Below are 69701 nucleotides of genomic sequence, written 5' to 3'. Positions count from 1 at the left end.
GCTGCTCTCCGCTGAACTCACCCTCCTGCCACAGACCATCCCTCTGCACCCTCAGCACACAGCCTCTTTTCCAGATTTCCACCAGGGAAGACCTGTCCCCCGACGAAGGGTCCTGCAGACCTCAACACAATGCTCTTATCTGCTTCCCTGGATATCCCTGAGGAGGCCCAGTCATGGAGGCCCACGCCTTGCTCTGTGCCTGACCCTGCCTCCCAAAATAAGGCACAGACAGGAAGCTCCTAGCGAGCCTCCTATCGAGACTGCCTCATAGCTCCCTCTCTCCCCCTCCGGGTGGGCAGCTCCTGGGCTCCGAGGCCAGCTGGGATCCCTTCCCCCATCAGGACTCCTGAGTTCTCCCCCCATACTCCTCCAGACCAGGCCTGCCCTTCTGGGTTTCAAGGTCTCCCACCCACCCATGGGGCTGGGGCTGTGGTCTGAGCATCCCAGGGAGGCTGACGCTGGGGTGGAGCAGAACTCCACTCGCCGTCCCCTCCGTGTTTGTATAGCATGCACTGTTCTCACAGCCATCATCACCATTCCATTCTCAAGGCTCCCTCATAGGGTGCCCATCTAATGGATGAGAACACTGAGACCGAGACCTTTCATGCCTGTGTCTGGACCCAGAGTCTTCAGTTGCTCAACAAACATATACTGAGCGTCCATGCTGAGATGGGCCTGGAGCCAGACATTGACGTGCCCCCCGACCCTCTCGAAACTTATATTCCAAGGCAGAAAGGGACAAGTGGTTATAAATAGTGGTAAGTGTGAAGGAGACAAGGGATAGAAGTGAAGTGGTAAGGATGCATGGGGAGAAGAAGCACATCTCTGAGAGGGTGGTATTTATGCCAAAACCAAGGGACAACCGTGAGGTCGGAGAGAGGAGGAAAGAGTCTGCAAGAAGAGCTCAGGGGCTCATGAGTGGAGAGGAAGCTGGTGCGGCTGGAACTTGGAGAGGGAGGGAGGCTAGGTCATGCTGTGCCTTACAGGTCAGTGATTAGTCTGAAGCACAAAGGAAAGCCATGGGAGAGGAGTAAGCAAAAGAAGAAACATGCTTCAAAATTTTTTTTTATATTTTATTTATTCATGATAGACAGACAGAGAGAGAGAGAGAGAGGCAGAGACACGTGCAGAGGGAGAAGCAGGCTCCATGCAGGGAGCCGGATGTGGGACTCGATCCCGGGACTCCAGGACGGCGCCCTGGGCCAAAGGCAGGCACTAAACCACTGAGCCACCCAGGTACTCCAACTTACCATGGTTTTAGTTTAGGTTAGATTAAACCATATGAAATTGCCATTTTGGGGGGATCCCTGGGTGGCTCAGTGGTTTAGTGCCTGCCTTTGGCCCAGGGCGTGGTCCTGGAGTCCCGGGATCGAGTCCCACATCCGGCTCCCTGCATGGAGCCTGCTTCTCCCTCTGCACGTGTCTCTGCCTCTCTCTCTCTCTCTCTCTTTCTCTGTCTCTCGTGAATGAATGGATAAAATAAAATTTAAAAAATTCTATTTTAGAAAGTTCCTCCTGGTGCTTATAAAAGAGATTATTGGGAGGCGAGAGTGGAACAACACGAAATCTAGGCTCCTGGAGCACACCCCAATTTATCAGTCACTCCAAGCAACCGGATGAGACGCAATCTCAGTAGCAGGTAAGAGATGATGGTGGTTTGAACAAGGGCCGCGGTTTTGGGGTTTGGAAAAGATACGACTGACTGACGGGCACATTTTTACGGGGAGATATACCTTATCAAGGCCTGGGGCAGCAGGGGGTGGGCATGGGGGATGGTGATAGAAAGGCAGGGTCAGGGGACAGGCGTGGCCAGTGTTAACTGAGCACTTACCATGTGCCAGTCCCGTGCTACTTCTTTTTTTTTTTTTTTTATGATAGTCACAGAGAGAGAGAGAGGCAGAGACACAGGCAGAGGGAGAAGCAGGCTCCATGCACCGGGAGCCTGATGTGGGATTCGATCCCGGGTCTCCAGGATCGCGCCCTGGGCCAAAGGCAGGCGCCAAACCGCTGCGCCACCCAGGGATCCCCCGTGCTACTTCTAAATGCTTCACCGGCTATTATACTAATTAATCCTTCTAGAAACACCGTGAGCTAGATAGTATTGTCTTCCTGGTCTTAGAGGTGAGCTGGGGCCTCCGGGAAGTGAAAGGGCTGCCTGCGGTGGCTTGGGTCTGACCCCAGGCAAGCTTACTTAAGGACCTAATAGGGGATCCTACTTCTCAAGAACCATGCCCAGGGCTGTTTGCAGGTTTTCAATTGCACGTGCTACCCCCCCCCCCCCCCCCCCGTCTCTAATCCTTGGAGATAAGGAGACGGAGGCGATGCTCCCGTGTGCGCGAGAGGGGGTGCCCGCAGGGGAGCAGAGGGAACAGAGGGTCGCCTGTGTTCAGGAGCAGCCCCTCTTCCAAGCAGGACTCTGACGCCGAGGCCCCAAGCGCTGGGTTGCGGCCTGGTGACCCGCCGCGGCCGGGCCGAGCTGCCGGAGGGGGGCGCTCGCCGCCGCCGCCGGGTCGGGCCGGGGCCGCGGTGCGGGTTCGCGGGCAGGCGCGGGGGCGACCGTGCAGCAGGCGGCGCGGCGGGCGCGGGGCCCGGGGACCCGGGGGGCGTCGGATTCTCTGCTCCCCGCTGCTGCGCCGCCGCCCGGGGCTGGGCCGCCGCGAGTCCCCAGGTCGGGAGGAAGCGGGGGAAAGGCCGGGAACGCGCTGCGGGGGCGGGGGCGGGGGCGCCGGCGGCACCGAGCTGGGGGCCGTGCGGGCGGGGGGGCGGGTAAAGATCGGAAGGGGGCGGTAGGGGGGAAGAGAGGCGGGTCAGCAGGAGGATGCGGGGACCCCGAGCCGGCCAGGGCGCCCAGAGGCCCGGGACAAGCAGGCGCCGAGGCGGAGGGCGGAGGGGCCCGGAGCTGGGGGGCAGGCGGGAGGCCCCGGGCATCCAGCCCCCGACCTCGGGAGGTGACTGCGCCCAGCAGGGGCCTGGGCTTCCCCCCTCCCCGGGGTGCAGGTCCGGCGGCGGTGGGGGGCAGCCTGGCCTTGCCCGCACCCCTGCCCGCCCCCTCCCCCTTGTCCTCCGCGGGTCCCTGAACCCCCAGGTCCGTGCAGAGGACTCTGCGGACTGCTGGACGGGCGCGACGCGGCGGCGGTGCAGAGGCCTGAACCCTTTAACCTCTGGCTTCTCCCCCACGCCGCGCCGCGCCGCCCCACCGCACCCCACCGCACCCCACCCCACCCCGCCCCCTTTACCCAGACTGAGGAGAGTGTATGATGGAAAGGTTTTTCCCCACATCGTGTAGCTGGTTATACTGTGGTTTCCAGGGTAAGAACCTGGGCTCGCCAGCCCTAACGGTATGAACCCAGGATCCAGGTTTATGCTTCCAAGGATTCCAGAACTCTTTGCAGCTCTCCACCCGGGAAGCGGCCACACTGCTTCCCCCATCCCTAGCCTGTCCGCCTGTCTGTCCATTCACCTTGTGTAGCCCTCTGAGGCTCTGCTCACCTGTCCACCTAAAGGCTGTCTCTTTGCCTGAAGACTCTGCTCTTACCTGGAAGTCTGTGCCAAGGGTGAGTGAGATCCAGAGGATAAAGAGCAAAGGGTGGAGATGAAGGGACAGCTGATAACTGGGAAGCGGAGGGATCTGAGAGTGATGGTGGAGAGGGGGCTGCTCCTCTGCAACCAGGACCTGTTGAAGGCTTTTGGCCAAAGTCCCTGCTAATGCCGTTCTGTGCCCTTAGAGGAACAGAGCCAGGTGGGAATGCAGCCAGCCAGGTCCCAGAAAGATGTTATCAACCTGGTCCTCCAATACTGGCAAGGTGTGCTCCAGTGGCTTGTGCCTCAAGGTGAGAGCAGAAGAGCTGAAAGAGACAGGCTGGGCTGTTAGATGTCAGGTGCCCAACCTGACATGAAAAGCATCTTCCACAAATTCCTCTGTCTGAAACTTTCTCATCATACTCACCTTTGGAGCCTCACCTGCCCAGACCCTGAGCAAGACAAGGGTGGTGGCCTCCTAGCCTTGGTGGGGAAGCTGTTCTCACTTGCCTTCTTTAGAGGGGCACAGTAGAGATGACTAGAAGTCCCTGGAAGAGGCCAGAGTCCATCTCCTTGGGACTAGCCCCGTACCCCTCCCCACCATGGTATCTGGGTGCTCAGAGCCAGGAATTCTGGGACCCCCAGTCAGACCCTCTCCCTCCCCCCACACACATATTCCAGATTCTGAACTGGGGCAAATAGAAGCGTATGACAAATAGAAGCATGACGGATGGGGGTGGGAGAATGGGACGGATGGGGGTGGAGATGGGGGTGGAGAATGGATGGGGGTGGAGATGGGGGTGGAGAATGGGACTCCTTGGGGGAAAAGCATCCAACCCTCCTTGAAAGCAGGGTTTCATGGTTGCAGGGTCCAGAGGGGAGATCTGCTTGGAGTTCAAATTACTGCTACTAATGATCATCGTGTCTAATGTGCAAGTAATGCCTCAGAGTTCTAAAAACACTGTGTACGTCCTCAACTTCATTCGGTTCTCATAATAGCACCATTGTTAAATTCACATTTGACCACTTACTGCAACGCGAAGCACTATGCTAAGAGATTTACCTGGATTATCTCCTGTAATTCTCCCAACAATGGTTCATCATTTCATGGATGAGAAGACTGAAGCTCGGCCAATTTAATTAAGTTTCCCAGGGTCACAGAACTCGGAAGAGCAGGGATTCCAATGCTGAGGAGGGCAGAAGGCAAACTCCTGTACCCCAGCCAGTCTCTGGATCCCTCCAATGCCCGGTGCCTTATGCACTTTGGGGAAAGCAGAAATTCTAATATCACACTCTGGTTTCCAGGGTGGGCCAATCCAATTGTCACAAGTGACCTTACGCTCCTCCCTCTCTCCCTGCAGGACTGTTCTGGAAGGATGATGTCACTCAAGATATGAAGACCTAGAAGATAGAGCACATGCCCAGGCTCCATGCCTCAGGGACCAGCATGAGGGATGGGTGGACAGCCTTTTCCACCAAAACCACCACGCCCAGGTGTGTGAGGCCTGTGATCTGTCCACACTGCCCATGACCGGTAGACAGAACAATTGGGAAGGGAAGGAGTGTCAGGGCAGCAGGTAGGAGCTGTCTGAAGTCCAGTAAATAGAATGAAGAGAGCACCTGTCTGATTCCAGCCAGAAGCAATCCCATGATACCTTGGTGATGTCTGCAGAGGGAGGGGATTGGGGTGCTTGGCTACTAATTGATATCCCTGGCTTAATCTTTGTCTTCTAGGGACAAGTGCAAAGAGGAACTCTGACTGTTGTTCCCTAAGGTGAGACTCCCTCAGGGATTTTGAAATTCCTCATTTGGATCCCATCTCTTCTCCTCTGGGCCTTCTCACCATTTTCTCTTCACCTTTGACTTCTGCCTTCCTTCCCGTCAGAACCCAGTGACCAAGGTGAACAGGGAACAATGCTTGAACTCTGAAATGGTTTCAGAGGTCCCGAACCAAGAGATGACCAACCATGGCAAGGCCCCACTGCAGGTGAGGACCTGGCTTGTCCAGGAAGGCTGAGCCCACCCAGGGCCTGTTTATAGAGGGACGCAGGGTGAAGGAGGGAATACACATTGGTTGATAAATAAATGACAAGACTTCACTGAGGCTGATGGAGAACCTTCTGGAAGAGAGGGCCTGGAGGATGGAAGAGAACAGAGCTTTCAATTCAGAGCCAGCCCAGTCCTGGCTCTGCCACTGCCCAGCTGTGACCTTGGACACATTGCCTAGGCTCTTCAAGTCCCTCTTCCACACCTGTGAAATGGGAATGGTAATAAAGGCGACCCCTCTGGTGTTGCTGTGTGGCTTAAAGACAATATATGAAAAAGGCCAGTGGTTGCTGGGTAAGGAGAAATTCTTCCTTTCCTCACTGGGGAGGGAGGGCGCCCCTACTTCCTCTCTCACAGACAGCTTTTCATATATTTCAGCAACTGCAGGGTGCAGGGGCTAGGGGCCCCCAGGAGCCTCTGGCTCTGTAAGATCAAGCACAGGCCCAGAGCTTGAAGGGCCTGCGGAAATCTACTTGGGAAGCTTCACAACTTAAATATGAGCTCTCTGTTTTTCTAAGGAAATCTTGAGTGTGACGTGACGCTAATCCTTACCTTGCCCCTCCACCCATCCATATCTATATGTTTCTCTTTGTCTATGCACACGCACACATACATACACACATATCTAGCTCTCTCTATAGCTCTAAAGCTACTATCCTTAAATGGGGGAGGAGTTTACAGAAGCCCTTGAATTCAGCCTCCCCCTTGCTCTTCTCTGTGGTGTGGAGGGCAAGTCACCTGGGGAAAGCTCTCGGGCATCCCCTTGGGCACTTGAGCTCTTGGGAACCGGGGCGAAGGCTACTCACCTTTTAGGTGTCATCCGTCCTTAGAGCTGAGAAGCTGAGTGGGCCAGACCTGGTCTCCTGACCCAATTTGCCCCCACCCAGCCCCACCCTTCCTCTCCAGGGTCCCAGGAGAGGTTGGGCTGCTTCACACATCAGACTTCTCCACACTAATGATAGCTGGAGGAGGTGACACTTGAACTTTGACCTAAATGATACCAGGAAGCAGCCCTGGAAAGATCTGAAGGAAGAACCCCAAGGCAGACAGAAGTACAGATGCAGTGGCACTAAGGAGGGCACGGGATGGGAGGAGCACTGGATATTATACTATATGTTGGCAAATTGAATTTAAATTTAAAAAATTTTAAAGATTTTATTTATTTATTCATGAGACACACACACACACACAGAGGCAGAGACACAGGAAGAGGGAGAAGCAGACCCCATGCAGGGAGCCTGACATGGGACTCGATCCTGGATCACAGCCTGGGCTGCAGGCAGCGCTAAGCTGCTGAGCCACCTGGGCTGCCCTAAATTAAAAAAAAATTTTTTTTAATTGCCCTTAGGTGAGATTTCAGGGCCAACACAGTTGGTGACAGGGGAACAGCCAGGACTACTCAGGGCTCATAGTCTGTAAGACAGGATTTGGGTTTTATTCAAAGTGGGAATGATCAACAAAGGAAAGGCAATTTGAGGGTGTTATATTATATGTTGGCAAATCGAACTCCAATAAAAAAATATACAAAAGAAAGGCAATCTGATACATATTTTATAAAGATATAGCGATGCTATAGGAAAATGGACCATAAAATGGACGAGAGTAGGACCAAGTAGAACAGTGTTCGGGGCTTCCAAGTTACCCAGGTGGGACCTGGTGGTCCTCTGGATCAAGACCAAGGCAGCATTGCTGGGAGGCTCTCAGCTGGACTCCATCCAGAGGCAGCCTGCTCCTCAGAGGTGCTCCAGCCTTTTACCCCTTTCAAAGAAACTGGTCGTCATCTCTGTCACCATGGCAGCCAGGCCTCCTTAGCTTGGATTGGTTGCTGGGCCACATCACTGGTCCTATGACTGACCCCATGATGGGGACTGGTTGCCATGGTTCTATCAAGTGTGCAAACAAGGAGCTACCATCCTCCTTCAGGCTCAGGGGACCGGCCAACCAGCCCTGTGTCTAATGGAAAATCCCTGAAAGGAGAGAAGATTAGAGATGGGGACCAGGGAAAGACCTATAGTCTGACAGCGCCTGAGCCCCTTGTCTCAAGGGACAAGGACCCCTTGTCTCAAGATTGCTATGGGAGACTTGTTCTGAATTGGGTGGGGGTGGGGGTGGGGGGTGAGGAAAGGAGTCACAACCCCTGCTTCAGAGCATTTGTTGAAAATTCCTTATTTCAAAAAAAAAAGAAAAAATTCCTTATTTCTTTCCCTTGTAGAGTACCTTTGAGCCATTCCCTAGTCTGAGTCACAAGTCACAACCTCGCAGCTGATTGAGTCCTCAGGGGAAGCCTCTCATCTCCCACACCTTCTTGATGCTCTCAAGAAGGACCATTTCAGGCTGACCCAAAGTTGGATTATTAAAGCTGATTTTCAAGCAAAATCTTTCTACAGACTTGTCTGGAGGCAGGACAGGTGGGGTTTGGACCTGACCGGAATGTCTGAGGTGAGAGAGGTGAGATGGGAACACAGGGAAGGTTGAGTATGGGATTCAGAGAGCACAGCCCTAGTTGTGCCCAACACCTGGGTTCTGACCACTTCCTCCCTTCACAAATCTTTTTTTTTTTAAGATTTTATTTACTTACTAATGAGAGACAGAAACAGAGAGAGAGAGGCAGAGATAAGCAGGCTCCATGCAGGGAGCCCGATGCAGGACTTGATCCCAGGTCTCCAGGATAAGGCTCTGGGCTGAAGGCAGCACTAAACTGCTGAGCCACCCGGGCTGCCCTAATCATTCCTAAGGCAGATGAAGGCAAGATGGAATCACAGCTGGAGGGGCCGCCATCCCCACCCACGGGCTTCAAATGGTCTTCTTGGTCTCTCTTCCAACTGTGGAAGGAAAGTCTTCCCTCCAGACCTCGGGTTTGGCAGGCCTGGGACCTCATTCTGCCCTTGAAGTTCACAGTACCCTCTAAACTTTAGGGTCCCCTACAGAGCAGTCATGCCAGCCCCAAACCCAAGAACCCCACAGAGAATTCTGTGACTGAAGGCTTTGCACATTTCACATTCTGATACCTGTGGTCACCTTGCCCGTGGGAGAGGGGAACCAGCCACCATTGTTCAAACCAACCCAACTCCAGACATCCCATGCCTCAAGCTTTATATTTCTCAAAGCACTTAGCTCATTTGATCCTCACAAGTGAGAACACGTGGGAAAGTACCAAGCCTACTGTCTGTTCAGGCTGCTGTAACAAAATACTATAAACTGGGTGGCTTATAAACAACAGAAATTTTTTTCTCCCAGTTCTAGAGGTTAGGAAGCCAATATGAGTCTCTGGCAGAAGTGGTGTCTGGTGAGGACCCGCTTTCTAGTTCATAGATATTTGTCTTTCCACTGTGTCCTCACATGGAGGAAGAAGCAACAGATCCCCCTGGGATCTTTTTTCATAAGGGCACTAATCACATTCATGAGGAGCCCACCCTTCTGACCTAATCACCTCACAAAGGCCCCACTTGCAAATACTATCTTATCACCTTGAGGGTTAGGATTTCAACATATGAATTTGGCGGGAGGGGGGGAATACAAATATTCAGATCATAGCACCTACTTACTTACAGAACCCAGAGAAATTAAGAGACTCTCCTCTGGTAACACAGGCCTGATCATGCTGCCAGTGCATGTCCTAAACCCTGTATCTGTGTGTCTAAGGACACAGCTAAATACAATGCTCAACTTTGTCATATTTATCTCTACCTTGTTTTTATTAGTTCGGTTGACCCCTACCACCTACTCTACTTTTCCCCATCATCCATTCACTGTGTCTGGTCACCACAATACATAGGTCTTGCCTCCTCGAGGCAATTGAGGCCTAGTCAGGGAAGTAAATTATACGTATAACATAGTCATGTGATAGATGTTTATTGAACATCTGTATAACGGACCATGTGATTCCCTGCTTCATATCCCCTGGCCCATCTCTGAGTTCATCTGTAGCTACAGGTAGACCGTGTCTGTACATGCTGACAGCTTCCCATCTCAAGCTGGGACTATGCTTCTTGTTGAGTGGGTTTTCTGGAATGCCAAGGGGTCTTGCCTACCTGTGCTCAAGACGGCTTTGAGGTGTCTGGGACTTACCCCCAGAAGCAGCTCTCAACCAGTTAAGGACTGAGTTTAGTGGATAAATATTCCAACAGATCCGTCCCTGGGGGGGGGGGTAAATCTGAGACAAGTTCTACACAGATCCTCAGGGGTCCCCAGCAGAGTTCATTCCCAGTTGCCCATTGTGATGGTTAATTTTATGTGTCAGTGTGACTCGGTGAAGGGATGCCCAGATAGATGGTAAAACATTATATCTAAATATGTCTGTGCAGATGTCTCTGGAAGAGATCCGCATTTGAATTAGTAGATTGAGTAAAGAAGATGCCTTCACTAATGCGAGTGTGCATCATCCAATCCACCAAGGTCCCAAACAGAGAAAAAAAAAAAGAAAAGAAAAAAGGTGGAGGGAGGGTGAATCTATTCTCTGCTTGAACTGGGATATCCGTCTTCTCCTGTCCCTGGACATCAGTGCTTCCGGTTTTTGGGCCTTTGGACTCGGATTGGAACTTATATCATCAGGTTCTCAGGTCTTGGGATGCAGCTTTCCTGGTTCTCTGCTTGCAGATGGCAAACCATGGGATTTCTCAGCCTCCATCATTGCATGCATCCTTTACTTCCTCATTTGGGATCATCAAAACACTTTTCAGCATTTGATTTTAATGTACCAGTTGTGTTTTTTACTATCTTCCTATACTTTTTAAGTGGTTGTTCTAGGCATCTGAGTGTACACATTTAACTTTCCACAGACTTCTTATAATTATTGTTTTATGGGCCACCTGGCCAGCTCAGTCAATAGAACACATGACTCTTGATCTCAGGGTTGTGAGTTCGAGCCCCGTGTTGGGGTAGAGATTACTTAAAAATAAAATCTTAACATAATAATCGCTGTTTTACCATTTTAAGTGGGATGCAGAAGTCTTACCAGCATATGTTCCTTCCTTCTTCCCCATTTATGTTATAGCTGCCGATTAGAATCAATCACATCTACATACATTGGAAACTAACAGGCAATGTTATAATTTTTGCTTTGAAGCATCAAATGGATTTTAAGTAATTAAAAATGGGGAGGAATAGCCTATAATATTTTCTCAGATAGTTCCCATGTCTATTATTCTCTGCATTCTTGACGTTCTGGGTTTCCTTCTTATATCATTTCCCTTTTACCTAAAGAGCTTCCTTAGCAAGTCTTTTAGAGCAGGTCTGTGGGCCACAAGTTAATTTTTCCTCCAACTTTGTTTTACCTTTGTTCCTGAAGTATATTTTGCTGGATATAGAATGCTGGGCTGACAGCTCTTTTCTTTCACTGCTTTATTTTTTTTATATTTTATTTATTTTTTCATGAGAGACACAGAGAGAGAGGCAGAGACATAGGCAGAAGGAGAAGCAGGCTCCTTGCAGGGAGCCCGATGCAGGACTGGATCCCAGGACCTCGGGATCACGACCTGAGCTAAAGGCAGACACTCAACCACTGAGCCACCAGGTGCTCCCTGCCCCCTTTTAAAAGATTTCTCTTTCACTGCTTTAAAAATATTATTCCATTCCCTTCTGCCCCCGGTGGTTCATGATGAAAAATCCACAGTCATTTGGATTATTGTTCTCCTGTGATATATTTATTGTTTTTCTCTGGCTATTTTCAAGATTTTGTTCTTGTTTTTAGTTTTTAGAAGTTTGATTAGGATGCATCAGGGCATGGATTTCTCAAGTTTCTCCTGTTTGTGTAACCAAAGTCAAGTTCATCTGTTTGACACAAGGCAAATGCCAATCACTGAGATGTTGAGTATGCAGCAAGGAGAGCGTTGACTCAAAAAGCAGAGAAGTGAGGAGAGGGAAGAGCAAGCCTCAAATTTGCCTCCCCAAAATTCTGGAGAGTCCAGAGTTCTTAAAGGCGAGCAGAAAGGGTCTGGGTAAAGGAAAGAGAAGCTTCATGACCCCAAAGGAAGTTAGAGGGTATTATGTGAAACAAAATAAGTCAGAGAAAGACAAATACCATGACTTCACTCATATGTGGGATTTAAGAAACAAAACAAATGAACATATGGGGTGGGGGGAGAGAAGCAAACCAGAAAACAGGCTCTTAACTATAGAAACAAACTGAGGGCTGCAGGGGCCGTGGTGGGGGGATGGGCTAACTGGATGATGGGCATTAAGGAGGGCACTTGCCATGAGTACTAGGTGTTGTATGTTAAGTGCTAGATCACTAACTTCTACACCTGAAACTGTTACACTGTACACTAACTAATGAATTTAAATTAAAACTTGGAAAAAGACAAAGGAAATTACTAAGTAGGAGACAGTTAATTTCATTTTGCTCTTTCATTTCAAAGAGGTGGCCATTGGTTCTGACTGGTTCTGGCCAGCTTCTTACTGAAACCTTGAGTCTCTGCAGAACAACAGTTGGTGATCATATTGTCAGGCAAGGATATGATCTTATAGAAACATGATGGCAGACAGCATTCCCAGAACAATCAGATTTGGGTTAAAAATTGAAGCTCTGGGGTATCCTGGGTGGCTCAGCGGTTTAGCGCTGCCTTCAGCCCAGGGTATGATCCTGGAGACCCGGGATCGAATCCCACATCAGGTTCCCTGCATGGAACCTGCTTCTCCCTTTGCCTGTGTCTCTGCCTCTCTTTCTCTCTCTCTCTCTCTCTATCTATCTCTCTCTCTCTGTGTGTGTGTGTGTGTGTGTGTGTCTCTCATGAAAAAATCGATAAAATCTTAAAAAAAAAAAAAAAACTGCAGCTCTGTTTACCTGCCCCATTAGCCCTTTGGTTCCTGGTTTCTTTTTTTTTTTTTTTTAGATTTTTAAAACTTATTTATGAGAGACAGAGAGAAGCAGAGATACAGGCAGAGAGAGAAGCAGGCTCCATACAGGGAGCCTGATGTGGGACTTGATCCCCGGGTCTCCAGGATCAAGACAGTCACTCAACCATTGAGCCACCCAGGGGTCCCTTTTTTATTTTTATTTTTTTATTTTTGGTTCCTGGTTTCATTTGGAGTTCACTGAACTTATTGGATCTGTAGGTTTGTGGCTTTTGACAATTTGGGAAATTTTCAGCCATTATTTCTTCAAATATTTTTAATGTACTACCCCTTTTCTCCTCTTCTTCTGGGATTCCAGTGACATGCATGTTAGATGTTTAGTATTGTCCCACAGGTCCCCAAGACTGTTTACTTTTTCCCTCAATGTTTTCCTCTCTGTTGTTCTGATTGGATCACTTCTATTATTCCATCTTCAAGTTAACTAATACTTTTTTTCTGTATTCCTATTCTGTTATTGAGCTCATCCAATATTTACTTTTGGTTTTTATTTTGGTTATTGTATTTTTGGTTCTAAAATAGCACATTAAATGAATGAATGAATGAATGAATGAATGAATGAATAAAATAGCACATTAGAGGAACAAACAGAACAGCCAGTGGTAGGAAATGCAGTTACAAAAGTAGGCCCCCCCCAAAACAAAACAAAAACAAAACAAAAACAAAAGTAGGCCCAGAACTGACCATTTGGAGCCCTGCAGTTAGTAGTAAAGAGTCTAGATCTTATACAAAGGGCAGAAGAAAATCACTAGGGATTATAAGGAAATGGATAGAATGATGTAATGTACAATTTTAAAAGACCACCCTAGCACTGCTGGATAATGTATTGATAGAGGGCCAGAGTGGAACAGACAGGCCTGTTGGGAAGTATTGTTTTGGTCTAGGGAACACTGTGATAGCTTGAACTGGACAATTGCATAGAACTGAGTACCTCCAGCTGGCCATGCACTTTACCCAGAGACAGCCTGAACCTCAGGGGGAATCCAGACCCTCATGCTCTCCAAGGAAACAGTTTCTGCCTCCTGTCACCATGGTAACTGCACTTCATCTGCCCAGATTGGTCGCTCTGGTGACATCAGCTGCACTAAGTGACTGATCCCCACAATGAGAACTGGTTGTCATGGTGCTAAAGTATGTATAAAAGAATCTGCCACTCTTCTCCAAGTCAGGGTCCTTGACTAGCTCTAAAATTATGGAGAAATCAAGGAGGGAAGAGGAGATCAGATACCAGACCCAAGGGGATGCCAGCGGTCAGGCATTTGCTAAGTCACTATGCCTCAGAACTTGCCCAAATCAGGACTGCTATTAGAGTCTATTACTTATTGGAGGAGAGGTGGTTTATAAAAAAGATTTTATTTATTCATTCATGAGAGACACAGAGAGACAGAGACACAGGCAGGGGGGGATGCAGGGGGAGAAGCAGGGGGAGAAGCAGAAAGAAGTATCTGAAATGGAATGCAGGGAGCCCAGTGCAGGACTCAATCCCAGCACCCCAGGATCACACCCTGAGCCGAAGGCAGATGTTCAACCACTGAGCCACCCAGGTGTCCCACACATTAGAGCTTTTTAAACTGTTTCCTTCTCTGAGCAAAATTTTGTAGCTGATTGAGGCATCCCTATTCCCCACACCCTCCATTGCTGTCTAGAGGGGCGGTTCTAGAAAAATCTGCTTCTGGATTTTTAAAGTGTGTTTTTGTCAAAACTCTTCCTGTGGGCAGGACAAGTGGGCTCCATCCAGATCCTCTGGAATAAAATACGTAGGGCCAGAACAGAGAAGACACTTGGGGTGGTGATGGTGCTGATAGAAGCCTGGTTTCTTATCCCTTTCTCCTTTCAGACATCATTCATAAAATGAATGCAAGGCAGGGTAGGACCACAACTGAATTGCAATCCTTCCTCACCCGCTCCCTGCCCCTCACTACACTTTCTGGTGGTCTTTTTCCCTTGGGAAAGGAACTTCCTCCTTTTTAAAAAAAATATTTATTTATGATAGACAGAGAGAGAGGGCAGAGACACAGGCAGAGGGAGAAGCAGGCTCCATGCCAGGAGCCCGACACAGGACTCGATCCTGAGACTCCAGGGTCGCACCCTGGGCCAAAGGCAGGCCCCAAACCGCTGAGCCACCCAGGGATCCCCGGAACTTCCTCCTTTTGAACTCCAGGTCCAATAGGCCTGAGAACCTACTTGGTCTTCTGAGGTTATTACTCTCAGCATAGAGATGCCCTCCAATGAATATCAAAAAGAAGTGCAGGGTCAATACATACATACGTTTTTATTTTGCTATTTCTCTGGCAGTTTGAAATTTTAGGAGGGAGAGAGAACCACTTCCACCTCTGCTCAACCACCCAAAAGCTAGTGCATTCCTCTTTCCTATAGCATTAGACTTCTCAAAGCAGTTTCAGACTCATTTGCTCTTAGGCCTCAAATTACCTCTAAATAATTTTCAAATGTATAAAACACAAACCAATGATAATTAGATAAACCTCCAGGTTTTGGAGTGACAAATGAGCTTGTTTTAGTCTCCTTTTAACATTGAATATATACATTTATATATATATAAATATATATATATATATACACACACACTGAATATATACACATTGAATATATATACATTGAATATATATACATTGAATATATATACATTGAATATATATATATATATATATATATATATATATATATATAATAAAAATAGCTGAAAGCATGGAGACCAACCAAAAGCAAGAAAAACAAGAAGGACTATAATCCTTGAAAAAAAAAAAGGAAGTCCACAGGTGAGTCCTACAGTTAACAGGCTTTCCTCCTAAGGACACTTCACAGTTCACAGTGTGTTAAGGAGACCAAGTGTGGGGTTCAGGACCCATAAAATTAGAAGGTATTGGTAAACACTTTGGGTTTTTCATTGAAATCCCAAAAGGACCAAACCCTAGGTATAAGTACAATGTCCCAGGACTGACAGTTACAGCCTAGGATTAAGAGCAGAACCAAGGGCAGCCTCAGTGGCTCAGCGGTTTGGTGCCTTCAGCCCAAGGTGGGATCCTGGGGTCCTGGGGTCCTGGGGTCCTGGGGTCCTGGGATAGAGTCTCACATCAGGCTCCCTGCATGGAGCCTGCTTCTCCCTCTGCCTGTGTCTCTGCCTCTTTCTCTATGTCTCTCATGAATGAATAAATAAAATCTTTTAAAAATTATTTTAAAAAAAGAGCAGAACCAGAATACTCCTGTCTTAACTAGGCTTCAAAGTTTTCTGCCAAAAATTTAATTGTTTGCCAGAGGGCAGCCCCAATGGCTCAACGGTTTAGTGCCACCTATGGCCAGGGGCATGATCCTGGAGACCTGGGATCGAGTCCCACATCGGGCTCGCTGCATGGAGCCTGCTTCTCCCTCTGCCTGTGTCTCTGAGCCTCTGTCTCTCTCTCCTCTCTGTGTATTCTCATGAATAAATAAATAAAATCTTTAAAAAAAAAACAATTGTTTGCCAGAACAAACTCAACACCCTTTAAAGGAAGATAACATAATTCAGAATCTCTACTATGCATCAATCTAAAATATCCAAATACAACAACATGTTACTTGGCAAAGAAGTAGGAAAATGTAAACTGTAATCAAGAGAAAAATCGTCAATAGAAGCAGACCTAGAGGTGAGCCAGATGTTAGCACAGAATTAAAAGCAGCTATTGGAGATCCCTGGGTGGCTCAGCAGTTTAGTGCCTGCCTTCAGCCTAGGGCATGATCCTGGAGTCCCAGGATTGAGTCCCACATCAGGCTCCTGCATGGAGCCTGCTTCTCCCTCTACCTGTGTCTCTGCCTTCCTCTCTCTCTCTCTCTCATAAACAAATAAAATATTTTAAAAAGCAGCTATTATAAATATCTTAAATAAATTTACCAGAAAAGATAAACGATTGAGGAATCAACAAAGAAGTAGAAATTATTTTAAAAAATTCAAATTTTGTAAGTGAAAAAAGTATCTGAAGTGGAAGATTCATTGGTTGAGTTTAATAACAGGATGGATATAGCAGATATAATGATCAAATCGACAGAAATTATCCAAATAGAAGCACTGAAAGAAAAAAGATTGAAACAAAAACAGAATACAGGGGTGGCTGGGTGGCTCAGTCAGTTAAGCATCTGCCTTCAGCTCAGGTCATGATCATGGGGTCCTTGATCGGAGCCCCACATCAGGCTCCCTGTTCAGTGGAGGGTCTTCTTTTCCTTCTCCTCCCGCTTGTGCTCTCTCTCCCTCTCAAATAAATAAAATATTTTTTTCAAAAACCAAAACACAGAACCTAAGATTTGTAGGATAAGAGCAACTAGTGTAACATGTATGTAACTGGAGCCTCAGATGGAGAGGAGAGACACAATGGGAAGCAAAGAGTGTTTGAAGAGATGATAACTAAAAATTTTCCAATATTGATAAAATACATCAACCTACAGATTAAGAAGCTCAGTAAACCCTATTCAGGATAAATACAAAAAGGACACATTTAGCCACACCATAATCAATTTGCTGAAAACCAACATAAAGAAGAAAATACTAAAGTTAGGGAGAAAAAGACATCTCAGAGGGAAAAAAAGACCCATTTTTTTCAGAGGGGCAATAGTAAAAATAAAGGCTGTTTTCAGATCATAGAAGCCAGAAGACAATAGAATGAAATCCTTTTTTAAAGATTTAATTTATTTATTTGAGAGAGAGAGAGAGAGAGAGGAGCAGGGGGAGGGGCAGAGGGAAAGGGAGAAGCATACTTCCCACTGAGCAGGGGGCTCTATCCTGGGACCTCAGGATCATGATCCGAGCTAAAGGCAGACACCCAACCAGCTGAGCCACCCAGGCAGCCCCGAATAATATCTTGAAATGCTGAAGGAAAAAAAGATATACCTCAAATTCTATATATAGTAAACTCATCTTTTTTAAATGAAGGAGAAATGGAGATATTTCTAAAATGAATAAAAATATGAGAGGTCATGGTCAGCAGACCTGCACAAGAAATGACAAAGAAAGCTCTTTAAACTGAAATATAATGATCCCAGATAGAAACTGGACTCTAAGGAAGGAATAAAGAACATACCAGAAATGGTAAATATGTGAATAAATATAAATATTTTTTCTTAATGTCCTTAAAAGTCTACTGACTTATTAAGGCAAAAAAAATGTAAGAAGTAAAAAAAAATTATAAGAAGTACTGTGTGATTTACAAAATATGTAGAAATAAAATATATCACAATAATACACAATGGGAAGGACAAATGAATTATACTGTTGTAAGGTTCATACATTTTAAGCGATGTGGAATAATGTTAAAGTAGTTGTGATTAAGGATGCCTACTGTAAATCCTATAGAGTAACCTCTTGAAAATAATACAACATGAAGGAATATACCCAAAAAGTCAATAAATACAGTTGAATACTAAAAATTACTTGATTATTCCAAAAGAAAAGAGAAGGAGAAACAATGGAAAATGGGTAAAACAAATAACAAGATGGCAGAACTAACCCCAAACAAATCAATAATGTGGAACTAAACAGTCCAATTAGAAGGCAGGTGGGATGCCTGGGTGGCTCAGCAGTTAAGCACCTGCTTTTGGCCCAGGGCATGGTCCTGGAGTCCCAGGATCGAGTCCCACTTTAGGCTCCTACATGGGACCTGCTTCTCCCTCTGCCTGTGTCTCTGCCTCTCTCTCTCTCTCTCTCTCTCTCTCTCTGTCTCTTTGTCTCATGAATAGATAAATAAAATCTTTTTATAAAAGAGAGAGAAGGCAGAGATTGCTGGTCTGGATTTAAAAAAAAACAAAAACAAACTATATCTTGTTTACAAGACATATACTTAAAATATAATGACAGAGACACTTAGAAAGTTAAATAATGGAAAAAGTCCATGAACATGCTTACAAACAGACAGCTGTTGTGGCCATCTCAATATCAGAAAAAGTAGGCTTAGGATAAGCAGTATTACCAGAGATAAAGAGGGATATATATATATATGAAAGAGGGATATCTCATAATGGTAAAAGGCTCAATTCTTCAAGAGGGAATAACAGTCCTAAATGCAGATGCATCAAATAAGTTTCAAAAAACACAAAGCAAAATTGACAGAGCCTAAAGGAAAGGTGGACAATTCCACAAGTAACTTTGGTTATGATGGATAGATAGGTCAAGCAAACAAAAATCAATACAGATATGAAAAAAAATGAACATTAACCAACATAACTTACCTGACGTTCATAGGACACTAAAACTAATAATTGCAAAATACATATTCTTTTCACATGCACAAGACAGAGTACATGCTGAGCCATGAAACAAAATCAATAAAGTCAAAACAATTGAAGTCATACAAAGCTCATTCTCAGACCATATTAAATATAAATAACAAAAAAAACTTTAAAAAAGCTCCAACACCAACATCCTTCCAAATGATCCATAGATCTAAGAAGTTACAAGAAAAGATAGAAAATACTAACCAGGGCATCCCGGGTGGCTCAGCGGTTTAGCGCTGCCTTTGGCCCAGGATGTGATCCCGGGGTCCTGGGATCGAGTCCCATATCGGGCTCCCTGCATGGAGCCTGCTTCTCCCTCTGCCTGTGTCTCCGCCTCTTTCTTTCTCTCCGTGTCTCTCACGAAAAAATAAAATCTTAAAAAAAATAATTAAAAAAAAGAAAATACTAACCACTTGATAATTAAAACACAAAAGTGTAACACTTAGAGGGAAACATATAGCTTTACATGCATTTACTCTGGAAAAGAAAAGATTTAAATCACTGATCTCAGCTATTAACTTAGAAAGCTAGAAAAAGAAAAAAAAATGAGACCGAAAGAAAATAAAGTGAAATAATAATGAGTGGAAAACAATTACATGGGCAAACTATAGAGAAAAACCAATAAAACCAAAAATCAATTCTTTAAAAGGACCAATAAAATTTATAAATCTCTAGCTACACTGATAAAGAAAAAAGAAGAAGAAAAAGGACAAATGGTCACAATCAAGAATTTAAAAAGTGAAGCTTTAAATTCTATAGCTATTAAGAGGATAATGGGGCATGTTAATGCTAATAAATGTGATAAATGTTATAGACAAATTTCTTGAAAAGTTCAAGTTTCCAAAATAGACGTGAAAAGAAATAGAATATCTTGAGTAGCTGAAGAAATTGAAATTGTAATAAAACTCTCTCACAGAGAAACTCCAGGCCCAAACGCTTAAAGAAGTAATACCAATCACATACAAACTTCTTTCAGAACATAACCGAAGAGGAAATGCTTTCTGACTAATGAGATGAGGTCAGTGTAACTAAATCTTTTGAAGAAAGCCTAAGAGAAAAATATTTGTAACTGGGTTATGACACATTTTTAAGAAACAGAAAACATTAGCCATAAAAAATAAAACTAATAAATTGGACTTCCTCAAAATTAAAATATTTTCTCTTCAAAAGACAGTAGTAAGAAAATTAAAATGAAATGCTCAGAGTTGGAGAAAATATTCACAAACTATTTATCTGATAAAGGAGTTGTACCAGAAGGACTAGAGAATTGTGGAAATTAGGAAATTATAAATATGTTTAGATGTTATGTTCCTTTCCAATTGCTGCTATAATAAATCACCTCAAACTTAGTGGCTTAAAACATTACAAATTTGTTATCTCATGGTTCTGGAAGTCAGAAGCCTAAAATCAAGAGGTCAGCAGCGCTGCGTTCCTTCTGGAGTCTTAAACAAAGAATCATTTTCTTGCCTTTTTCAGCTTCTAGAGGCTGTTTGCAGTCCTTGGCTTGTGGCCTCTTCCTGACATCTCTCCAACCTCTTCCAATGTCACTTCTCCCACTACTGACTCTGACCCTCCTGCTTTTCTTACAAAGAACCTCGTGATTGTATCACATATACTTGGAAAATCCAGGCTAATGTCACCTGAGGTTAATCACCTTCTAAGGTTAATCACACTGCAAAGTCCCTTTTACCATATAAAATAACATATTCACAGATTCCAGGGACTCTGACATGGACGTCTTTAGGCGACATTATTCAGCCTACCACAGGTGTCTGGTATTGTGGTTATGTAGGAAACTACATAATTCTAACGATTGTTAATTCTAAGAGATACATCTTGAATTACTTAGGAGTGAAATGTCATGATGTCTGTAAGTTACATTTATTTATTTATTTATTCATAAATTTATTTAAAAGATTTTATTTATTCATGAAACACAGAGACACAGGCAGAGGGAGAAGCAGGCTCCCTGCAGGGAGCCACATGCAGGACTCGATCCCAGGTCCCTGGAATCACGACCTGAGCCAAAGGCAGACGCTCAACCACTGAGCCACTCAGGTGCCCCTGTAAGTTACTTTTAAATACTCCAAGAGAAAGAAGCAATTCTGAAAAATCCTAATAATTGTTAAGTCTGGGATACATATATGAATGTTCATTAGATTCTTCTTTTTTATTTATTTTATTTTTTGTTAAAGATTGTATTTATTTATTCATGAGAGACACACAGAGAGAGGCAGAGACACAGGTGGAGGGAGAAGCAGGCTCCCTGTGGGGAACCTGATGCGGGACTCAATGCCAGGACCCCAGGATCACTACTCCAGCCGAATGCAGATGCTCAATCACTGAGCCACCCAGGTGGCCCTCTTTTTTAATATTCGAGAATGTTCACAATAAATTTGTTAAGCTTAATGGAAAAAAAAATGTGGAGAGGTGCTTGGCTAGCTCAGTTGATAGAGCATGTGACTCTTGATATCCATGTCATGAGTTTGAGCCCCACGTTAAGGGTAGTTTTTTAAAACTTTAAATGTTGAAATGCTAATCTATGGTTTAGAAAGCTCACACACTAGCTTATAACTAAATAAGAATGGACTCAAGAAATCAGTTAGCTTGTTAACTAGTTATCAGAGCACCAGCGTTTGAACCAAGGCACTGGCGGTGGATGTGGAGAGAAGAGGATGGATGTGCTTGCAGGTTGAACGCATGCACGTTGAAGATTTTTAAGAGGTGATGGTAAAGTAAGCATCAGGGATAATAAAAATAGACCAATTACATTAAGTGTCCCCTGTCCAGTCGCTATTCATATTTAATCCTTATAATAAACTTATGAAGTAGGTACAATTTGGACCCGCATCTTAGGTGCAATCGGTTTGTACAACTTTGGGGCTGGGAGTAGAAGCAGTAGTCTTGGGAATCCCTGGGTGGCTCGGCGGTTGAGCGCCTGCCTTGAGCGTGATCCTGGAGACCTGGGATCGAGTCCCACGTCGGGCTCCCTGTATGGAGCCTGCTTCTCCCTCTGCCTGTGTCTCTGCCTCTCTCTCTCTCTCTCTCTCTCTCTCTCTCTGTGTGTGTGTGTGTGTGTCTCATGAATAAATAAATAAAATCTTAAAAAAAAAAAAAAAAAAAGCAGTAGTCCTTTAGACCTGGTTTACATAAAAAAGCGGGCGCCCGGGAGGGAGCTGGGATGGCTCTGCCCGCGGTTAGGGAAGGGGGAGTGGGCTACACGTCCGCTGGGACAGGGACCGACCGCGATTGGCCAAGCTGCCGAGGGTTGCGCAGACCCAGGCCTCGCTGCGGGTGCGAAGCTACAGCCCCGCTTAGCCCTACGGCTGCTCGCTCTCCTTTCTCTGCGACTGAGGAGGGGGGCGAGCGCGCCGAGCTGCGGAGGATGCAGCACCTGCTGCGGCCTCGGGGCTCCGGGGGGCTCTGGCTGCTGCTCTGCTTCCTGCTGCCGAACAGCCGCCCAGGGGGCTGCAGCGACACCAGTGGTCACGTTCGGGAGGAACCTGGGGGCGGGGTGGGGGGAGGGCGGGCAGCCAGAGAGCACTCCTGAGAGAGGTGGGTCGGGAAGCCTTGAGGTTAGGAACCCAGGAGGAAAAGGATGTGTGTGTTGGCGGGGGCGGGGGGGCGTGAAAGAAAGAAATGTAGAAAGAGACGCAGCCTTGAGGTGGGGCTCCGCATATGGGATCTGGACTTAAGAGAAGCGACTTCAGGGGAAGATGGGGGATGCGGGAGGAGGACGGGAAACGCGTGGGCAGAGGGAAGTAAGCCCCGCCTGTGCTGCCATAGGCCCGCCATAGGCCGGCCGAGGGGCCAAGGAAGAGATGCCCGGGTCTGAGGGCTAGGCAGGGACCAGGGTTTTTGGACTACAGGTGCAGGGACGCAGGGCTCCGGGGTCCTGGCTCCAGACAGAAAGCTGCGCCGCGCTGGGCTAGGGTTTCCCCAGAAGCCCTCAGAGCCTGGTATCTGCGGTCCGCACTCCGACAAGAAGGGGAAGCTGAGGCTAGGGTCAAAGAGTAGGAGGGCAGGAGCCCATCCTCCTTCGTCCGCCTGCACCGCGAGCCTCCGGGGTGGACCCGCGGGGCTCGCGTCGGAGCGTCCGGAGCCCGACTGCGCAGACTCAGCATCCTCGTCCAAGCCGGGCTTGGGTCGCCCGCTCAGCACCACGGACAGCGCCTCGCGCCTGGGGCGTCCCACAGAGCCTGCTGGAGCGACGCCTTCCCTAGCAATCTCCCCTTCCAGAAGAAGCTCTTTTCTTTCTCAGTAGGGTGCTGGAGGTTCTGCTTCTTCCGAAAGCCCGCCGGGAAATTGGTATGAGAATCCATCTGATTTCAGAGGACAATTCCGTTTGCTTAACACCTGTCCATAATGGCTCATGGTAATTCCATGAATTCCATAAATTTAATTTATGTAAACAAACAAAAATGCACTCTCTGCCAACCTTACCCCCATCTCTTTGGAATAATGAAGGTGTTATGGCATTAGGGATTATCCTCCCCCACACTCTGTCCTTCCCCTATGCACAATTAGGTCAACTGTGGCTTTCAGGACAAAGATCCAGACACACAAACCCTATGCATACCAATACTTACTTCCTCTGAGGATTCTAGGTCTCCTTTATAATCCCCTCCAGCCTTCTAAGCCTTTGGGATGCAGTTCACCTGCTTCCCATGCTCCATTTGTTCACTCAATTATCCATTCCATGTGTATAGCTTTCTGAGTCTCTGCTTACTTCACCCTCCACAGGCCACTCTTTGCTCATAAGCTTGGTTCTTATCTGGAATTTGGCATCAAAGGCAAATAAGGTTCTGAAGAACAGAGGCTGGTGGTGATGGGGGAAGGGAAACATGAAAAGAAGAAAGACTTAGAGGAGGAAGTGGTCTGTGAGAGGAAGGACAGAGATCAGGGAACCCAGGGGTGATCATGGAAGAGATTTGAAAGGCTTCTAGCCAAGCTCCTTGCTGATGCCACCATTCTGCCTCGTAGATGGTCAGGGCCAAGTGGGAGTAGGACAGTTCTGGTCCCTCCCAGGATTTGCCACTCCAGTCTTCCAGCACTTACAAGTTGTATTCCAGCAGATTGTGCCCCAAGGTGAGTAAGGGCTAGGGAAGAGAAGCTGGGGCCTGATCAGAAAATTTGGGGAGAATGAGGGACTGTTTGATCTGAGGATGGGCTTTCTTCCTCAGATATCTCTACTTGAAACTTTCCTATCATGCTCACCTCATGGAGAAAGGAGTATGACTGAATGGGGGTGTAGTTGGATGGGTAGGTTTGTCCTTGAACTCCCTGGAAGAATCCAGCAGAGGGGAAGGGGCCAGGATCCAATTTCTTTGATGTGACCCAATCCCTAGTACTATCTGAGTTTTTCCATAGCCAGCAATCCTTAAGATCTCAGCCAGGAGAACACACATACACACCCTTCAGCCTCTGAGTAGGAAGCAGAGCAAATGGCATGATAAGTGGACAGGAGGAATGAAAGGGAGTGAAAAGTCCCTTGGAGACAGGTGTCTGACCCTTCCTTAGAGCACAATTTCATGGAAAGGAAATCTACCTGGAGTTCTATGACTGCTACTACTACTACTGGTGTCTAATATGTGTGTAATGACTTAGAGCAGTGCTTCTCAAGGTGCATCCCAGGACCAGCAGCATCAGCAGCACCAGAGAACTTGTTAGAAATACTCATTCTTGAGATGCACCCCAGACCTACTGGGGACAGTAATTTGTGGGGATTTTGTTTTGTTTTGTTTTTGTTTTAAGATTTTATTTATTTATTTATTTATTTATTTATTTATTTGAGATGGGGAAAGACAGCATGAGCATGGCAAGGGGAGAGAGAGAAAAGCAGATTTGCCACTGAGAAGGAAGCCAACTTGGGGCTCCATCCCAGGACCCTGAGATCATGACCTGAGCTGAAGGCAGACACTTGACTGACTGAACTCCCCCAGGTGCCCCTAATTTATGTTCTAACAATGAAATTCTAATGCACAACAAAGTCTGGAAATCACTGCCTAAGAATTTTCTAAGCTCTCTTTACACCCCTAATCACATCAAATAAATCAGCAAACAGAATGTAATCCTAGTTGAAGGTTTATTATGCTAAGGCATTATGCTAAGCAACTTTTATACACCAGCTCATTTAGTTCTCTGTACGAATTACGATTTTTTATCTACTTGAGGGAGATGGCGACTGCTGGTCTCACTCTGGTTCCTGGAGTGGACCAATCAGAGTGTCCCGAGTACAATTCACCACATCCTTTTACCCTGCAGCTTTGTTCTGGAAGGATGACATCACTCAGGATGTGATGACCCAGAAGATAGAGCAGATCGGCAGATTCCACCCCCAAGATCCATGTCTGAGGCATGGGCAGGCGGCCTTTCCCACCAAAACCACTGAGGTAATGTACGTGAGGACAATTGTTGGTCCATGCTGTCTAGCAGACAGACAGCATGGAGGGAACAGATATTAAAACTGCAGGTAAGAGCTGCTGACAGAACTATGAGAATGATTCAGGGGTTCTGTCTGGGATCCACAAAAAATAGCTCCATTAGCCATTAGTGATATCTACAAAGGGAGAGGAGGTGGGTGTTGGAAAATCTGGCTTCCACCTGTCATCCCTGTCTCTTCTAGGAGCAAGCAAGAGGAGAAACTTCGACTCCTATTACCTAAAGTAAGACTTATGAGTCTTCTCAAGAATTGTAAATCCCTAACTTTGGGGCCTATTTCTTTCCCCTCCAGAAACCTGTCATCCTTTTCTGCCTTCCTCTTGACTCCTGGCTTTCACCTTCCCAGAGCCCAATGGCCAAAGTGAACAGGGAGCAGTGCTTTACCTCAAAAGTGGATTTGAAGACCCTTGAATGAGAGATGGCCAACCCTGTCAAGGTAAAGGTTTTACTTTTTCTCACAGGTTGGAACCACCAAAAACCTGTTTAAATGAGAGAGGCAGCTATGAAGAAAGAAATGGATATTGAGGTGTGAACAGAAAAACTAAAGAAAAGTTCTTTCCTTTTCCAATCAAAGGGTATCCTCACCCTCCTTCCTCACAGAAACACTTGTGGGTATCAGTGTGAGACATTGGGAGGCAGATACTCCGAGCCTCTAAGGATGAAATGATCTAAAAGATTGTGCATAGACATTGAGTCAAAAATAGGAATTGAGGGCAGCCCCGGTGGCGCAGCAGTTTAGCGCCGCCTTCAGCCCGGGGTGTGATCCTGGAGACCCAGGATCAAGTCCCACATCGGGTTCCCTGCATGGAGCCTGCTTCTCCCTCTGCCTGCGTCTCTGCCTCTCTCTCTCTCTCACTCTGTCTGTCATGAATAAATAAATAAAATCTTTTTAAAAAATAGGAATTGAAAATTGCCAAATTAAAAAATTAAATTAAAAGTCCTTTTTTTTCCCCTCCATATACTCCTTTGCATATAGCAAGAGATAGCAAAGCTCCTTTGGATAAATGGGAGAGGTAGCCCAGAGGCCTTCATATTCAGCACTCCCTCCCCTCCTTGCTCTACTCCATGGCCTGGGGAAGTGACCTGGGCAAGGCTCTGGGTTATCTCCTTGAGATGCTTGAACTCTTCAGAATCCATATTAAAACACCCATGGTGGGGGAACCTGGGTGACCTCAGGCAGTTAAGCATCTGACTCTTCATTTCAGTTCAAGTCTATGATTTTAGGGTTGTGGGATTGAGCTCCGCGTTGGACTCCTTACTCAGTGCGAAGTCTGCTTGAGATTCTCCATCTCCCTCTACCCACCCTCCAACTCAAGCTATAAATAAATAAACAAATACATACATACATTCATACATACATACATACATACAATCATTTTTAAAGAACCCAAAACACCCATCTAGCACTCCTATCTGCCTTTATAAATGAGACATTGGGGCCCGGGCTGATCAAGGGACTTACTCAGAGCTGCACTGCAGGTTCATGGCAGAGCCAAGATTGGACCCAGATCTCCTGCTTCCTAGACCTGTCCCTTGCACAGCTCCTGCCCTTCCTCTCAGGAGCTGCAGTAATAATTGGGCTGGTCCAAACATCAGATTCCTCTACACTGATGAAGGGTGTTTGTTTGTTTGTTTGTTTGTTTGTTTGTTTGTTTGTTTGTTTTTGGACTAAGACGTAAATTGCAAGAAGGTGGCAGCCAGAGGAAAGTGTAACTAATGGGCGTCCTAGGCTGAGAGCACTGCAGTGACAAATGCCCTGAGGCAAGTACGCCATTCACATTAGAGGAACAGGTGGAAAAGTCCGTGGCAGGAGGTTAGGCTGGAGAGAAGCAGGCCCAGGAATGACCATATAGGATCATGGTAAAAAGTTGAATTTTATTCTAAGCATAGTGACAACTTAACTGGGAAGTTTCAAGGAAGGAGAGGTCATAACGTGATGCATAATTCCAAAAGCCCCCCCTCATGATATCGGAGTATAACATCTGGGAATAGAGCAAGCATGAAAACTGAGAGAGGCAAGAAACCTGCACCTCAGGGGGCTTCTATCCCCTCAGCTATCCTAGGAAACCAGTTTCCACTCCATCAAATAGCAGCTGGTCTTCCTAAGCCTGGATTGGTTGCTGGGTCAAGGCATTCAGAGCTAAGTGACAGACCCACTTGTGAGGGATGGTTGCCATGGTGCTTCTGTGAATGCAAACAAGGTGCTGCCATTCTTCTTCAGCCCAGAGCTCAAGGGAAAAGCATGGGAGGGAGGGTGAACTATTTGTGGGAGCCAAGGGGACAGACAATGGTGATGGGCTGAGTCACTGTAGTTTACATAAATCAGGCTCTTATTGAAGCTTTTTGTGAAGGAAAGTAGGTAAGGAAGGGGCCACCTCCCCATATACTGATTCCAGTCCTTTGTTTCTTCTTGTTTTAGGGCTTCTTTGAGCCACCCCCCACTGTGGGCCGCCACCTTGTTGCCGACTGAGACTTCACGTGAAGGCTCTCTGTGCCAGTGCCCTCCCATCTGCCCTCCAGAAGGGCAAATTCTAGGATGACCCTAATCTGGATCATTAAAGTGAACTTTCATGCAGACTCTTTCTGTGATTTGTCTTGAGGCAAGATGGGTGGGATTCGGATATGGCCAGAGCTCCTGAAGTGAAAGAGTAGGGGTGGGCCAGAACAAGGGTACAGTGAAAAGAGCACAGCTCTTCGGTGCTAGTAGGAGACTGGTTTTTGTCTTATCTTCCCTCCATGACCTGAAGCAGGGAAAGTGAGAGTAGGACCACAGCTGGAATGCAGGCTCTCTCACCCACACCTACCTGCACTGTGTGGTCTATCGCATACCCTTCCATGTCAGACAAGCCTGGACCCTGCTGTCTTATGAGGGGCTCCCTGTCCAGCATTACCACCCTTACCAGCCATCTCCCACACTCCTCTTGCTCCCAAGAATCACCAGAAAACTGCTGTAACCAAAGTGTACACACATTAAATATTTTGATGGCTCTTGCTAGTTTGCTCCTGGTAGCTGAAAATCTTAAAAGGGAGTGAGTCATCTGACCACTGATGCTTAGCCCAGCTGAACACCAGAATATCCTGTTTGCAGAGCTTTATACTTCTCAAGTACTCTCACACTCACTGGATACTCAATGGTGTAAGCAAATGGGCAGGTGTCAGCATTTGACTTCTTTAAGGGGTTATGGAGTTGTGTACATATACTAATGTTCATGTAGCTATAAACCTAAGTTTTCATACTTTATTGGCTATAAGTTATACTTCAATAATAATAATAACTATGAGCCTCTCAAAGTAAAAAAATGTAAAAAGTGAATAGGAGAAAAGATGTTTCTGAAAGGAAGAAAATGGGGTGATTTGCTCTACCTGCTTTCAATACTCAGTATGAAGCTGTACTTTAAAAAGTGTGGTATTAAAAAATAAATAAATAAATAAATAATAAAAAATTGTGGTATTAATGTGAGGATAGAAGGTAGATCTGTGAAACAAAGAGCCTAGAAATAGGTCCACAACAATGAGGACCCTTTTTTTTTTTTATAATAAAGGCAGCACTGCAAAGAGAAGATAATAATCTTTTCAACAAATAGTCCAGAAACAATTGAATACCCTTACAGAAGGAAAATCCACCTTTGTCCATAACTTATAACATACACACCAATAGAATCCAGGTGGATTATAGGCCAATGTGAAGAATTAAATGATGAAACTTATTCTGTAGTTTAAAGCCATTGGTGGTTTTATTTCACTTCTCTGAACTCCTACTCTGCAAAATTTTATAGATGAAGCATTTAGAAGATAGTATAAGAGGAGCACCTGGGTGGCTCAGTCAGTTGAGCATCTGCCTTCAGTTCAGGTCATGATTCCAAGGTCCTAGGGCCCTGAGATCCTGGGCTCCTGGAATCGAGCCTCAGGACAGACTCTCTGCTCAGCAGGGAGTCTGCTCCTCCACCTCCCTCTGCCGCTCCACCCCATTTATGCTCCCTCTCTCAAATAAATAAATAAAATCTTTTTTTAAAAAATAGAAGATAGTGTAAGAATAACTTCATGTCCTAATGATTAGAAAAGATTTCTTAAGAAACAAAAGTACAAAAAATAAAGGAAAAGATAGTACATTTGGTACATTAAATTAAGAATATCTATAAACTTTAGGGGCACCTGGGTGGCTCAGTTGGTTAAGCCTCTGACTCTTGGGGGTGCCTGGGTAGCTCAGGCAGTTAACTGTCTGCCTTTAGCTCAGGTTGTGATCTCGGGGTCCTGAGATGGAGCCCCACATCAGACTCCCTGCTCAGCAGGGAACCTGCTTCTCTCCCTCCTGCTTGTGCTCTCTCTCTCTCTCTCTCTCTCAAATAAATAAATAAATCTTAAAAAAAATAATATCTATAAACTCTTACAACTGAAGTAAGACAGTTTTAGGATATACTAGTATCTCTGCCATGTGAACACAAACTTCTTCCAGCTATCTTCCCTGATAAGAATGGAAAAGAAAGAATTTCCTAAGTCAGTGTTGTTCAGTAGAAATATAATTTATAATTATATATGTAATTTAAAATTTTCAAAAATAATTATTAGTAGTCATATTTTTTAAAAAGTAGAAAAGAAACAAGATTATATCAAATCTCCTGCTCTCTGTAAAAGATATTTTTTACTTTGATATCCCACAGAAAATCACACTGGTCCATTATTTGTTGTTGTTGTTTTTCTTTTTACATATGCCTTTAGGGACACCTGGGTGGCTCAGTGGTTGAGCATCTGCCTTTGGCTCACGTCATGATCCCCGGGTCCTGGGATTAAGTCCTGCATCAGGGTCCCCGGAGGGAGCCTGCTTTCCCTCTGCCTATGTCTCTGCCTCTCTCTATGTGTCTCTCATGAATAAATAAATTAAATATTTTAAATAATTAATTAATTAGGCCTTTATTATAAATTTAAAATCTAGGGAAGCTCCTTTTTCCCTCTACCCAAAGAGTTCATAAATACAGACATTGGAACAAGTTCTTCATTGAAAGATAACACTCATGAATTTGTAAAAGATGATATCCATGGGCACCAGTGTAGCTTCTGATACACGGTGCAATCCGCAGATAGTCACAGTGCCAAGGTCAGCAAGGTTGTGTCACCATCTAGAATATATAGGTTAATTCCCACCCTTACCAGGAAAGGATAAAAATTTATGGGTCCAAGGGGGGAAGGCTATACCTAAAAGACATTCATGGATGAATCCCCACATTTTTCCATTTGAGGTGATATTGACTTTTCCTGTCCCATTTGGCCCTTGGGATGTTTCTTCATATGTACTACTATTATTCTTTATCTCTTTTTGCACACAGCTGAACAAATACTTTCTTTGATTATAGTATTATATTGGGAGGTAACCAGTGATATTTAAATATGCTGGCTCATAAGTGATTGAACTTTCAATGAGAATACCCTATGGGTGCCCTTCAGCTTTGATTCCACACAAAGAGATAGGGTAAAGGAACTCAAAGAAATCCAACAGCCCTCAGGTTGTAGGACAGTCAGTTCCCAGATATATTTCATAGTGCTGAGGTTGCTGATAATGCAAATAAGGCTTTTGTTTAATTCTGATCTGAAGCCAGTGCTCATTACAGGTTACAAACACATCCTCAAAACCACATATCAACACAAAAAGCATAAGTAGTCCTCCAAACAAGCCAAAGACCCTTATCATTTCAGATCTCAACCCAAGATGTGAGAGGAAACAGGAAATCACACTGGTCCATTATTTTGATGATATTGTAGCAACTGGATACGGTGGGCAGGAGAGCATGTACCCTTAAATGTCATAAGACACATGCATGGAAGAAGAATGTCAAGAAAGTCCAGAGTCTTGCCACATTAATGAAGTTTCTGGGGTCCAGTTATCTGTAGTATGTCGAGATGCCCTCTCTCTGAAGGAAGATAAATTAATTAACCTTGGACATCTACCACAATAAAAAAGAGACATTACTCTCCATGGAAGAATGAGCCTCCTTGGCATTTGAGGCAACATAAAACACATTTAAATGTGCTACTCTGACCCATTTAACAGTAACCCATCAGGCTTTTAGTATGGCCTGAAGCAAGAAAACATTCTGCAGGAATTCCAGATTGCAATGCAAGATGTCTTTTCACTTGAAAATTATGACCAGTGGTCTCAGTAGCATTGGAAGTGTCTGTAGCCCACTATAATGTCATAAGAATCCCCTGGCAAGCCCCAGTAAGATTATTATTATGCAGATCCCTAGGATTTTAAAGGAAGGTGGTGCCCTTTTAGGCCATCAGCTATTCTCCATTTGAAGAGCAGCTTAGTTTCCTACAAGGCTGTCGTGTACTGAACACCTGGCCATGAAACAACCAGTAATTATGCACTGGGTATTATCTGATCCACTAAACTATAATATTGGAAGTTAAATGGAAATGGTGTATGCAAGACTGGGCCCAAGAAGATCTGGATGGAATAAATTGCATGAGAAGGTAGCTTTCTTGCTTCACTGCCTTTCCCACAATCTTAGTATAGCCTTATGGGGGAATTCTCTATGATCAGCTAACAGACTGGAGGTAAAGCACAGAGCCAATGTAGAAATGTATGCACAAAAAAGGGGGGGGGCATCAGTTAGAAGTGGAAGGATGCTATGTTACAGCACAATTTACAAGTGTCTGTGGATTACATTGGTGAAGAGCAATCCCCTCTGTGGGAAGTTTTGTTAGTAGATCTGGTGGTCCACCTGGGATGGAAGAAGAAAAGAATTGAGGTATGTGTCTATACTGACAATACTCATGACTAACAGGTTGGTTGGCTGGTCTGGGATTTGAATAGAACAAGATAAGAAAATCTGTGGCAAGAAAGTCTGAGAGGGATCACTTGGGATGAACACAGTGTGAAGATAGTCATGGTTTCCTGTGTAAATAACCATGAGAAGACATAAACTATAGAAAACTTCATCAGTGATCAGGTTACGAAATGACCAATTCTGTGGATATCATCCTCTTTCTCCAGCCACCAGGGTTCTTTCTTAATGGGCCCACATATCAATGGATATAGTGGCAGGAAATGAAGCTATACATGGGCTTACCCATGTGGATTTCTCTCCTCATGAATGATCTTTTAAAGGGAGGCGGTGCCCTTTTAGGCCAACTATTCTCCATTTGAACAGCCACCTCTGAATACCAATTTGCCAGCCGCAGAGGATAATATTGATCTCCCAGTATTGCACACCTAGTGACAAATTTTTCTTTCGAACCTCTTTTCCCATGAAAAAAGGCAGTGAATTATATTCTGGATATAGATTTGCCCTTTCTGTCCACAATACTTCTGACAACACTACTCCCCATTAGTGAACTTACAGAGTGGTTGTTTTACCCATCTGCAAGAGTTTTGGAACCAAAGGGTACAGGTCAGAGTGGTTCCCTCAGTATTAAACCTCAAAAATCTCTGAAGGAATCTTTGCTTCCCATCTTCCCATCTCCTGAATGATGAGTTTTCAGGTGCTAGTGCCCAAGAGAGAATGCTTATACCATACTCATCATCATAGTTGAATTGGAAGCTGAAAACTACCACCTGGTCACTTTGGGTTCCTCATGCCACTGAACCAATAGACAGACTGTATTAGCCACAGTGATTGACTCTAATTACCAGGAAGAAGTTGAGTTGCTGTTACAAAATGAGGGCAAAAAAAGGTTATTACTGGAACCAAAGGAATTAACCCAGGCTCTTTGTATTCTCCTTCCCAGTAGTACTGGTTCAATAGAAAACTGTAGAAACTGGATGGGTAGGGGGGCTCTGCCTTCGGGGCATCTGCCTTAGGCTCAGGTCAGGATCCCAGGGTCCTGGGATGGAGCCCCTGGTGGACTCCCTGCTCAGTAGGGAGCCTGCTTCTTCCTCTTCCTCTGCCCCTATCCTCCCATTCCTGTTCTCACATGCTCTGCTCTCTCTCTCAAACAAATAACCTTTAAAACAAACAAAACAAAACATCCAGAATAAAGCACAGAGAGACAAAAGAATGGAAAATACAAAAGAAAAGGTAGAACCATAAAAGATACCATATGACAGTCTAATATAGTTTACTTGGAGTTCCAGAAGGAAGGTAACAAGAAAGTGGGATAGAATCAATATTTAAGTAGTTAGTGTCTGAGAATACCTCAAAATTGATGAAAGACATCAAGCTATGTATACAAGAAGCTCTTTGAATCTCAAGGAGAATAAATGTAAAGAAATGTCTCTCTAATCACAGCCTAGTAAAACTGCTGAAAATCAAAGACAGGTTACCTACAAAAGAGTAACATTATACTGACAGATGGTTTCTCAAAGAGAGAGAAAGAGGGAAAAAGGTGATCGAAAGCAGATAACCAGACACTGTAAGTTTAATGATGGATCTTTTTCTCTACTTGACTTTACCCTATTTTCTCTCCCAAGAGGCTAACCTGTCTGGACTACTTCAATGAGCTCTCTCTTCCTCTGGATTCTGGTTAAGTTAGGACAATGGGAATATCTAGGAGAGCTCAGAGGGAGGGAATGAGGGGAGTAAGAGCTGGGTGTTTTTCCCCTCATTCTCCTGCCTTTAAGGTTGTTACAGGCTGTCTACTCCTCCTGGCACATATGTGCAATAGGAAACATGTACATGCTATACATAGTCACACTATTCATGATAAACCAAGACTGGAGATAATCCAAAGTCTATGTATTTTTACTTTTCTTTACAGTTTCATAACCTACCCATGCATCTTTAGGTTATAAAATTGTAAAGAAAAGTGAAGAAATATGGTCAAAAAAGAATGAATAATGGTTACCTTTGGGAAGAAGTAATGACTAGGGGGACACAAAAAGGTTTCTAGGGTGCTAGAAATGTTCTATTTCTTGACCTGGGTAACATGAGTGTTCACTTTGTGACAATGTATTGAGTTGTTCATTTTTGTTTTATGTGTTTTTCTGTTTCTTTTATTTCTCAATTTACAAAGTTTTTTAAAAGAAAATAAATGAGTGAAGTGATAAAAATGGCAGGAGAGGGGTACCTGGGTGGCTCAGTCGGTTGAGTGTCCAACTCTTGGTTTAGGCTCAGGTTATGATTTCAGGGTCTTGGGATTGAGACTCACATTGGGCTTGGTGAGTCCGCTCGAGGTGGGGAGTCTGCTTGAGGATTCCCTCCCTCTCCCTCTGCCTCTCCCCTCACTTGTGCTCTCTCTCTCTCAAATAAATAAATAAATCTTTTTTAAAAATATGGCAGGAGAAATCGTGGAAGATGCAGAGAATTCCCTGAGTATATTTTATTATATAGTTTTGATTTTTGAAAAATGTAAATATTTTACATATTCAAAAATATGTATTTTACATATTCAAAAAATAAAATTATATATAAAGTAAAAAAAAAAAAAAACCTAACATTGAAAACAGACAAACCGAGTTATATATCAAATTGGTAAAAATGCCTACACAAACAAAAGAACTATTTCAAATGACTTTATTTCTTTTTAAGATTTTTAATTTATTCATGAGAGACACATAGATAGAGAGGCAGAGACACAGGCAGGGGGAGAAACAGGCTCCATGCAGGGAGCCTGATGTGGGACTCGATCCGGGGTCCCCAGGATCACACCCTGGGCCAAAGGCGGCGCTAAACTGCCGAGCCACCCAGGCTGCCCCTCAAACAACTTTAGAATGCAGTATTTTAATGCTATACTCTGAGGGATTATATTCCAAGGACAAAATAAACTACCACACATATTAAATGTCTTTATTGTTTTATTAGTAGAGTAATATTTGTATCATTATTTGAAAATAATTGTATGTATATTATAGGATTACACATATATGTGATTATATTAGTATTATAAGAAACCAAAGTTAAAAAAAAAAGAAACCAAAGTTTTCAGTATAAGAATAAAGAGATATGAGTACAAAGTCAAGAGTTCAGTATAAATCACAGTTATTTTTTTCTTTTAAGATCATACATGTGATCTTAAAGAAAAAAATGCAGAGGGAGAGGGAGAAGCAGACTCCATTCAGGGAGCCGAATGTGGGACTCGATCCCAGGTCTCCAGCATCACGCCCTGGGCTGAAGGCAGGCCCTAAACCACTGAGCCACCCAGGGATCCCAACACTAGAGCCAATTTAAAGGAGCTTTCACTGACTTATTCTGAGGGAATTTGAATATAAAAAAAATAATTACTGCAATTGATTGATACACATTGAATATATGAAAATCCATACTTCCATAGTAATGCTCAAACAAGAAAAGTCGTTAAAATATTTTTAAAAAATTTATTTGTGGGATGCCTGGGTGGCTCAGCGGTTGAGCATCTGCCTTCGGCTCAGGGAGTGATCCCATACTCCTGGGATCGAGTCCCACGTCAGGCTTCCTGCGGGGAGCCTGCTTCTCCCTCTATGTCTCTGCCTCTCTCTGTGTAACTCATGAATAAATAATATCTTTAAAAAAATTTTGTCACTGTTGGAGGTAACTACTATACCTAAATTCATTATGCTGCAAATGAAAACCAAAAAAATTAGAATGTATGTACCTTTCCAAGGTGGAAATGTATTTCAGAGTAAGTAACCCAGTTGATGAAGAAAGTTCATCTTTATACAATAAAATTAGCTAACAAATGTTAAAAGAATGATAGAATTAGAAAAATCACTATTTTGTGACCCTCTAATGAAGTAATTTAGTCGAGAACCATCAAGGAACAGCAAATCCATTAGGTTAAAAGTTGATGGGAACTAAATATTTTCACAATGCCAAAATATCATCCCATGGATTACATATTAGTTATAAGAGGGAAACATAAGTTTACATACAGTGATTGGTCTTTACCTTAAACAAGTGATCAACTTTAGCATCACTAATAGTAGGACAGGCAGACATTATGCAGTTCCTGAAATGACACAATTGGAGACATAAACATCACCTATAAAGCATTTTGTTTAAAAAAATTTTAACCTGATCCAATCAAGACTTTAGATATAACATCTAGCATACAGGGGATCCCTAGGTGGCTCAGTGGTTTAGCACCTGCCTTCGGCCCAGGGAGTGATCGAGTCCCGTATCAGGCTCCATTGCAGGGAGCCTGCTTCTCCCTCTGCCTGTGTCTCTGCCTCTCTCTGTGTCTCTCATGAATAAATAAATAAAATCTTAAAAAAAATAATTTCCAGCATACAGTAAATGCAGGGGATACACAGGATAGATACTGGGGAAATACAGGGAAACCTATCATGAGGAAATAATCAGAAAATTTTAGAAGGTGGGGAATTGTAAAGAAAAACTAACCTCATGTATTCAACAAGACAATGTCAAAAATGGGGTGGGGGGGTCTATGTTAATTTAAAGAGAATTAAGAAACAACCACATGCAATGGTGGCCTTTTATTCCTATTTTTTTTTTTTTTTACTCCTACTTTAAACAAAACAGATGGAAAGGGCATTTTTGGAAACAATTTGAGAATTTGAATATGAACTAAGCATTAAATGATATTAGAGAGTTACTGTAAATTTTGTTAGAAGTCACAATGGCATTTGGATTATGTGGGCAAATATCCTTATTTCTTGGAGATGCACACTGACACTTTTATAAGGCAAACATGACGTCTATAATTGAGTTTTAAAAAGAAGCGAATTTGGCAAAACAGCAATAACTGTTAAGTCTAGTTGATGAATATATGAGTATTTAGTATGCACCACTATCTTTTCTTGTATTTTGGAAAATTTTTAATGAAGAACAAGAAAATAAAGTGATCAAATTTGAACTTTAGAATGCTCACTTCTTAGCTTTCTGGGTGAAAGGAGTTAAAACAAAAGATTAGTTAGACAATTACAGTCTAACTAATTAGATTGTAATTACAATATTCATGATGAAAGAGCACAATGGTTTAGATAAAGTAGTGGAGGAAAAGAGAAATAGACAGATGGGAGATATAATTTGCTGGTAGAAACCATAAGATTGTTGATAGGCTTGAGGCAGGAGAGGTTGAAAGAGGAGTCAAGACTAATAACAAAAGCCAATATGTATCATGTGTTTAGCATATGCCAGGGCAGTCTTTGTTCTATGTGATCCACATGAGTTTAACTCGTGTAATCCCCCACAACCACCTTGTGAGGTAGGAATTATTAGCATATCTATTTTATTTTCTTTTTAGATTTTATTTATCTATTCATGAGAGACACACAGAGAGAGAGGCAGAGACATAGATAGAGAGAGAAGCAGGCTCCCCCGACGGAGGCTGATGTGGGACTCCATCCCAGGACCCTGGGATTGCGACCTGGGCCAAGGCAGACGCTCAATCACTGAGCCACCCAGGTGTCCCAGCACATCTATATTACAGATTAGGGATTTGGGTGCAGAGAAGTTAAGCAACTTCCCCAAAGTTATACTCCTAGTAGGTGGCATTGCTAGATTTGGAATCCAGGCACACACGCAGGACCATCCTGCTGTTAAGGATGACACCAGTACCATTAATTGAGATGCGTAACAGTAACTCCTCTACTCACTTTCATGTTCATCCTAGGTCTATACTAACCGACTCCTATTTCCTGGCCTCTGCCCAGCTGCAGCCCTTTCCTCCAACCCTGGGGCTGGGTGACAGAGGTGGCAGTCCTTGGCGAGTACCGTGTGTCCAAAGGGGGTGGGGCCAAGGGGGAAGGCTACTGCAGCGCCTACTCTTTGGTGGAGGGAGAAGAGCTGCGGGCAGGCACCTCCGTAAGACAGAGCTCTTACGCCACGTGTGACGCAAATAAGCGTAAGAGCCGGGGGTGGAGATGTCGTCACCACCCGCCCAGGGTTGGCCGAGTTGCCGCGAGAGGGGCGTATAGACCCCGCCTCGCCGGTGGGTGGGCAGCGGCAGGCCCCGCCTCGGCCCCTGTGGCTGGCTCCGGCCGGCGTCGCTGCGGTTGTGGCAGGGGAGCGAGCGCGCCGAGCCCGGAAGGATGCGGCGCCCGCGGCGGCCTGGGGGTCCCGGGGGCTCCGGGGGGCTCCGGCTGCTCCTCTGCCTCCTGCTGCTGAGCAGCCGCCCGGGAGGCTGCAGCGCCATTAGTGCCCACGGTCAGGAGGAAACGCGGGGGGTGGGGTGGGGGGTGGAGGATGGGGCCGGGAGCGTAACTCGGTGGGGGGTGGGGAGAGGTGTCACGGAGGTAGGATCCTCGGGTGGAATAGGTGTCTGGAGTCGGGCAGGGGTAAGCGCTGGGAGACGGGGAAGGCGAGAGGGCGTCTGGGAGGAAAGGGGCGTAGGCCTGGAGGTGGGGCTGGAATACGGGGGCGGGACCGAGGAGAAGCAGGCTCGGGAAGGACTGCGGGTCTGGGAGGAGGAATGGGGGTGCTTATGGACGGAAGGGTTTGGAGACGGGCTGCAAGACCACGGGCGAAGCAAGTGGCGCTGAGGCGCCAAAGAAGTGGTGATTGGCGCTGAGGGATGCGGGTGGGAGGTAGGGGTAGGAAGAGGGAGCCCCGGCGTTCGGGCAGGAGTTGGGGCCACTGAGCATGGGGTCCCAGCTCCCAGGAGAGGATCAGACCGAGGGAGGGGCCAGGGTTTCCCTCTAAGTCCCGAGAGGCAGATTGCTGCGACCTCATCTCCAATAAGAGGACGACGGCTAGAGGCGGCGGCAAAGGAGGGTGAAGAGGGAAGGGTCCTTTCCGGGCCCCCTCCCCACAGCCAGGCCGGTGCTGACTCACATCTGAGCGGACAGAGACAGTCAGCGCTGACTCACGGGCCGGGGGAGGGGGTGGGGCGCGTGGGGGAAGGGGCGCAGCCTCCCCGTCTGACGCCCTCCTTCCCCACCTGGCTTGGAGACAGTGCGCGGTACTTCCTGTGGCGCTGTGGATTGGTAGGGTGGTAAGTGAAGTCTAGAACGGCGGAGGGGTCAGGTGTCGTGGGGACTCCCGACCCTAGTACCCTTCCCTCCCCCCTAACTGCATCCGAGCCTGCTAGCCCTCGGCGGCGCCAGACTAGGAGCTTCAGCACCGCGGACAGCGCCAGCGGCTCGGGCCGCTGACCTAGGGACGGTGTGGGGAGCGCTGCTTTCGAGACACCCCACCCCTACCCCTTTCCTACACGAAGGGAAGGTGTGCCTGGGTTTCCATCTCGTTGGGTCCCAGCCCATCATAGTTAGAATGCTTTTGGAGATTTGGGGAGGAAAGTCCCGTTTTCCTCAGAATTTGGCCAAAAATCCCCCCCCATAATAATTCTATGACAATAGAAGTATACAATCCTTCAGTACCCCCTGCGCTTGCAAGGCTTCTTCTCCCCATCACTCAGTTAAGCCAACTGAGGCTTTTAGGGAAAAGATCCAGACTCTCAGATCCTTAAAATCCAAAGCCAGATCCTGTGCTTCCTTCTCTTAAGAATTCTAGGCCTCCCTACTCTCCTCCCAGCTTAAAGCCTTTCTGAGAATGAAAGAATGGGCCTCATCTGTTTCCCCCTTTCCAAGCCTGTCCATTCTCTTACCCTTCTATGTGTGTGGGTGTCTTAGCCTCTGCTTGCTTTTCCCTCTACAGGCTGTCTGTTTGATCGCAGACTCTGCTCTCACCTTGAAGTCTGTATTCAGGGTGAGTGAAGACCAGGCATAGGATTTACAAGACAGGGGACACAACATGAAAGATGTGTGTGTGGGAGGCCTGGAAGGGGGGAAGGGGTGCTAGGCTTGTGAAGAAGGAATGGCTTGAAGGAACAGAGTTCTCTGAAGCCAATAGAGATGGAGAGAGTAATGCCCTTTTGCAACCTGGACTTTGAAAGCTCCTTGCTGACACCACTTTTGTGCTCTTAGATGGCTTATTTGGACAGTGCCAGGTGGGAGTGGGGCAGGCCCGGCCCCTTTTGCAAGTCACCTCCCCAGTTCTTCAGCGCTTACAAAGTGTGCTCCGACAGCTCATGTCCCAAGGTGAGGTCTAGCTGCACTGAAGGAGAGACACTGGAATTTGGTTAGATAAGGGTGGGGAAGTGAGAGTTTCTCTTCATGAAACATTCTTATCACACCTACTTCTAGAGCCTCACCTTCCAGACCTTGCTGGAGAAGGGGACAAGACAGGAGTCGGGGTGGAACCATAGAGATGGGCTATTCACACTTGGACTCTTTGGAGGAATCTAGAGGCTTCCACAGAAGGAGCCACTGAAAGACGCCAGTGTCCATCTCATTAGGACCAGTCTATTCCTAAGTTCCTAAGTTCCCTGGAACTGTCTGAGTGCTCCACAATTATGAATTCTGGAGTCCTCAGCCAGAATACCCCACTCATCCAAATCACTCATTCAACAACTATTTGTTGAGTATTTACTATGTGGCAAGCTTAGTTCTAGGTGCTTGGGATGTATCAGGGAATAAAACAGACAATGATCTCTGTCTACTGGGACTTACATTTTGGGAAATAAGGGGAATACAATATACAAATTAGAAAATATATAGTATGTTATAAGGTGATAAATGCCATGGAAAAAACAAATATCATAGCATGATAAAGGGGTCAGAAATGGTGGGGTAAGAAGCTTCAGTATCAAATTGAGTGGTCAAGGTAGATCTTATTGAGACTATGAAATTTGAACAAAGACATCAAGGAAGTGGAGATGTTTTCCAGGAGGTTATTGGGGGCAGTGTTTCAAGCTGATCAAAGAGCTAGAACAAAAGGCTTTACTAAAGCAGGAGCATGAGTTTGAAGAATACCATGGAGAACGCCTCTATGGTCTGGCTGTAGAGGAGTGATAGAGAGGGAAAGTGGAAGATGCAGATAGGTATTGGGAGATAGAGATGCAGATCATTGTAGGGACCTATAAGAGAATGTATGGATGGATGTTGTCTTTACTCTGGGTCAAAGAGGAACCCATGACAATGTTTTAAGCATAGGGATACATAATCTCACCTCTACTTTAATAAGATCAAGATTGTTGCTGTTAAGAATAGATGGAAGGGAGTCAAGGGTAGAAGCTGGAAGTCATTAAAAGCTACCACAATAACTCATGTAAGAGATGAATGTGGCATGGATCAGGTGATTGCATGGAGGTAGAAAGGAATAAGAGAATCCTATATATATTTTACAGGTGGTAAGCATGTTATCATGAAATATTGGACAATGCTGTGAAAGAAAGGGAAGTGTCAAGAATGACAACACGTTTTATTGCCTGAATAATTGATTAATGGAGATGTCATTAACTATACAGAAGGATCAGTTTGGAGGAGGAGGTGTTCATTTTTGAATATATTGACTTTAAGATGTTTATTCAAGTAGAGTGGAAGTTGAGAGTATGAGTTTGGTTTTGAAAAGAGATGGAGGATTCTGGAGTGGAGATATGAATTTGGAGTTCTTTAGCATATTAATGGCAAGTAAACTCATAAGGTAGGCGAGATAACCAAAGGATTTGGTGTATATGAAGAAGAAGCCTAGAGAATTATAATATTAAAAGGATCAGGACAAGGAGAGGAACCAACAAGGAAGACTGAGAAGAGGGAGACAATGAGGTAGGAGGAAAAACAAGAATGTCCAGTGTCCTAGAAGCCACGTGGAATGTACCATAGAGGAAGGAGTGATCAACAGTGTCAAATAATGATGGTAGGTGAAGTAAGATGAGATCAGAGAATTGGCCACTGGCTTTAGTTAGCTATGCAGAAGTTACTGGTGATTTTGATGAAAATAGTTCTGATAGAATAGGTGATTTTGACTGAAATAGTTTTGGTAGAATGAGTGGGAATAAAATCCTGAATAGAGGAGGGAAGGAGAGGAAAAGAATTGGATACAGCTGGTAGATAGAGATAACACTTTCAAGGAGTCTTGCTGCAAAGAAAAGGAAAGAAATGGAGTGATCACTGAAGAGGAATGTGGGGTCATACAGTAACTTTATAAGATGAAAGGTATTCCATGTTTGAGTGCTAAAGGGAATAATTCAGTAGAGAACAGAGGAGAATGATCATGTAGGAAATAGGAGGAAGTTGTGGAGAAGATATTCTTAAGTAGATAGCAAGGGATGAAATCCAGTGCTCAAGTGTAGCAATTGGCCTTAGATAGGATGAGTTATCTGATGTTCAGAGGCAAGGAGGCAGGTATGGATGCTAATCAATCTTAGAATGTGAATTAGAAGCAGTACAGACTATTAACTTAGGAGCAAGGAAGAAGGAATGGAGGTGGAGCGTGGGAGATTATGCCTTTAGAATAGGTAACTGACTTTGCCTGAGAACAGTTTCATGAAAGGAAAGAGTCAAACAGGAGATCTGCCTCAGCATAGGATGATTGATGCTGCTGCTGCTGCTGCTGCTGCTGGTGAATGTTTAAAATGTGTATAGCTTTAGAGTTTTCTAAGCACTTTTATTTCTCTGATTGCACTTGATCTTCACAATAGCTCCATGAAGGATGTATTATTCCCACTTTACGAAGATAAGTAAGATTCGGCATCAACAAAAAGAATAGGAATAATAATGAGGATAATAATAATAATTAATAATAAGAGCAGCTGTTTAAAGTTCACTATGTGACAGGTACTGTTCTTACCAAGTTACATTGGGTTATTTTAATTATCACAATCTTAGGAGGTATAAACCCCTATTTTACAGATGAGAGAATTGAGGCTCAGACAGGTTTGGTAATTTGCCCAAAGTTGCACAATGAATAGATGGCAAAGGATTCAAACTTAGTCTCAGTGGAGGCAGTCTGACTTCAAAATCTGTACCTGAGAGTGGGAAGGATAGCTCAGATCACCCCCAGGTCCCCGGGCCACCTCCACTATGCCCCTCTGCTCTGCCAAACTCAATATACTGCAGGGTAGGGAGTGCAGTTTTTGATTTCCACTTGTCCATGTTACTGGGTCCTCAGACTGTCCCGAGCCAACCTCACCCTATCCTATCCCCTGGCAGGATTGTCCTGGCACGATGACCTCACTCAATATGTGATCTCCCAGGAGATGGAACGCATCCCCAGGCTTCGCCCCCCAGAGCCCCGTCCAAGGGACAGGTAGGCATCATTTCTCAACAGCTCTAGCATAGCAAGGCTGGTGGGTCTGGGTCCCATCCTGATGGACAGAGGGAAGGGGGAGGGAAGTGGCCTTCAAGGTGAGTAGCCTCAGGCACAGGTAAAAGAGGTTCAGGAGTGGTCATGACATGTTCACATGCTCAGCATTAGCTGAACTCACCCCTGGGGATCCAGCAAAACAGAAAAAAAAAATGTAAAAACTTGGACATTTCATAATTTAAAAGAAGCATCAATGGAGTCAGCTGGTGACTGGTATTTTTCACTGGTATTTTTAATAGCACATTAACAATATACAATTAACAAATGGGGGGAAAATCACAAGCTTCTTAAATCTTTGCTTTTATGCTTTTCCTCCTTGCCATGTCAAACATGTTCACTGCTCTTTTATCTCAGTCGCTGTATCAACACTTACCAGCTGCAAGTGACGCTGACAGTGAATTTGGTTTCACACACAAAAAGGAGGAATTGAGGGATAAATGGAGTAACAACCAGTAGTTTGCTAAATGCCATTTACTCTGCCATCAAGGCTCAGGACCATGAGGACCATGGGACAAATGAGAATCTTGTCATACTGAAATTTTTTAATGTTCCATTTCATTAGTATGTGGAAGTGTATGTGGAGAGACCATGGTCTTTCTGTGGTTAGGGCCTCTGAAGGCACTCTTCAGACCCTGCAAGCAGAGAGGAAAGCAAACGAGGGCCATGGGGCTCAAATGATGATTCCAAGATGAAAAAGGCAGAGTGGGGTGGGAGAGCAGAGTCGGGGGGCATAGTACTGAAGTTTGAACTGAATGCTTGAACGTACACTTGGAGAGCCAGGTGTGGGAATGTGAGTACAGGGGGAATGGGGCATACTACAGCCACAGTTTGTCTGTAGAGGTGCCTGACTGCCTCCCCCTGCACCCATTCTTTCCTCCATCCCTCGTCTCACATTTCCCTGACCTCCTGGGTGTTTCAGGGACCTAGGTGTGCTTACCAGGGAGGCAATGCCCAGGCTTGGCCCTCTAGCCCTTCCCCATTCTCTTCTCTCTTCCCCTGAGGCTACCTCATTTCTTAAGAGGTTGGGCTTACCCTAAGCTTCTAAGCCTGCTGGTCCACCATCTCTGCCTCTTGTAGTTCTCTGGACACTCCTGCCTCACACAACCAACACATACACACAACGCTTTGCTTTCTTCCCTAGATCTGGCTTGGTGCCCAGAAGATCTGGTCCTGCTGGGGAGCTGCTTCTACAAGGCCTCCCTACTGGCTCCACCCCTGCTGCCCAGCACCGGCTTCCTCAACCTCCAGTGGGTGGGGGTGGAGCTGGGGTGGGCTCTCCACTGTCCCCCCTGCAGGCTGAGCTGCTGCACCCTCTCTTGGAGCATCTACTGCTACCCCCGCAGGCCCCCCACCCTGCTCTGAGTTATGAACCTGCCCTGCTGCAGCCCTACCTGTTCCATCAGGTGAGCTGTAAACACTGGCCCCAGCCCAATGTCTGTCCCCCAAGCCCTGATATCTGCTCTGACCTGGATCTCTGATTTCCCCACAGTTTGGCTCCCGCGATGGCTCCCGGGGCTCAGAGGGCTCCCCAGGGATGGTCAGTGTCGGCCCCCTGCCCAAGGCCGAATCCTCTGCCCTCTTCAGCAGAACTGCCTCCAAGGCCATGTTTGGGGCTCACTCTGACCACTCCTACGGGGACCCCCCAGGGCCTTCACCTGGTCAACTTTTCCAGGAGTCAGGGCTTCTCTACCTAGCCCAGGAGCTGCCAGTGCCCAGCAAGGCCAGGGCACCAAGGCTGCCAGACCAAGGAGGCAGCAGACGGGCAAAGGACTCCTCAGAGGGCTATGAGGAGGAAGGGCTAGAAGGTCGCAGGGAGAAACCTCCTTCTCCAGCAGAGCAGCCAGGTAACAGAGTTCTCAGCATCCTTCCGTGGGGGCTGCTTTCGGGGACTCCTCCCAAACTATCCATGCATTTGTTAATTTGTCTTTGAAGTCATTCCTACATTTAACGAATATCTACTGACAGCCTGATCTATGCCAGGCTCTAGGTAGGCAGTGGGGATACGGGGTGGTGGGGCGGTGGAGGTGATATAACTCTTCCTCAGCTGGAGAGTCGCAATGTCCATAGTGGGCCTGAAGTTTGGTCTTGGCCCTAAGAAGGCCTTTCCCCCAAAGTGTGGACAAGGGCTGGAAGATGGAGGGCATCAGTGTCCTGGTGTTTGAGAAGAAGCTCTTAAGTATACTAGTGCCCTCCCACCCCCAAATGCATCCCACAAGTTTATCTCACCACCACCACCTCCCCACCACCATCTCGCCATAAGCTCTGTGTCTGGCTCCCAGCAGACGTGACTCTGCAGAGACTGGCAGCTGTGCTGGCGGGCTATGGGGTGGAGCTGCGTCAGCTGACCCCTGAGCAGCTCTCCACCCTCTCAACCCTGCTGCAGCTGCTGCCCAAGGGCGCAGGACGAAATCTGGGTGAGTGTCCAGGGCGAGAGACCAGCAACTACCAGCTCCATGATGGCCTCTTGCTCCACCTGTCAAAACCACATGGAGCAGCCTAGAGGGGAAGGGTCAGGGTCAGGGTCAGAGAAGGGAGTTCTTTTGAGACACAAGCACAGGGTCATTGCCTGGCAAGGGCAGGAAGCAAGGGAGTGGGGTGGTGAGCTGAGTTAGAGCAGGAAAGACCTGGAAAGTGGTAGTAATGGAAAAAGAGGCCAACAGGGGGTATGGGCAGGGATCAGGAGGCACCAAGGAAGGTGGGTGGTTGATAACAGCCTCTGAGGAAGGAAGTGGCCAATGCCAAGTGAAGCCAATAATTGATGGGTAGGGAGGACTGAACAAAGAATAGTTTTGAGAGGTGTAGCCAATAACTCTGGAAGGAACTGATACAACAATTATAAGGTAGAAGCAAACAGGCATGAGGTCATGCTTAGGATGACACCAAAAACAGGGCTAGGTCACGGACAGAGGGAAAAGAGGCCACAGAAGATACATCAGGCCCAGGGCCTCTGGCCCTTTCTCCTGCCTATGTTGTGTAGACCTTCACCTTGGTCCTTTGCCCAGAATCTTGTTTATCCTGTCTCTACAGGAGGGGTTGTAAATGTTGGAGCTGACGTCAAGAAAGTGAGTTCGTGACACCTCCCTGCCCCGTGGTGCCCCTAGCAGCAAACCCCCCTTGTCAAAATCTAAACCTCAGCATTGGGACCCTGATCTGTATCCTCCAACCTTCCTCATTTGGGGTGGGGGGTGGGGAGCACCAGGGACCAGAGACTCCAAGCCGTGGCCTTAAGATCTCACCTCAAGTTGAGGGCAAATTGGGTCTAGAAGCTGGAATTTCCAATTTGCTGCTTTTTTCACTAGAGTCATTTCAGACCCTACCCTGAGGATCCCCTAGGTGAAGAGGGGAGTTGCAAGCATGCAGGCTCTGACTCCCTGTAGCCTGAAGAGCTCTCTCACATGTTCGACTTCTGAGATTTTGGAGCTAAACAGAAGTCTAAAAACCATTACCTGCCTGTTCATGTCTCCTAACACCACCGGCCCTCCCTCCAGAGGTTCTCCTCACTCCAGCTCCATCTTCTGGATTATTACTGACCATGTCGCACTCATCCAGTCCTTCATTCATTCATCCACCTAAATCACTTTTCTGGGTGACCTCTCTGGGCCCAGTGCTGCCCTGAGCCCGGGGGTGGGGGTGGGGGTGGAAAGAAACAAGTCCCAGGGTCCTCTTTAGGGACTTCAGAGTCCCTACAGTGTGGACCCCCATCCCTCCCATCCCCTATACTGTCCAGAGACCACACCTCTGTCCTCTCTTCTATGCAGACAATGGAGGAGCAGGTGCAGGGTGGAAACACGGCAGAGCCTCCACCCCCCACACCCTCCCTGCCTGGGTACCCCACTGCCAGCCCCACTGCCAGCAAAGCCCAGCAGGTGCCGAGCTCTGGATCCTCTGAGCCTCCCAAAGCTGCTAGCCACCTTGCCACACCTGTCCTGCTGGAGAAGAAAAGTCCACTGGGCCAGAGCCAGCCCACACTGGTGAGGCAGCCCTCAGCTCAGTCATCAGCAGAGGAGTATGGCTACATTGTCACGGACCAGAAGTAAGGGCTTCAGTCCCCCAGGGTGGGGGGTGTTGTGTGGGCTGGCCTCCCAGCAAGAAGCAGATAGCAGAAATCCAGATGTAGAGTGGATGGGGGGTGGGCTCCTCTGCACCCTTGGAGATAGCTTGTTTCAAGAAAGTGGCCAATAGGATCCCTACTTTCTTTCCTTTCCCTGCTCCCCACCTCCAGGCCCCTGAGTCTGGCCGCAGGAGTGAAGCTGCTGGAGATCCTAGCTGAGCATGTGCACGTGTCCTCGGGCAGCTTCATCAACATCAGGTGGGGCTGGTATCCAGCTGGGGAAGCAAGGATCTAGAAGGTAGCTCGAGGGGAGAGGTGGCTAGAGGGGCTCAGGGAAGGAAGGGAAGACAAAGTCTTGGGTAAGTGGCCCAGGTGGGGTCAGAGATGCTCCCAGCTGAATTGAAGGTACCCCCACCACACACACACACCCTCACCGGATGCTGGCCTCATCCAGCATTGCCCTCAGACATCCCTGTAAGGCATCTCTGATCAGCCTCAGCTTGGTCCTCTCCTGTGCAGAGGGCCCGAGCTGGCCTCCGTCACCATCTGGGGGCTGTGGTGGGTGAGGCGGTAACGCAGCTCCTGTTTGGCAGCGTGGTGGGACCGGCCCTCACCTTCCGCATCCGACACAATGAACAGAACCTGTCTTTGGCTGATGTGACCCAACAAGCTGGTAAATACCGCCTGGTCCCAGCCCCAGCCCTAGTAGGACGTAGCCAGGCCTGTGGCTGATGCCTCCCCTTAAACTGTTCCCAACACCCGGGCTGTGCCTGCCACCTAGCAGAGCGGGACATGGGCTGGAGAGCACACGGAGCCGGAGAGAGTCTGACCTATGTCTTCCCTGCAGGCCTGGTGAAGGCGGAACTGGAAGCACAGACAGGGCTGCAGATCTTGCAGACGGGAGTGGGACAGGTAGGAGCTAACTGAAGAATCAGCGGAAACCCCGGAGGGCGGACATTGCCCACAAGAGGGGGGGGGCAAACTTGGCAGGGAAAGCGGAGCTGAAGCCTCATGTACCTGGTTGCCCGCCCCGCCCTCACCCCGACCCCGACCCCGACCCCCACCCTGGGCTTTGCCAAAGCAGCCTCCCCCCCTTGCAGTTCTCTTTCTGGCCACCAGACGGCCCCAGTGGCTCCTCCCCCTCCTCCTTCCCCCTGCCCTTGCCTTCCCAGCTTTGCCCTAGAGATACCATAGCAGGGAGTGTGGCATGGGGGGACAGGGTTGAGGAACAGCCCCTCGGCTCCCCAGCCACTGCCCCCCGCGGTGATGCTGGCCTTGTTCCCACAGAGGGAGGAGGCAGCTGCGGTTCTTCCCCGGCCAGCCCACAGCACCTCTCCCATGCGCTCAGTGCTACTCACCCTGGTGGCCCTGGCAGGGGTGGCCGGGCTGCTGGTGGCTCTGGCAGTGGCTTTGTGTGTGCGGCAGCATGCACGGCAGCGAGACAAGGAGCGCCTGGCAGCGCTAGGCCCTGAGGGGGCCCATGGTGACACTACATTTGAGTACCAGGTGTGCAGCCCCAAAAGCTTGCTGATGAGATGTAATGGAAGGGGTGTGGGAGTCTGGGTGTCACATGGGGTGAGGGTGGGGTGTTGGACGGGGAGTGAGCACCCGTCCCTGGGAATACCCAGGCGGGGGCTACAGAAACCCAAGCAGGGGTATATGGGGGTGGGTATTTTGAATGGATGGGAATTGGGAGCAGGTGCTTCCTAAAGTTCTTCCCAGTGCAACAACTCTGGGATTCCACTCCAGTGTCTGAGGCTGTCATAGGCACCACCCAGATGGGACAGCCCTGAGAAGAATGAGGGCCAGGCCCGAAGAGCCAACCCGGAGGAGATGGGTTTCATATGGAATCAATCAGGATGAGCCTAGAATGGAACCCAGGATGCTGCGGGAAAGGCTTCAGGGGGCCTGGGACCCTGCCTGATTTTTCTTCTGCAGGACCTGTGCCGTCAGCACATGGCCGCAAAGTCCCTGTTCAGCCGGGCAGAGGGTCCCCCGGAGCCTTCTCGGGTGAGCAGCGTGTCCTCTCAGTTTAGTGATGCGGCGCAGGCCAGCCCCAGCTCCCACAGCAGCACGCCGTCCTGGTGCGAGGAGCCCGCCCAGGCCAACATGGACATCTCCACGGGACACATGATTCTGGTCAGGACCCGGCCTGGGCCCGGAGCGGGTGAAGGGACAGGATGGTCGAAGAGGCAAGGCGGGTGGCGTGGGCCAGAGCCAGGCCGTGGTATCCCTGTAGGCCTACATGGAGGACCACCTGCGGAACCGGGACCGCTTGGCCAAGGAGTGGCAGGCCCTGTGCGCCTACCAGGCAGAGCCGAACACCTGTGCCACCGCCCAGGGGGAGGGCAACATCAAAAAGAACCGCCACCCGGACTTCCTGCCCTGTGAGTGAGTCCTGCTTGGCCCACCGGGCCCAGCCATCTCTCTGCTGGGAGCTCTGGAGGCCTTGGGGGAAGGGCTGGCTCCTGGCTCAGGCCAAGTGGCACAGGTTCCAGGGCCCCAGTAACCGGAGGGGCCTCTGAGGTAGGGTGTGGGGTCTGTGCAGATGATCACGCTCGCATCAAGCTGAAGGTGGAGAGCAGCCCTTCTCGGAGTGATTACATCAATGCCAGCCCCATTGTAAGTGGCCCTGGCTCCGGCCCCCTCCCCTGCCCCATTTTTATCCTGCCTGCATAAACTCCCATTTCCTAAAAAAAAAAAAAAAAAAAAAAACAACAACAAAAACTCCCATTTCCTTATGGTCACCATCTGCCCACCCTCTGCCCCAAGCCCTGGAATTATGGGGCCTGGTATCCTGGCAGTGAAATGGAGGTTTCTCAAGCCTCCATGCCCTGGCCTGCTCCCTCCAACCACGCCTCTCCATAGTAGCGTTTCCCATTCGGGCTCATGGTGTGTCTTCCCTGCCCCAGATTGAGCACGACCCTCGGATGCCAGCCTACATAGCCACACAGGGCCCGCTGTCCCATACCATCGCAGACTTCTGGCAGGTGAGTTCCTGGAAGGAAGGCTTCTCCAGGGACCGGTGGTCTCTGAGAGCAGCTGGACAGATTAGAATGGAGTCTCTGTCCTTAGATGGTGTGGGAGAGTGGCTGCACTGTCATCGTCATGCTGACCCCACTGGTGGAGGACGGTGTCAAGCAGTGTGACCGCTACTGGCCAGATGAGGGGTCCTCCCTCTACCACGTATATGAGGTCAGCAAGACCCCACGGCCAGGGGACAGTGGAAATGGGGAAAGTGGACAGTGAACTGTCCATTCATGCTCGTATGGATGTACATGCATATACACATACATATGTGCACACGTGTATTATATATTTACGTGTGTGTGTGTCCAGTCCAGGGCCAGAGAGCATTTTTAGCGACCTGTGATGAAAGGTACAGAAATAAAACTATAAAACCACCAAAACTGAGGTAAGAAGCTAAGAGCTGAGAGTATAGGAGACAGAGAGATAAGTAAAAGCAAAGACCAACATTGGGACCTACTTTAATCGAGCCTCACTTAGCTCTGAGTTCCCTGAAGACCAAAGCAAAGAAAGAAAGAACCAGGCATGCCTGGGTGGTTCAGGGGTTGAGCATCTGCCTTTGGCTCAGGTCATGATCCCGGGGTCCTGGGATCGAGTCTCACAACAGGCTCCCTGCAGGGAGCCTGCTTCTCCCTTTGCCTGTGCCTCTGCCTCTCTCTCTGTGTCTCTCATGAATAAACAAATAAATATCTTTAAAAAAGCGAAAGAAAAGAAAGAACCACCAGTCACATGAAGAATAGAAACAAACATTTTCATTAGGAGAGACAATAGGCAGGGGGAACTGGGCAGAGGCAAAGCCCAGGGAAGAGGAACAGATTCCTGACACATGGAGGGTTTTACCCCTCCGTGAAACAAGAGCCACTGTAGAGCACAGCAGAAGCTTCTTGTCGCCCGGTGAGCACTGGATAGGGTTTTTTTCATTATGAGGTGGGCACTCAGCAGTCTTTTTTAAAGATTTTATTTAATTATTCATGAGAGACAGAGACACAGAGAGAGAGGGAGAGGCAGAGACACAGGCAGGGGGAGAAGCAGGCTCCCTGCGGGGAGTCTGATGCAGGGCCCCATCCCAGGACCCCGGGATCACGCCCTGAGCCCAAGGCAGATAGATGCTCAGCCTGAGCCCAAGGCAGATGCTCAACCAATGAGCCACCCAGGTGCCCTAAAGCTTTTTTTTTTTTAATTGGTGTTGCTCATGGTTAAAGAAAACAAAACCAGAATTTCATCAAGGTTTATGGTGTGTGTCGCACAGACACTTTGCTAGACTCTGTGAGGAAGAGGAAGGAGGGACCCTGGCCCCCAGAAGCCCACAGTAGTTGTGGGGGTGGGGAGGCACCAGTTGCCCTGAGCCGCAGATAAGTGACACAGACGAGGGGGCTGGGGGACAGCGGGGGGCGGCCGGGTAGGCTCCCTGGAGGAGTGGAATGTGCACGGCCCGGAGGCTGGGAGGGCTGGGGAGGCCGTGCGGCGCTCGGGGCGCCCAGGTGAGCTCAGCCCCGGGCCGCTGCTCGGCAGGTGAACCTGGTGTCGGAGCACATCTGGTGCGAGGACTTCCTGGTGCGCAGCTTCTACCTGAAGAACGTGCAGACCCAGGAGACGCGCACGCTCACGCAGTTCCACTTCCTCAGCTGGCCGGCAGAGGGCACCCCCGCGTCCACGCGGCCGCTGCTGGACTTCCGCAGGTGAGGGCGGCGGGGAGGGCGCGCGCGGGCTGGGGTCCCCCCCCCCCCGGCCCCCCAGCTCCTCCCCGGGCCCTGGTCCTGTGAGGCGGGCCCTCCGGCCTGACCCCGAGCCTCCGCCTCTGACCCCGCCCCCGCTCCCCCCCCCCCCGGGCGCCCCCCCTGCCCCCCAGCCCGGACTGATGCTCAGGCTGGCCGCGCGCCCCGCCCCGCCCCGGCCCGCTCCCCGCTCCCCGCTCCCCGCTCCCGTCCTGCCCTCGCTCTGCTCTTCTGCCGGCCGTGCCCCCCCCCCCCCGTTTCTCGCCCTGCCAACCCCCGCGTCTGGCTCCGCCGTGCCCCCCCCCCGCCCCCCAGGAAGGGCTCACCTTAGTGCAAGCTCCCTCCACCGACCCCGCCTTCTGTCCCTCCACCTGGTCCCGGCTCCCGTGTCTCCCGGGCGTCGCCTCCTGCGCTGCTCTTTGCGATCTCCAGCACATTCTGTGTGTCTGCTGTGCCCCGGCCCCTCCCTCCCTCCTGCCCACCTCGCCGTTTCTTTGCCTCTGTTCCCTCTCCCCACCCCCCCACCCCCGTCTGTCTTTCCTTGCTTTCCCTCTGTGCCCGCCCCTGCCTCTCCCCTCATCTCCATCTCTCAGTGTCTGAGTCTGTCCCCCTTTCAGCCCCCCTGCACCCCTCCCATGTTCCACACACCGTCTCCCCTCCTTGTCCACCTCCTGGCCCCCTCTGCCTCTGTCCGCCTCTCCCTTCCTCCCTCCGTCCGTCTCCCCACTCTGTCCACCGCCTCCCCTCCTCTCTCTCTCTCCCTCTCACGGCTGCCAGTGTCATTTTTGTGATCTGCAGCTAGTGTTCTCTCTCCAGTTGCATAGTCACAAAAGTGATCATTGGCAGGCGTGGCCGCTGCATGGACAGGACAACCCAATCAGGACATGTGGGCCCAGGGGCCCCCTGAAGGCTGCTGGGAGGGCTGGAGGCGGGGGAGGAATCGAGGAGACAAAAACACTATCAAAGGTAGTGGAAGGATCTCGGGATTCCTGGGGACTCGGTGGAGCTGGTGGGGGCTGGTGGGGGTCGGGACAGGAAGCTAACTAGGGGACTTGCCCTGTTCTGACAGCAGAACCCCCACCAGGCCAGTCCTCCAGCATCCCCAGCCTCCCCGTCGCCCACACTGCAGCCTCCTCCTGCTTCTCTGCCTCTTGCCAGGCTGGCCTGGGGTCTCCAGATGCTGGGCAGAGAGCAGAGGAGCAGAGCTGGGGTGGGGAGCTCGGGATAGTTCCTTTCTCTCTGTCTCTCTCTCAAGTTTATTTATTTAAGTAATCTCTACCGTCAATGTGGGGCTCAAACTCAAGACCCTGGGATCACATGCTCTTCCGACTGAGCCAGCCAGGCAAGTCGGAAGCTGGGGATAGTTTCTGAGGCTTCTCAAAAGCAATGCCAGGGGTAATAGAGCTATTTCCTGTTTTCCACATTTAAAAAATGCTTATAGAATTAGTGCATGGGCCGTTTTTAAGACCACAAGGGGGGCTAAAAGGTTACACTTCTTTGCTTTAGGTCATAATTATGTAAACTCAGTTGCCATTGGACACCCAGAACAAATTAGTTGCTGCTTAATAAATATGGTTTGCTGAAGGTCTACCAGAAGGAAGGCAAAATAATCTCTAAGCGCTAAGAGTGACCCTGAACAGGTTCCTTGATCTCCCTCTGTTTCCTTACCTGTGAAACAAGGATGATGACCCATACTTGAGGGGGTCGTTACGAGAGTCAATGGGAAAAATTCTGTAAAATCTAGTTTAAGTGCCTGGCACACAGCAAAGCTTCAGTGAATTCTAGATGCAATTCATCGTCTTTATTATTAAACGATTGGGAGCTACTGCAGAGACTTCTGTTCGGCCCCAGCTCTCTAACACATGAGCCAACTTGCTTGACAACCATGTGGACTCCTGTAAAACCATTCAGAGTCACCTGGCCCTTGAAAATCTGGGGGAATCGAACTGGAAGACCATTAAATTCCAAGCTTCCCCTGAAATAATCGAATAATCCCGAAGGTGGTCCTCCCTCGTCCGGGCCCACTGCAGGTGACTCTCAGAGCAGGAAAGTCATAAGGGACAAGGGCAGGTTAGACTGGGCCCACTGAGGAAGGGAAAAATCCCCTGCTCCCTGCTGACAGGGCAGAAGTCAGGGTAGCAGTAAAGAGTTGGAGGTCCAAGTAGACCCCAAGTCAAAATATGACCCAACCACAGAGCCCCTGTGCTGAGACGAGGGAGACAGCCGCATAACATTCTGGGCTGAGAGGTTGTCCTCCCCTGGCCAGAACTTTGTGCCAAGGGCTACCCGTAGTCCTCTGTAGCGAGGAATACAAGGGACCTGGGTGGGGAGGGGAACAGCCTGGGCAGCTCTAAGGAAGAGCAGAGGGACAGAGCAGGAATGTGACAAGATTGACACCCTGGAAGTCACCAGAAAGCCTATTCTCCTTGGACTTCCAGCAGAGGTGGCTATTAATATTGTCTATTATCATTGATAGCACTGCCATTTATTGAGCACCTACTGTATGCCAAACCGAAGAAGGTCACTATTATTATCACCCTCATTTTACAGGCAAGAAAACTGAGGCCTTAAGAGGCCAAGTCAGGTATTAAAGGTGCAGAGCTTGGGCCCCAGCTCTTTAAGTGACAAGGCAAGCCCAGTGCCACCCACGCCATCTCTGGTTCTTTGCCCCCCTGCCCTGCCTCATTGCTCCTGCCCTCTTCCCTCCTCTGCCCTGGGCACTCGGGGAGCAAAGGAAGAAGGAGAGGCCCACAGGTGTGTGCTGGTGCCCCCCACCCTCACACCCGCTTCTTGTTGCAGGAAAGTGAACAAGTGCTACCGGGGCCGCTCCTGCCCCATCATTGTGCACTGCAGGTGCGTGCGGAGGGGCTGTGGGCAGGGGTGCGGATGAAAGGGGACAGGACAGCCCGGGGCCGGGGCCCTGAGGTGGGGCATTCCCGGTCCCCACCCCCTCTCTGGTCGTCCTCCCGGGTACATCTCCCGTGCATGCTGCCCGCCTGTGCCCTTGATGCTGGCCGACTGCAGCCCATGGGCCAAGTTCAACATCCAGTCTGGTTTCTTTAATGACCCGGGAGCTAAGAATGCTGTTCACATTTTTAAATGGCTGAAGGAAAAAAAAAAAGAAGAATGTGAGACAGACACTAACATGCAGCCCACAAAGTGGAGAATATTTACCCTCTGGCCATTTACACCAAACGTTTGCTGAACAAAAGCTTGGCCAGAGGCTGGAAAGGGCCCTTCCCATCCCCTCCAGGGCTTCCACCTTAGGACCCAGCCAGGGCTTTCCTTTTCGGTTGGCCCACTACCCAAGTGACACCCCCAAGGGTCACAGGCTCCCCACTCAAGGCCCAATATCTGGGGCCCAGGGGATAGGACTGCGGCCCCCTCAGCCCACTCACGCTCTCCCCGCCTAGCCTCCCCGTCTCCTCTGCCCTTCCCCCTTTCTGCTGGGTGAGCCTGTCCTCATCTCCCGTTTCAGTGACGGTGCAGGGAGGACTGGCACTTACATCCTCATTGACATGGTACTGAACCGCATGGCAAAAGGTGAGGACCTTCCCCGCAGCGCCCGCAGCCCAGCCCGATTAGACCCCTCGCACCCAGGCCCGCATCACATCCCCAGGCTTTGCCCAGTCCTCCCAGCCTCCCACCCCAGGGCGCTCCAGGCTTCCTGGGTCCTCTCCTCTCCCGGCCACCCCCTGAGCAGCTCTGTGCCCTCTCCAACCTCCAGGCGTAAAGGAGATTGACATCGCTGCCACCCTGGAGCATGTCCGTGACCAACGGCCCGGCCTTGTCCGCTCTAAGGTGACTGTTCCTGCCCCACCCCTAGCCGCCAGCCCTCCCCGGGGAAGCCAGCAACAGCCTGCCTCCCCCACCTGCCCCCCTTCCCCAAGAGGACACTCCCCTCACCCAAGTGACCTCCCCAGCTCCCCCTCCCAAAAGCTGCCCTGGGGCAGGAGCAGAGGTCAGCCCTCTTGTGACCATCCTCCCCCTGCCCTTCCCAGGACCAGTTTGAATTTGCTTTGACCGCTGTGGCGGAGGAGGTGAACGCCATCCTTAAGGCCCTGCCCCAGTGAGAGCCCTGGGGCCCCCCAGTGGGCAGACCAGCCTCTGCCCCCTCTTTGCCTGTGTGAGCACCCGTCCATGTGCCCACTCCTCGGTCCCCAACCCCACCACCTTGGTCCCTCTTGGGCACGGCCAGTTGTCCGCAAGAAGTGTAAGGAAAGGGGAGTGGGAAGGGACAGACCTACCCAGCCTCTCCCCCGTTGGAGCCCCCGCAAGTGCCACCGGGAGCTGGCAGCCAGCCAGGAGCAGAGGACCGTCGTGGGCAGTCATTCTCCCCGGAGCCTTCTCCTGCCTGAGTTCCCTGGCCCCTGCCCCCTGTTCTTCTGAGCCTTCCTGCTTGCCCAGCCCCTGCTGCCTGCTGCCCGGCCTCTGTGGCCTCCACTCCACCCCCACCCTCCCTGCCTCCCTCGGGCCTCCTCCCCTGCCCTCCCGCCACGTGCCACTCCACTCTCACCCTCTGGCACAAGAGAACATTTCTAGAAAGATCTACTTTTGTATCAATGTGAATAAAGTTAGTGTGTCGTGTGTGCAGCTACAACCCGGACTCCTCCACTTTTGCATCGCCTCTGCTTCCAGACCCATCTCCAGTGTCAGCGAGGGGCCCGCCCTGCTGCCCTCCCCGGGAGATGCAGGCGGTGACGGTGAGCCAGGCTGCAGAGGCTGGCCCTCCTGGGCTGGAGTGGTAGCCGGTGGTGAGGCAGTTGGCGCTCCCTGCTGGCTTCCCCTGAGGCCGGCGCTCTCAAGGGGCTCATGCTGTCAAGGGGCTCACGCACGCCCGTCACTAGCCCCAAAGAACTCTCTCCCGAGGTAACACGGATTGTATACGGTGGAGTTTGGATTCGAACCAGGCACACTTCATCTCTCTACTGCCTCCCCTCTTAGTTCTTGACCAGCTGCTTCGTGCCCTTCAGCCTCAGGCTAATGGACCTCATGCAGGTGAGGTGCCTGGCACCCCTCAAGCAAAACTAGCTGGACTCCAACAGCAGCTTGTAGACCAGGCCTGTGAGACATCACAACAGGCATCCATCCACCTGGGAGCAGGGGGCGCTTTCCCCCTCCCCCAATTCCCCCCAGAGGGGCCCTCGCCTGCATGTCAGGAGGCTTCCTTGGACAAAAATGGTGGATGTAGAAACAAGGCAAAAAGAGTCTTGGGCCTGGAGCCGCCTAGGACTACTTAACCTTGCCAAGGCTGTGCCCTCACATGAAAAATGGGGAGGTACCATCTGCCCTGCACAAGGAGCAAAGGGACCTGTGAGCAGATCACAGGCCCCCCTACACCTCAACTGTGTTCTGCTGAGGCTCAGTGCCAGTGTTTGACATCACAAAGCCTAAAAGTAGGCAAAAGAGTCATTTTACAAACTGCCAGCAGGGTCCCTCTTTCTTTCAAGGTAGAGGCTTGAAATGCCTTTCAGGGCAGGCTGCTTCCTTGCTTTGAGAAAAATACAATACAGGCCCTCTGGCTGTTGAAGAGGAAGCCATGCGCTTCTCCTGGAATGGCAGTGTCGCTGGGGAGCCACAGGGCTCTGCTTGATGATGGGAAGTTGCCTGTTGGGGCTCAGTGGCTGTGTCTCCAAAGATCTCTGCAGAAAAGGGGTGAGGGGGTCCCTGGCATTTTCTTCCCCAGGTACTGGTGAGTTTGGGGCCTGCGCTCTGGGCAGGGTGGACTTGGACCACTGCACGTGGGAAAGGCAGGCCTCAGAGACAGGCCACCAGCCTTGGGAAGGGCTCATGTATGGGCCTGAGTTTTTACAAGTTTTCACCATGCATTCCCTACTTCCTGGCATTCCCATGCTTGTAGTCGAGGCATAACTCCATCTGGTCTGGTCCTAGCTGTGTGACAGAGTAGTGGACGGTGGGTCCCTGCTAAGGGGAACCGCTGCCTGGGGAAAGCCACCATGGGGCCACAAGACGTGTGTGTGGGCAGAACCGGAGCATTTCTCCGGATTCAACAATGTACTTGGGAGGGCAGCCTGGTCAAAGGGGGGACTTATGCTGTCATCTGGAAAGGCTTGTGACCACCAGGTGTTTGGGCAATGGGGGGTGGATGCTGCCCACTGGTCCCGTAGGGTCCCTCTGGGGCCACCCTGGAAAGGAAGAACACGGGGACACAGCACACCACCAAGCTCTCGAAACAGCTTTATTGACTTCCAGTGTTTCTCTCTCGGACTGAGCTCAGCCCAGCTGGCTTTGATAGGTCTCTGAGATGCAACGTCACAGGGCTAGCACCACCCTGGCTCCACCACTCCCCTCCCTGGCCACGGGGCTCCCCAGGCAGGGAGGAGGAGAGGCAGCTCACTTGTGGTGTTGGAGAAAAAGAATGGGCAGCAGGGTCAGAGGCCAAAGAAGCCATACAAGCAGCAACATGCCTGGAGCACCCGTCACACACCAACCCCGACCACGCGCGTGTGCGTGTTCTTGCCCACACACACACAGACACACACAGACACACTCTCTCACACTGGCCGCCTCCCCTTCCAAGCCCTCTGCCTGCCCACACCCGATCCCATCCACCCCACCGGGCGGTCCTCGGATCCCAGGACTGACCACAGGACGAGAGCCTCCCAGATGGCGCAGGGCTCTGATCTGTACGCTCTAAGCCCAGCGCTAGCAACAGGTGTCAGGGGAACCGAAGCTTGGTCCACTACCCCTTCATCCACATTCTTGCCACCCCTGCCACAGTCAAATCAGATGACAAGATGTCCTCAGTTCACAGCAAATGACAAGTCAACCTGGGCTGGAACTACATGTCCCAAGATGCACAGCTCCACAACCACGCATCGCTTCCCCTAACATCTATCAGAAATGAGGCAGGGTGTGTTGCATTCTGGGACTTGTAGTCCCCAAGAGACAGCACCAAACACCCAGGGAAGAGTTCACAGGCTAAGACTACAGATGCCTCCCACCCCGCCCCCACCCACCACCCAGGCCCAGCTCTACGCTCAGCATAGGTGAGGGAGAGGAACGGAGGGTCCCCTCCCAGCGCACGGGGGAGGGCGCTGTCCTGTTGGAACTGTGCAGCGGCTCTGGATCCCGGCCATCCAGCTCAGAACACATCTGAGGAGAGAGCGGGGGCGGGGTGACAGGAGAGAGGGTCAGCAGCAAGCCGTGGAGGACAGAGCCGAGCATGCAGACCTGGGCAGCCCTGTGGCCTCTCCGTGAGCCCTGATGCATGGTCAAACAGTACGGGGTACAGCCCCCTCCTAGGCCTCCCTCCTGGGGCACCCTGACCTTAGCCCACCTCTCCAGGGATAGCCAGCCTCACCTGCCTAGTCCCGAGGCCTGGGGCAGGCTGAGGCAGCAAGAGGAAGGGAGGAGGAGTGGGCTCCGGTTCCGTATCTGGATGAGAGGCGCCCGCCCCACCCAGCTAGCCTCCCCAGAAGACCTTATGGCCCTATCGGCCACAGCATCTTCCTGGTCACACTGAGGCTTTCTTGGGGAAAGAAGAAGGGAGTCCTAGCCAGATGGCAGTGAAAGCAAGCGATGCAGCCCGCGGGGAAGTGCAGAGAGAAGAGAGCGAGGGAGGAGCAGCAGCACCAGAAGGGAAGCAACAGAAACACGTCAGAGCTCAACGCTGCACAGAAACCAGGGTGGGGTATCTGCAGCTGGACGGGAGCACAGGAGACTCCCTGGTGTAGCTGCGGATCCGGCTCAGAGAACCCCAGGCCAAGTCCTCCTTCCTTGACGTCATCAGCAACACAGGTGGCAGACCTGGGCACAGAAGGCCCAACCCAAGCCACTAATGCCCTTGAGAAACTCCCCGTCTGGCAGGAGTGCCTGCGTCCTGGCTCCTGGGAGGCCCTCCCACGGCCTGAGGCTCCCCACCCTGGGCCTCACCAGGGACCTATCAACTGTGGGCTGAGCAGAGCGATCCCGAGTCCGCACTGAAGTGCAAGTGGACATGGGAGGGGCATCTATGAGGGGGTGCTGAGCGGAGGAAGGGCTCCTGCAACTCAGGCCCTGCCCCTCTGCTCCCGACAGCAAGCAGGACCCCCGGTCGCCCCGAATCAGGGTGGTTCGGGCCTGCTGATCAGAGGATGAGGCAGCGAGAGGCTTTCTCCTCTGGGGATGGGCTGGATTTGGCCGCATCCCCCCTTGCAGCCTCAGGGGTCCCCCCCAGGCCGGGCTCTTGGTCCTGGGCCTTGGGCCGCCCCTGCCTTCGACGCTGCGCCCCCCGCCCACCTGCCGGTTTCTTCCCAGCTGCCTCCATCTCTGACAGGCTGTAGGCCATGGCGAGCTGCAGGTCCTCATCATCCTCAGAGAGATCGCTGTCAGAGGGGTGGGAGGCAGGAGTCTGCCGAACCTGCGTGCCCCCGGACCTGGAGGTGACAGACTGTTGCTGCTCACGGCGGCTCAGCTCCAAGCCCAGCGCCAGGTCATCTGGGACACCTGCAGGAATCATGGCCACCATGAAGCCCTCCAACCAGGCCAGGGGATTCCTGCCAGGCTGCCTCATGCATGGCAACTCTGAGCACTTACAGCCCCTCCTTTGGAATTGGCATGCATGCACTCTGGCACCGAGCGCGGTGGTCATGAGCGTGGGCAGATACCAAGCTCCAGCAGGGATGAAGTTGTCTCCTTGGGCAAGCTACTCAACCTCCCTAGCCCTCCCTTTCCTCATCTATAAAAGGGAAACAGTGAGAGAACCTATGTTGTCAAATTGTTCTAATAACCAAAGACGGCCCAAGAAATGCACTAGGCGCACAGCGCTCCCAGAGCCGGCAGGTACGGCGGGGGGGGGGGGGGGGGGGACACACCATGCTGAGCATGCCCTACAAAGGGACGCCGTGGGAAGAGTTCTGCCCCTGGAGTCCTGCATCCTGGATGTCACTCCCAGCTTTACAAACCTTACTAAGCAGGACCAGGCCTTGAGCCTCATGCTACCTGGGAGTTACGGCCATTTGATGATGTGGAGGTTCAGTCTCCTCATGTGAAAAATAGGGCAAATACCAACAGCCCCACTTCCCCTGCCCGTTTCCATACAGAGCTCATGTTCTGTGCACAAGTGCTTTCAGAACAGTCAAGTGCTCTGCAAACACCAGGCACCCACTGATGAAGATGGTGATTAGCTGGCCCTCGGAGACTCCTCACTTCCCTGCCCCAGCCCCCGTCCCTGGCATCCTCGCCTCTGATTCTGCAGTGGGGCCGGTGGCTGCCACTCCTTCCCTGCCCCAAAGGAGTTCAGAGAGGAACAGTGTGGAGGGGGCTTCAGGGGCTGGGGCTTCAGGGGCTGGGGCTTCCTGCCAGGGACCGGGGCACACAGCCGCTCCTCACCATTGATTGTGACTGACTTCAGCTGTCCATCTTCTTCCACTTCCACCCGTTCCTGCCCATTCTCCATGATTCTGCAGGGGACGGCATGGTTCACTCATGGAACACGAATCCTACAGGTGCCTGTCCATGGCCTGGGATGCCGCAGAGACCGAGACAGACTCCGCCCACAAGGAGCTGTATGCAGCGCCCCCTCCCCGCCTCCCCCCTGCACCCCTACACCTGGAATGAGCCCAGAGGAGCCCTCACCTGCGTGTCGTGATGCGGTGTCCTTGGACAAAGGTGGTGGATGTAGAAACAGAGCGAAAAGCACCAGCCCCAGGACTGAAGGAGAAAGAGGAGGAGGAGAAATCTGGAACGGAGACAAAGGAAGAGGCAGAGAAGTTGTCAGAGGGAGGCTGGACCCAGCATGCTGCAGTCACAATACGCCCAGGAACCTCTGTAGCATCTCCCTGCAGAGCTGCCCCAAGGCAGGGCTCCAGATACTCAGGAGAGAACATTTGGAACAGGGTTCCAGGACCCAGAGCTTCCAAAAAACGTAAAGGGACAGCACATACCAGAGTGCCCAGGAAAGGAGGAAGAGAAGGTGAAGAAGGGGCCCGAGGGTCGGGAACCCCGGCTCTGAAGCTCTGAGAAGGGGCCCAGGTCATCTGCAACAAGCAAGCAGAATAACAATCTAGTAAAGAGACCTGCCCCCCTGCCAAAATGTGTGAACCCTGCCTTTCAGTCTAGAAGTATAACCTGCTAAGCATTTCCAATTTTTTTTTTCTTTTTTGACTGTGGACTTGTTTCTGAAGTTTTGTTTTGTTTTGTTTTGTTTAATATTACATATGAAAAAGATCACTGGTAAATTCTGTCCAGGGTACCCAATGAAGGGGGGAAGGGAAGACGGCTAGCTCCTTCAGCATAGGCCGGCAAGCGTGGTGTGAAGTCAGGCCTACCCCGCTACGAGGCCCGACTCCCCCGTTGGCTGGGGGAATCCAAGCACACTGAGAGTACCTTTGTGTTCTCACCTGTACATGGGGAGAACCCTACCCACCTCACAGGGTTCATAGTAATCACCACAAACATGGTATCGGTCATGTGTGACGTCACTGTGATTGTCACATGGCACTCTTGAGTCTTGCTTTCACGGCTCCTATTGTGCAGGCCTAACAATGTACCATTGTTGCTGTCATTGAACAAGGCAAGTCTCTATGGGTTCAGGCCTGTGTCAGGTTCTGTCCCCACTGTCCCTGGATCCACCCCCACAAAATCTTCGGTCTGTGGAATTCTGCTGCCCTCTCAGCCTTCTGTCTCAGGGGATCCAGGCTGATGGAGAGCAGGCCTGGAGCAGGAGTCCAGCCAGTCGGAGGCGTCCTGAGCCCACTCACCAAAGAGCTCTGCGAAAGGGTCTCCACTCCCAAAGAACTCCCGGAAAACCTCCTCGGGGCTGCGGAAGGTGAAGGTGAAGCCGGGCCCACCGCCACCAGGTTCTGCCCGGGATGGGCCAGTTCCTGGAAGAGGGACAGGATGAAGAGGGGGCTCAGGGCACACATCCTGCCCTGAGCCGCACACCCCACCAAAGGCACGCCTCCAGAGAGCATCTGTTGCCCTAATCTGCCCTCCCCCTCTTCCGTGACCCACTTCTATCCCCGGGCCCTGCTGCCGCTCCACCTACCTGCCCCAGTCAGCCCTTCCCGGCCATAACGGTCGTAGATTTCCCGCTTATGCTCTGGAAAAAGAGACCAGATCATTTCTCCCTCCCACTGGGATGATGGCCTCCCCTTCCAGGCTAGGACCCTCAGAGAACTGCCCAGTGACTGATGCTAGGGGGACAGCAGGGTGCACATGGGGCATGGGCTATAAATTTTAGCAGTGCCAGCTCTTCGCACAGTGGCTCCCTCTCATCTGTAGAATGGACACAACAACAGCACCAACCACACAGGATCATTGCAAGAATTAAATAAGACAATCCATGTGCACTGCTTAGCAGTGTCTGATAACACAGTAAGTGTTCAATAAATATCTGCTAATTATTACCATGGTATCAATCAGGGCTCAGCCTAAATATCACCACCTCTAATGTGGGTCAAAGGTCAAGATCAGAGGCCTTCTGTGACCACCAGAACAAAACCTGGTGCCTCTTATTTCCTATCAACATCACCCTGTACCTTCCTTCAGAATACTCCTAAGTATTTCCTTGGTTAATGCTGGGCTTCCTGGACTAAAATGTAATAAACCCATCATGACAAGGACAGTGTCTGCTTGTCCTCCATTGCTCTCCAGTACCCAGCAAGGGCCCAGCACCCTAAACATCAATGAATATTTTCTGAACGAATGAATAAAAAGAGACCTGGAGGGACATCTGGGTGGCTCAGTTGGTTAAGCAGCCGACTCTTGATTTCTGCTCAGGTCATGATCTCAGGGTCGTGAGCTCAATGCCCCAGTTGAGCTCTGTGCTCAGCCCGGGGTCTACTTCAGATTCTTTCCCCCTTTTTTTCCCTCCCCTTTGCTCCTCCCCCTGCTTGCTCTTTCTCTCTCAAATAAATAAAATCTTTAAAAAAAACAAAACAAAACAAAAAACAGACCCGGATTTATATTCCAGCTGTGTGACCTTGAGCAAATTACTTTACCTCTCTCAGCCTCAGTTTCCTTGCCTGTAAAGTGGGGATGACAAATCCTGCCTCATAGGATGACTGTGAGGATTTCTGGAGATTATACCCACCAATGCTTGGCACAGAGAAGGTTCAGCACATGTAGGTTATGTGCCCTGCTGCCATCCCCTTGTGAAGACCCATGCTGCAACTACCATACCAGATCCTGGGGAGCAGACACTGAGCATGGGGGATTAGGGGAAGAATAAAAGGCTGCTTTGCACATAATAGGTGCTTGCTTGAATTGCAGCAAAAAAAAAAAAAAAAAAAAAAAAAAGGTCCCAGAGTCCCCTGTTGGAGGAGGAGGCACTGAAATCCCAGGCTGGAAACAACAGGCCTGGAGGAGATGGGAGGTGGCAGCTTGGCTTTGTTTGGGAAGGAGGAGGATAGGGCATGAAATGATGGTGTGGGGTGGGGGGGAATAGGTGCTGCTCTGCCTGGCCCCCAGCCCTTACTGTCTGACAGCACTTCATATGCCTCGGCCACCTCCTTGAACTTCCTCTCAGCAAATTCTTTATTATCCGGGTTCTTGTCTGGGTGCCACTGAAGAGCCTTCCGGCGATATCTGCAAAAAGTAGGTTCAGAGGAGTGGGTCAGAGGACAAAAGCAAGCACCTCCCACCATGAAACAGAATGACCCATTTGCCTATTAGCCTGCCACTGTCCTCTCCTCGCTCAGCTCCCCATCCACCCTAGCTGCCAGGGCTGCCTCTGCGGCGTGTGTTAATGGGGCTCCTGTCTCTTCCCTCTGCAGCCAGTGCTAGGACTACTTGTAGTAGCAGAGGAATATGGAAGCATGAGGAAGGGGATTCCTGGGTGGCGCAGCGGTTTGGCGCCTGCCTTTGGCCCAGGGCGCGATCCTGGAGACCCGGGATCGAATCCCACATCGGGCTCCCGGTGCATGGGGCCTGCTTCTCCCTCTGCCTATGTCTCTGCCTCTCTATCTGTGACTGTCATAAATAAAAAAAAAAATTAAAAAAAAAAAAAAAAGGAAGCATGAGGAAGCCCCAGCCCTAACGCCCCCCCCCCCCACCCCGGAGTTCACTGGGGCTGCAGAGGTTGGAAATACGTGTGGCCATGGGGCGTACCCGGCACTGGTCCCTCCTGGTCCCAGGCCCTGGACATTTTTGCAGACATCCCGAGAAAGCCCACACCCTGGGCTGGGGATGGGAGTGAAGGGGAAGGGGGGATCCACCGAGAAGGACCCACAGTGCAGCTCTCTGCAGGGCTTCGCGCTAAGGACTCGCCCCTGCTCGTCCAGGAGTCTTCTTCCTCCCTACAGAGGGAGCCCCCCATCCTTTCCAAGGACCCAGTTCCCTCGGCCAGGCCTCCGAAGGGCCCCGGGAGGGGGGCTGGGGTGCGGGGGCGACAGGCTTCCTGTCGCGCGGTGCCGGCACTTACGCCTTCTTGATGTCGTCAGCGGACGCACTTCGCGGCACGTCCAGGATGTCGTAGTAGGATGCCATGGCAACTCGTCAGCCAGACGGGCCTCGCCGGGGCTGCGGGACAGGACGCGGCGTCAGGCAAAGGCCAGGGACCCTGCCCGGGGCTGCAGCCCCCCCCCCCCGGGAGGCGGCCCCCCGTGCCGAGGCCCCCGCAGGCCGGGCCCCGCGAGCTCGGCGCCCAGGCCCCGGGGCGCCCCGTCAGCCCCGGCCTCCAGCGGCCCGGCCGGGGCCCCCCAGCCTGCCCCGGGCCCCCCGCCCGCACCTCCTCCGCCGCCGGGGCGCCCCGCCCCGCCCCCCGCCGGAACCGTCTGGCGCCGGCCGCGCGGCTCCGGCTGTGCGCAGCGGCCTGCGTCAGCGCCGCCGAAACTACCAGAGCCCGCGGCGGCCCGGCGGCCTGGGCCGGGGGCGGGGCTGCGGGGCCGCGCGGGCTGCTGGGAGGCGGGGGCGGGGCCGGCTATTTTGGGCTCGCGCCGCGGCTACGTCATCCCCGGACGGGCGGGGGCGGGCTCGGCCGCACTCAGGCGCCCGCCGCCCGGGGTGCCTCGGCGGCTGCCCCGGGCGCGGGCTGGGCGGTGGGCGATCGGCGACGGGCGATGGGCGATCGGTGGCCGCGCGGACTCACAGACCATCCCGGCCTGAAGCCTCCGCCTCAGATCTCCGCTCCCGCACCAGGTCCCGACAACAGGCCGCCCGAGTCCCGGACTAGGTCAGACCCGCCGGGCCCAGCTGGGCTACGAGTCAGCCCTTACTTGTTTGATTTTTCCTCTGATGGACGTTCGCCTCCCGCTTGAGACTGTCAATTCCACGGGACAGACATTGTGTACCCCCCCACCACCTTTTTTTTTTTTTTTTTTTTTTTTTGCACAAGAGTACGTGGGGCAGTTGTAGGGTTCAGGAATAGCCTTTGGATGATCAAATAACGAACAGGTTGGAACCTCTTGTTGACGGTTTTGACACATCGTGGGGAGGTGGGGTTAAAGGATAAAAGGAAAACAGGAAAAGGAAGTCCCCCAGATGGAAGGTTTTGTGGTTTTTGTGGTTGTGTTCCACGCAGAGGGATCCCACATAGACCTCGTCCATCTCAAAATGACTCCTGGGTTCAGGCCTCCTGGGAGAGTTAGAGAACTTTCCAGAATTGGCTCCTGCTTGATACCATCCAGGCTAAACCACCAGTATTAATTGAACGTATTCTACATAGTAGATGCAGGCAGGGTGTGAAAAGAATATGACCTAGTCCCTGGTCCACAGAGCTCCGACTTGATAAGATAACAGCCCAACAGTATAGTCCACTGGGAAATCCCAAGGTTTTAAAAACAGACAGAACTGGGTCTGCAACCTGACACTATTGCGTGACTTGGCAAAACCTCTGAGGACTCAGTTTTTCCTACCTAAATACAGGTAAATGCCTAGGGCTGCTTGAAAGTCGGATAAGGTGTGCTACACACTATGTCTGGGTCTTAGTACGTACATATCCTCTCCAGCAGCGTGATTGGCCCAGGCAGTCATGCCTATGTGAGTCCAGAAGAGTGTTTTTCTGGCTGGGTGACCCAGAAATGCTTCACCAAAGATTGAGCCACACATGAGGAAAGAAGGAAGTGTGCATTTGTCCACTTTCCCTGGCTGCCCACAGTCGGAGACTTCCGCCTGTTTGGGCGATTCCCATTGTGTAGGCCTTGCTGGGAGGCAGGCCCCACCTGTCACAAAGCCCTGACGCTTGCTGTCCCAGACGTCTCAGCTCCGGGGGTACAGGCAAAAGCCATACGTCCTGCCAATTGAAAGCTCCAACTAGGACTTTGAATGTGGAGCAAGCCACAGAAATATTGACAATTCTGGAGTGGTTGTGACATGGGAGCCAGCAGTGGCCTCTAGTGTGTGGAGGAAGAAATGTCAGTGCCTGGTGGGGAGGGAGCCTCATTGCAGCCCCTTGTTCTGTAGGGAACCCCCTTCTTTTAGGCAGACTGTCCTGTGCCCTGACCTTGACTAGGATGCTTAATGCTCAGCTTCCCTTGGTCCCTATCTGTTTGTGGAGTCTCACTTGGCATCCCTCGTATTAATTCTGTATGCAACCCAGTGTCTCTAATTTGTGCATGTATGTGTGTGTATTGGAGTGGGGGTGGGGGAGTGTCTTTTTTGTTTTAATTTGCCAGAGCTAATTTTTGCTGTTTACAAGAGCCCTGACTGGCCTTGGTATAAGAGGAAGAAATAGGGTAGATCACTCCAAAATTTTCCAAATCTCTTTCTCCTTACTTCTCTTATCTCAACAGACATTTGTCTAGCATCTACGGTGTATGTGATATTATATTAAGAATTAGGAATACAAAGGGGTTTAAGTTCCAGCCCTTGTACTCAAAGAGATAAAAATCTAGTTGGGACATTGACAAGTGGCACCTGAAGGAAATGACATCGAGCCATCTAGCAAACCAAGGGTTAATTTCCTTTGTTCGCAAGGAAAGACAAAGAAAGCAGTTTTTTAAATGGTCAAAAGGCTCAGACAAGACAGTTCACAGAAGAGAAAATGCTGACTTTTAGACATATGAAAAGATGCTTGATCTTATAACAAGAGAATTATAAAGGAAAGCTGTAATAAAAATCCTTTGTTTCACTTATCAGATGATTGACAAAGATCAACAAGTTGTATACACTGTATGGGCAAGGCCCCGGGCATAGGCGTGCTAGCACACTGGTAGTAGGAGAGCAGTATGGGGCATGTCAGAGTTAAAGGTGCATAGTCTTTGACCCAGCAGTTCTGATCCTAAGAGTTTATGGTTGAACGTATGTGCAAAGAAATATGTACAAGGGTTCCAGAATTTGTTTCCAAAGCAAAGGATTGGAAACAACCTAAATACTCATTAATAGTAGACTGGTTAGGGGCACCTGGGTGGCTCAGTTGGTTAAGCATCTGCCCTTTGGCTTAGATCCTGATCCCAGAGTCCTGGGATGGAGCAGGGAGCCTGCTTCTCTCTCTCCCTCTGCGCCCCCCCCCCACTTGTGCTCATTCACACTCTCTTTCTCTCTCAAATAAATGTTTTTTAAAATAGTGGACTGTTAAATAAGCAATGATACACTATGCAATGGAATAATACATTGTTACCAACAAGAATGAGGCATGTCTATATGTACTGATAGGGACAGTCTTCCAGATTTCTTGTTAAATGAAAAAACGAGGGTAAGATAAAATGTATCTAAACGTGTGTGCCCACCTTATGGATGGTTTCAGTTACCCGAGGTGGGCCACAGTCTGGAAAATGGTGATCCTCCTTCTTGTATCATCAGAAAGTCAGTAGTAGCCAAGCACCATATCACAATACCTCCACCTCACTTTATCTGATCATGTAGGTATTTCAGCATCTTCCATTGTCATAAGAAGGAGAGGAGTACGACATGAGATATTTTGAGAGAGACCACATTCACATAACTTTTGTCACGGTATATTATTAGACTCGTTTTATTTTATTTTATTTTTATTTTTTTTAAATCTTTTATTATTTTTTATTTATTTACTTATGATAGTCACAGAGAGAGAGAGAGAGAGGCAGAGACATAGGCAGAGGGAGAAGCAGGCTCATGCACCGGGAGCCCAACGTGGGATTCGATCCCGGGTCTCCAGGATCGCGCCCTGGGCCAAAGGCAGGCGCCAAACCGCTGCGCCACCCAGGGTTCCCCTTTATTTTATTTTTTAAAAGATTTTATTTATTCATGAGAGACACAGAGAGAGAGGGAAAGAGAGAGAGAGAGAGAGAGAGAGAGGCAGAGACACAGGCAGAGGGAGCAGGCTCCATGCAGGGAGCCCGACATGGGACTCAATACCAGGTCTCCAGGATCAGGCCCTGGGCTGAAGGTGGCGTTAAACCGCTGAGCCACCGGGCTGCCCTGTTTTATTTTATTATTAGTTATTGTTAATCTCTGGGCCTGATTTACAAGTTAAACTTTATCATAGGGATGCATGTATAGCAAAAATATGGTATATATGGGTTCTGGTACCATCCATGGTTTCAGGCATCCATTGGAGTCTTGAACATATCCCCCATGGATCAAGGGAGACTACTGTATACACATTAATATATATGTAGATGTCTCTGGAAGGAAACACTAACAAATTAATAGTGGAGGCTGTCAAGAGGGGAACAAAAGAAGGGGACTTATTTTCACTTACAAACTTCTTTTTGCTCTTTGTAAATCTTCTTTGTACCTTTTCCATTTGGAAGCATGTTCACATAATAACTGTTCAAATATATATATATATGATTTTTTAAAACTCTAGTTGAAGAAATACTGGCAAGAAGCTGAGCGCCATGAGGTAGTTCATGCCAAGTTCCAAATGAGTGTTAGACAGTAAGGTGCTGGGCGAATCTAGAAGGGGGAACTTTCCAGGGCTGGATGGTTCTGGGTGGCTGTGACCTAAGCTGGAAGGAATGGCAACATTGAGACAAG

General features: G+C 49.3%; 2 protein-coding genes and 1 long non-coding RNA gene across 9 annotated transcripts; 2 read left to right on the top strand and 1 right to left on the bottom strand.

The window, feature by feature from the left end:
- Nucleotides 1-2576: 2576 nt before the first annotated feature.
- LOC121480742 lies at nt 2577-5808 on the top strand. Its single transcript, XR_005985095.1, has 4 exons — nt 2577-2668; nt 4881-5013; nt 5254-5293; nt 5405-5808. It is a non-coding gene; the product is annotated as an uncharacterized LOC121480742 (long non-coding RNA).
- A 32117-nt stretch (nt 5809-37925) lies between these two features.
- On the top strand, nt 37926-56460 carry PTPRN (protein tyrosine phosphatase receptor type N). 3 transcript variants are annotated; one of them, XM_041737036.1, is made up of 23 exons: nt 37926-38129; nt 39579-39629; nt 39848-39961; nt 42914-43010; nt 44209-44470; nt 44557-44911; nt 45347-45481; nt 46095-46129; nt 46826-47100; nt 47290-47376; nt 47712-47791; nt 47966-48030; nt 48406-48624; nt 49057-49257; nt 49358-49505; nt 49667-49740; nt 50031-50108; nt 50194-50313; nt 51658-51824; nt 54660-54713; nt 55339-55403; nt 55588-55661; nt 55862-56460. In XM_041737036.1, the coding sequence occupies exons 1-23, from the start codon at nt 38015-38017 to the stop codon at nt 55931-55933; spliced, it is 2943 nt and encodes a 980-aa protein (XP_041592970.1). In that variant the 5' UTR covers nt 37926-38014; the 3' UTR covers nt 55934-56460. The 3 variants fall into 3 exon arrangements, with proteins under 3 accessions (XP_041592970.1, XP_041592971.1, XP_041592972.1); XM_041737037.1 differs by having other exon boundaries at nt 37928-38129; nt 45350-45481; XM_041737038.1 differs by lacking the exon at nt 37926-38129 and adding an exon at nt 38835-38916.
- A 1581-nt stretch (nt 56461-58041) lies between these two features.
- Nucleotides 58042-65693, bottom strand: DNAJB2 (DnaJ heat shock protein family (Hsp40) member B2). 5 transcript variants are annotated; one of them, XM_041737325.1, is made up of 11 exons: nt 65533-65693; nt 65227-65324; nt 64282-64391; nt 62851-62904; nt 62564-62686; nt 61748-61840; nt 61440-61542; nt 61194-61264; nt 60102-60308; nt 59185-59211; nt 58042-58976 (listed from the first exon to the last, which is right to left on the bottom strand). In XM_041737325.1, exons 2-10 carry the CDS (start codon nt 65289-65291, stop codon nt 59189-59191), a joined length of 849 nt encoding a protein of 282 aa, XP_041593259.1. In that variant the 5' UTR covers nt 65292-65324; nt 65533-65693; the 3' UTR covers nt 58042-58976; nt 59185-59188. The 5 variants fall into 5 exon arrangements, 4 of the variants coding, with proteins under 4 accessions (XP_041593259.1, XP_041593260.1, XP_041593261.1 ...); XR_005985031.1 differs by having other exon boundaries at nt 59185-60308; XM_041737326.1 differs by lacking the exon at nt 59185-59211.
- Between the last annotated feature and the right edge of the window lie 4008 nt (nt 65694-69701).

The sequence above is a fragment of the Vulpes lagopus genome, chromosome 22 (genome assembly GCF_018345385.1).
Source record: "Vulpes lagopus strain Blue_001 chromosome 22, ASM1834538v1, whole genome shotgun sequence".
NCBI classification, from domain to species: domain Eukaryota; kingdom Metazoa; phylum Chordata; class Mammalia; order Carnivora; family Canidae; genus Vulpes; species Vulpes lagopus.
Note: the sequence above shows the minus strand (reverse complement) of the source record. Positions and strands in the feature narration are given on the sequence as shown.

What these genes read in the sequence shown, in the direction of transcription:
- PTPRN (XM_041737036.1), top strand. Translation starts at nt 38,015, where the DNA reads ATGCGGCGCCCGCGGCGGCCTGGGGGTCCCGGGGGCTCCGGGGGGCTC. An exon ending in CAGCGCCATTAGTGCCCACG is followed by an intron (nt 38,130 to 39,578) that starts GTCAGGAGGAAA and finishes TTCCCTCTACAG; the next exon opens with GCTGTCTGTTTGATCGCAGA. An exon ending in GGGCGCAGGACGAAATCTGG is followed by an intron (nt 45,482 to 46,094) that starts GTGAGTGTCCAG and finishes CTGTCTCTACAG; the next exon opens with GAGGGGTTGTAAATGTTGGA.
- DNAJB2 (XM_041737324.1), bottom strand. Translation starts at nt 65,291, where the DNA reads ATGGCATCCTACTACGACATCCTGGACGTGCCGCGAAGTGCGTCCGCT. An exon ending in ATATGAAGTGCTGTCAGACA is followed by an intron (nt 62,905 to 64,281) that starts GTAAGGGCTGGG and finishes CTCTTTTTCCAG; the next exon opens with AGCATAAGCGGGAAATCTAC. An exon ending in GGAAGGGCTGACTGGGGCAG is followed by an intron (nt 62,687 to 62,850) that starts GTAGGTGGAGCG and finishes TCCCTCTTCCAG; the next exon opens with GAACTGGCCCATCCCGGGCA.